The sequence below is a fragment of the Pseudophryne corroboree genome, chromosome 6, assembly GCF_028390025.1.
Source record: "Pseudophryne corroboree isolate aPseCor3 chromosome 6, aPseCor3.hap2, whole genome shotgun sequence".
Classification (NCBI taxonomy): Eukaryota; Metazoa; Chordata; class Amphibia; order Anura; family Myobatrachidae; genus Pseudophryne; species Pseudophryne corroboree.
In genome coordinates this window covers 388686970-388759058 of record NC_086449.1, presented here as the reverse complement: position 1 = coordinate 388759058, position 72089 = coordinate 388686970, and the positions used below count along the sequence as shown (strand labels likewise).

At 46.5% G+C, this 72089-nt stretch overlaps 1 protein-coding gene across 1 annotated transcript; it reads left to right on the top strand.

Moving 5' to 3' along the window:
* The first annotated feature begins 17694 nt into the window (after positions 1–17694).
* On the top strand, positions 17695–71363 carry LOC134932399 (tubulin alpha-8 chain-like). Its single transcript, XM_063926770.1, has 4 exons — positions 17695–17921; positions 19845–20055; positions 53257–53409; positions 70271–71363. Exons 1-4 carry the CDS (start codon positions 17919–17921, stop codon positions 71239–71241), a joined length of 1338 nt encoding a protein of 445 aa, XP_063782840.1. The 5' UTR covers positions 17695–17918; the 3' UTR covers positions 71242–71363.
* The last annotated feature ends 726 nt before the right edge of the window (positions 71364–72089 follow it).

Sequence of the window (72089 nt, the reverse complement as noted above, 5' to 3'; positions counted from 1 at the left end):
AGTGTCCTTGACATAACCAAGAGTCAAAAGAATGTTATCCTTATCAAGGGTATCCATATCAGAAGCCAAATTATCAGCCCACTTAGCAATAGCACTACTCACCTATACCGACGCCACAGCAGGTCTGATCAATGCACCAGTATTAACGAAAATGGACATCAATGTCGTCTCCAGTTTGCGATCCGCTGGGTCCTTGAGAGCAGCTGTGTCTGGAGACGGAAGCGCCACCTTCTTGGACAATCGGGATAGAGCCTTGTCCACATTGGGAGACGACTCCCATTTGTCCCTGTCGTCAGAGGGGAAAGGATATGCCATAAAAATTCTCTTGGGAACCTGCCACCTTTTGTCAGGTGACTCCCAAGCCCTTTCACAAAGCGCATTCATTTCATGAGAGGGGGGAAATTTTTCCTCAGGCCTTTTCCCTTTAAATAAACAAACTCTTGTGTCAGGAACGGCAGGTTCCTCAGATATATGTAAAACATCTTTGATGGCTACAATCATGTACTGAATACTCTTAACAACCCTTGAGTGTAAAGAAGCCTCATTGAAATCGACATTGGAATCAGAGTCCGTGTCGGTACCTGTATCTGCCATCTGGGTAAAAGAACGCTTTTGTGACCCTGAGGTGGTCTGTACCTGAGACAAAGCCTCCTCCATGGATTTCCTCCATGTTTGTGTCTGCGAATCAGATTTATCCAGTCTCTTAGATAATAAAGTCACATTTGCATTCAGTGTACTCAGCATAGTCACCCAATCAGCAGTTGGCTGTGCCGACAAAGACATACCCAAATCCCTCTCCGCACCCCAGTAACTTCCTCCGGGGAGGAACACCCAGCCTCAGACATGTCGACACGGAGTACCGACACACCCACACTCACACTGGCCAAAAACAAGGGGACAGACCCACAGGGAAGCCTGTAGAGAGAAAAACAGAGGGAGTATGCCAGCTCACACCCCAGCGCCCATATACTAAGAGAAATAATATATGTGACCAGCAATATGATATGATAAATCAATATGATACAATATGATAAAAGCACCAAATTTTATGTACCCACACCCCCCCCTTTTTTTTTGCCCCCTTGTTACTTGCAGGAGCTTGGAGGTCCGGGCCAGCGTCTGCATCACTGTAGAGAGAGAGAAAAGGCGCTGGTGAGCAATGTGCGACTAAGCCGCGCCCCTTCCCGGCACGCTGTAGCCCGCTCAATTTCAAATTTTTATACTGGCGGGGGTAATCTATACGGTGCCCGGGCACCGTATAATCGGTTCTGCCAGTCCATTGACCCCAGTAACTGCTGCCCAGGGCGCTCCCCCCTAGCGCCCTGCACCCTGCGAGTGCCGTTAGTGATGTGTGTGGGAGCATGGAGCGCAGCGCTACCGCTGCGCTGTACCTCGTTGCTGAAGTCTTCTGCCATCACTGAAGTTTTCGGTTCTTCTAATACTCACCGGCTTCTTTCTTCTGGCTTCTGTGAGGGGGGTGACGGCGTGGCTCCGGGAACAAGCAGCTAGGCGAACCAAGTGATCGAACCCTCTGGAGCTAATGGTGTCCAGTAGCCTAAAAAGCAGAGCCCTTGAACTAAGAAGAAGTAGGTCTGCTTCTCTCCCCTCACTCCCACGATGCAGGGAGCCTGTAGCCAGCAGGTCTCCCTGAAAATAAAAAACCTAACAAAAGTCTTTCTAGAGAAACTCAGTAGAGCTCCTCTAGCGTGTGTCCAGTCACTCCTGGGCACAAAGTCTAACTGAGGTCTGGGGGAGGGGCATAGAGGGAGGAGCCAGTTCACACCCAAAGTCTTTTCAGTGTGCCCAAGCTCCTGCGGATCCCGTCTATACCCCATGGTCCTTTTGGAGTCCCCAGCATCCTCTAGGACATAAGAGAAAATCCTTTTGCCTGCTCCTGGGTCAGCTTCATTGAAAGATCCTGCTGACTGTAAATTAGAATCTACGTTAAAATTAGAGATGAGCGCCTGAAATTTTTCGGGTTTTGTGTTTTGGTTTTGGGTTCGGTTCCGCGGCCGTGTTTTGGGTTCGACCGCGTTTTGGCAAAACCTCACCGAATTTTTTTTGTCGGATTCGGGTGTGTTTTGGATTCGGGTGTTTTTTTCAAAAAACACTAAAAAACAGCTTAAATCATTGAATTTGCGGCCATTTTGATCCCATAGTATTATTAACCTCAATAACCATAATTTATACTCATTTTCAGTCTATTCTGAACACCTCACACCTCACAATATTATTTTTAGTCCTAAAATTTGCACCGAGGTCGCTGTGTGACTAAGATAAGCGACCCAAGTGGCCGACACAAACACCTGGCCCATCTAGGAGTGGCACTGCAGTGTCACGCAGGATGGCCCTTCAAAAAAATACTCCCCAAACAGCACATGACGCAAAGAAAAAAAGAGGCGCAATGAGGTAGCTGACTGTGTGAGTAAGACTAGCGACCCTAGTGGCCGACACAAACACCGGGCCCATCTAGGAGTGGCACTGCAGTGTCACGCAGGATGTCCCTTCCAAAAAACCCTCCCCAAACAGCACATGACGCAAAGAAAAAGAAAAGAAAAAAGAGGTGCAAGATGGAATTGTCCTTGGGCCCTCCCACCCTTATGTTGTATAAACAAAACAGGACATGCACACTTTAACCAACCCATCATTTCAGTGACAGGGTCTGCCACACGACTGTGACTGATATGACGGGTTGGTTTGGACCCCCCCCAAAAAAGAATCAATTAATCTCTCCTTGCACAAACTGGCTCTACAGAGGCAAGATGTCCACCTCATCATCACCCTCCGATATATCACCGTGTACATCCCCCTCCTCACAGATTATCAATTCGTCCCCACTGGAATCCACCATCTCAGCTCCCTGTGTACTTTGTGGAGGCAATTGCTGCTGGTCAATGTCTCCGCGGAGGAATTGATTATAATTCATTTTAATGAACATCATCTTCTCCACATTTTCTGGATGTAACCTCGTACGCCGATTGCTGACAAGGTGAGCGGCGGCACTAAACACTCTTTCGGAGTACACACTTGTGGGAGGGCAACTTAGGTAGAATAAAGCCAGTTTGTGCAAGGGCCTCCAAATTGCCTCTTTTTCCTGCCAGTATAAGTACGGACTGTGTGACGTGCCTACTTGGATGCGGTCACTCATATAATCCTCCACCATTCTATCAATGTTGAGAGAATCATATGCAGTGACAGTAGACGACATGTCCGTAATCGTTGTCAGGTCCTTCAGTCCGGACCAGATGTCAGCATCAGCAGTCGCTCCAGACTGCCCTGCATCACCGCCAGCGGGTGGGCTCCGAATTCTGAGCCTTTTCCTCGCACCCCCAGTTGCGGGAGAATGTGAAGGAGGAGATGTTGACAGGTCGCGTTCCGCTTGACTTGACAATTTTGTCACCAGCAGGTCTTTCAACCCCAGCAGACTTGTGTCTGCCGGAAAGAGAGATCCAAGGTAGGCTTTAAATCTAGGATCGAGCACGGTGGCCAAAATGTAGTGCTCTGATTTCAACAGATTGACCACCCGTGAATCCTTGTTAAGCGAATTAAGGGCTCCATCCACAAGTCCCACATGCCTAGCGGAATCGCTCCGTGTTAGCTCCTCCTTCAATGTCTCCAGCTTCTTCTGCAAAAGCCTGATGAGGGGAATGACCTGACTCAGGCTGGCAGTGTCTGAACTGACTTCACGTGTGGCAAGTTCAAAGGGCATCAGAACCTTGCACAACGTTGAAATCATTCTCCACTGCGCTTGAGACAGGTGCATTCCACCTACTATATCGTGCTCAATTGTATAGGCTTGAATGGCCTTTTGCTGCTCCTCCAACCTCTGAAGCATATAGAGGGTTGAATTCCACCTCGTTACCACTTCTTGCTTCAGATGATGGCAGGGCAGGTTCAGTAGTTTTTGGTGGTGCTCCAGTCTTCTGTACGTGGTGCCTGTACGCCGAAAGTGTCCCGCAATTCTTCTGGCCACCGACAGCATCTCTTGCACGCCCCTGTCGTTTTTTAAAAAATTCTGCACCACCAAATTCAAGGTATGTGCAAAACATGGGACGTGCTGGAATTTGCCCATATTTAATGCACACACAATATTGCTGGCGTTGTCCGATGCCACAAATCCACAGGAGAGTCCAATTGGGGTAAGCCATTCCGCGATGATCTTCCTCAGTTGCCGTAAGAGGTTTTCAGCTGTGTGCGTATTCTGGAAAGCGGTGATACAAAGCGTAGCCTGCCTAGGAAAGAGTTGGCGTTTGCGAGATGCTGCTACTGGTGCCGCCGCTGCTGTTCTTGCGGCGGGAGTCCATACATCTACCCAGTGGGCTGTCACAGTCATATAGTCCTGACCCTGCCCTGCTCCACTTGTCCACATGTCCGTGGTTAAGTGGACATTGGGTACAACTGCATTTTTTAGGACACTGGTGAGTCTTTTTCTGACGTCCGTGTACATTCTCGGTATCGCCTGCCTAGAGAAGTGGAACCTAGATGGTATTTGGTAACGGGGGCACACTGCCTCAATAAATTGTCTAGTTCCCTGTGAACTAACGGCGGATACCGGACGCACGTCTAACACCAACATAGTTGTCAAGGCCTCAGTTATCCGCTTTGCAGTAGGATGACTGCTGTGATATTTCATCTTCCTCGCAAAGGACTGTTGAACAGTCAATTGCTTACTGGAAGTAGTACAAGTGGGCTTACGACTTCCCCTCTGGGATGACCATCGACTCCCAGCGGCAACAACAGCAGCGCCAGCAGCAGTAGGCGTTACACGCAAGGATGCATCGGAGGAATCCCAGGCAGGAGAGGACTCGTCAGAATTGCCAGTGACATGGCCTGCAGGACTATTGGCATTCCTGGGGAAGGAGGAAATTGACACTGAGGGAGTTGGTGGGGTGGTTTGCGTGAGCTTGGTTACAAGAGGAAGGGATTTACTGGTCAGTGGACTGCTTCCGCTGTCACCCAAAGTTTTTGAACTTGTCACTGACTTATTATGAATGCGCTGCAGGTGACGTATAAGGGAGGATGTTCCGAGGTGGTTAACGTCCTTACCCCTACTTATTACAGCTTGACAAAGGGAACACACGGCTTGACACCTGTTGTCCGCATTTCTGGTGAAATACCTCCACACCGAAGAGCTGATTTTTTTGGTATTTTCACCTGGCATGTCAACGGCCATATTCCTCCCACGGACAACAGGTGTCTCCCCGGGTGCCTGACTTAAACAAACCACCTCACCATCAGAATCCTCCTGGTCAATTTCCTCCCCAGCGCCAGCAACACCCATATCCTCCTCATCCTGGTGTACTTCAACACTGACATCTTCAATCTGACTATCAGGAACTGGACTGCGGGTGCTCCTTCCAGCACTTGCAGGGGGCGTGCAAATGGTGGAAGGCGCATGCTCTTCACGTCCAGTGTTGGGAAGGTCAGGCATCGCAACCGACACAATTGGACTCTCCTTGTGGATTTGGGATTTCGAAGAACGCACAGTTCTTTGCGGTGCTACTGCTTTTGCCAGCTTTAGTCTTTTCATTTTTCTAGCGAGAGGCTGAGTGCTTCCATCCTCATGTGAAGCTGAACCACTAGCCATGAACATAGGCCAGGGCCTCAGCCGTTCCTTGCCACTCCGTGTGGTAAATGGCATATTGGCAAGTTTACGCTTCTCCTCCGACAATTTTATTTTAGGTTTTGGGGTCCTTTTTTTACTGATATTTGGTGTTTTGGATTTGACATGCTCTGTACTATGACATTGGGCATCGGCCTTGGCAGACGACGTTGCTGGCATTTCATCGTCTCGGCCATGACTAGTGGCAGCAGCTTCAGCACGAGGTGGAAGTGGATCTTGATCTTTCCCTAATTTTGGAACCTCAACATTTTTGTTCTCCATATTTTAATAGGCACAACTAAAAGGCACCTCAGGTAAACAATGGAGATGGATGGATTGGATACTAGTATACAATTATGGACGGGCTGCCGAGTGCCGACACAGAGGTAGCCACAGCCGTGAACTACCGCACTGTACTGTGTCTGCTGCTAATATATAGACTGGTTGATAAAGAGATAGTATACTCGTAACTAGTATGTATGTATAAAGAAAGAAAAAAAAACCACGGTTAGGTGGTATATACAATTATGGACGGGCTGCCGAGTGCCGACACAGAGGTAGCCACAGCCGTGAACTACCGCACTGTACTGTGTCTGCTGCTAATATAGACTGGTTGATAAAGAGATAGTATACTCGTAACTAGTATGTATGTATAAAGAAAGAAAAAAAAACCACGGTTAGGTGGTATATACAATTATGGACGGGCTGCCGAGTGCCGACACAGAGGTAGCCACAGCCGTGAACTACCGCACTGTACTGTGTCTGCTGCTAATATAGACTGGTTGATAAAGAGATAGTATACTCGTAACTAGTATGACTATAAAGAAAGAAAAAAAAACCACGGTTAGGTGGTATATACAATTATGGACGGGCTGCCGAGTGCCGACACAGAGGTAGCCACAGCCGTGAACTACCGCACTGTACTGTGTCTGCTGCTAATATATAGACTGGTTGATAAAGAGATAGTATACTCGTAACTAGTATGTATGTATAAAGAAAGAAAAAAAAACCACGGTTAGGTGGTATATACAATTATGGACGGGCTGCCGAGTGCCGACACAGAGGTAGCCACAGCCGTGAACTACCGCACTGTACTGTGTCTGCTGCTAATATAGACTGGTTGATAAAGAGATAGTATACTCGTAACTAGTATGTATGTATAAAGAAAGAAAAAAAAAACACGGTTAGGTGGTATATACAATTATGGACGGGCTGTCGAGTGCCGACACAGAGGTAGCCACAGCCGTGAACTACCGCACTGTACTGTGTCTGCTGCTAATATAGACTGGTTGATAAAGAGATAGTATACTCGTAACTAGTATGACTATAAAGAAAGAAAAAAAAACCACGGTTAGGTGGTATATACAATTATGGACGGGCTGCCGAGTGCCGACACAGAGGTAGCCACAGCCGTGAACTACCGCACTGTACTGTGTCTGCTGCTAATATATAGACTGGTTGATAAAGAGATAGTATACTCGTAACTAGTATGTATGTATAAAGAAAGAAAAAAAAACCACGGTTAGGTGGTATATACAATTATGGACGGGCTGCCGAGTGCCGACACAGAGGTAGCCACAGCCGTGAACTACCGCACTGTACTGTGTCTGCTGCTAATATAGACTGGTTGATAAAGAGATAGTATACTCGTAACTAGTATGTATGTATAAAGAAAGAAAAAAAAACCACGGTTAGGTGGTATATACAATTATGGACGGGCTGCCGAGTGCCGACACAGAGGTAGCCACAGCCGTGAACTACCGCACTGTACTGTGTCTGCTGCTAATATATAGACTGGTTGATAAAGAGATGGTATACTCATAACTAGTATGTATGTATAAAGAAAGAAAAAAAAACCACGGTTAGGTGGTATATACAATTATGGACGGGCTGCCGAGTGCCGACACAGAGGTAGCCACAGCCGTGAACTACCGCACTGTACTGTGTCTGCTGCTAATATAGACTGGTTGATAAAGAGATAGTATACTCGTAACTAGTATGTATGTATAAAGAAAGAAAAAAAAACCACGGTTAGGGTGGTATATACAATTATGGACGGGCTGCCGAGTGCCGACACAGAGGTAGCCACAGCCGTGAACTACCGCACTGTACTGTGTCTGCTGCTAATATAGACTGGTTGATAAAGAGATAGTATACTCGTAACTAGTATGACTATAAAGAAAGAAAAAAAAACCACGGTTAGGTGGTATATACAATTATGGACGGGCTGCCGAGTGCCGACACAGAGGTAGCCACAGCCGTGAACTACCGCACTGTACTGTGTCTGCTGCTAATATAGACTGGTTGATAAAGAGATAGTATACTACTAATATTATATATACTGGTGGTCAGGTCACTGGTCACTAGTCACACTGGCAGTGGCACTCCTGCAGCAAAAGTGTGCACTGTTTAATTTTAATATAATATTATGTACTCCTGGCTCCTGCTATAACCTATAACTGGCACTGCAGTGCTCCCCAGTCTCCCCCACAATTATAAGCTGTGTGAGCTGAGCACAGTCAGATATATATATACATTGATGCAGCACACTGGGCTGAGCAGTGCACACAGATATGGTATGTGACTGAGTCACTGTGTGTATCGTTTTTTTCAGGCAGAGAACGGATATATTAAATAAAACAAACAACTGCACTGTCTGGTGGTCACTGTGGTCGTCAGTCACTAAACTCTGCACTCTCTTCTACAGTATCACAGCCTCAGGTCAATCTCTCTCTCTCTCTCTCAACCCTAATCTAAATGGAGAGGACGCCAGCCACGTCCTCTCCCTATCAATCTCAATGCACGTGTGAAAATGGCGGCGACGCGCGGCTCCTTATATAGAATCCGAGTCTCGCGAGAATCCGACAGCGTCATGATGACGTTCGGGCGCGCTCGGGTTAACCGAGCAAGGCGGGAGGATCCGAGTCTGCTCGGATCCGTGAAAAAAACCATGAAGTTCTGGCGGGTTCGGATTCAGAGAAACCGAACCCGCTCATCTCTAGTTAAAATCCATGTATATTGCTAATGGAACGGCTCTCGGGCCCACCATTGCATGTGCGTGGGTGGGTAATGCTGTAGAAAAATGGTCAGATAACTTATTGCTTAATATAGACACAGCTGATAAGGATGACCTAATCCTCACTCTCAGTCATATCAAGGATGCTGCAGGTTATTTGGTAGAAGCGATGCAGGATATTTGTTTATTAAATTCAAGATCCTCTGCTATGGCGATTTCAGCCCGCAGTGCTCTATGGATCCGTCAATGGAACGCTGATGCGGAATCAAAGAGAAATAATGCGTGGCACTATTTGGTGACAAATTAGACGCCATGATTTCGAAGACGACATCAGACAAGTCGGCTTTTCTGCCTTCTGCACCACCTCCAGCTAAAAAAGATTTTCATACACATATGATGCAGTCCTTTCTGCCCAACAAGTACAAAAAGGCAAAAGGTACCCCCTTCTTCGCGGGTCGAGGGCGAGGAAGAGGTCGGAATCCTGCAACCCCGGCAGGTTCCCAAGAGCAGAAGTCAACCACTGCTTCTGCTAAAACCACAGCATGATGCTGGGGCTCCCCTGCAGGAGTCCAACCGGGTGGGGGCCCGTCTACTTTTATTCAGTCAGATCTGGGTTCACTCAGATCTGGATCCGTGGGTACTACAGATTGTATCTCAAGGGTACAAACTGGAATTTCTAGATCTTCCCCCATGCCGATTTTTCAAATCAGCCTTACCAGTTTCTGTTCAGGACAGAAAAAAAGTGCTGGACACAATCCTGAAATTATGTCAAGACAGGGTCATTTCCTTGGTTCCTGTACTTCAACGAGAAAAAGGATTTTATTCAAGTCTGTTTGTAGTGCCGAAGCCGGGCGGCTCGGTAAGACCGATTTTAAACCTAAAATCGTTGAATCTTCACTTGAAACGGTTCAAATTAAAGATGGAATCACTGAGGGCGGTGATTTCCAATCTGGAGGAGGAGGAATTTATGGTGTCGGTGAACATCAAAGATGCTTATTTGCATGTTCCCATATACCCTCCACATCAAGCATACCTGAGATTTGCTGTATAGGAATGCCTCTATCAGTTTTAAACGTTGCCGTTCTGCCTCTCCACGGCTTCGAGAATATTCACCAAAGTGATAGCAGAGATGATGGTTCTCCTTCGCAAGAAGGGAGTCAACATCATCCCTTACCTGGACGATCTCCTCATAAAAGCGAGATACAGGGAAACTTTATTGCAGAACATCGCACTGTCCATGACGGTGCTTCAGCATCACAGTTGGATTATCAACCTTCCGAAATCCCAGCTGGAACCAACAATGAGGTTATCATTCCTGTGAATGATTCTGGACACCGAAGTACAGAAAGTATGGAGAAGGCTCTGGAAATTCAGAGGCTGGTCAAACTACTTTTGAAACCAGCACGCATGTCGATCCATCAGTGCATCCGCCTGATGGGAAAGATGGTAGCAGTTTACGAGGCACTACAATATGGGCAATTCCATGCCAGAGTTTTCCAGTGGGACCTGCTGGACAAGTGGTCCGGATCGCATCTTCACATGCATCGAACGATAATCCTGTCAGCAAAGACAAGGATTTCTCTCCTGTGGTGGCTACAAACTTCTCACCTTCTGAAGGGACGCAGGTTCGGGATTCATGCCTGGATCCTGGTGACCACGGATGCAAGTCTCCGAGGTTGGGGAGCAGTCACGCAAGGGGAAACTTTCCAAGGAAGGTGGTCCAGTCAGGAAGCTCTTCTTCACATGAATGTTCTGAAGTTGAGAGCGGTTTACTACGGCCTTCAACAAGCGGCGCATCTTCTTCGAGAGCGTCCCATCCAGATCCAGTCAGACAATGTAACAACGGTGGCTTACATAAATCGTCAAGGAGGAACGAAAAGCAGAGCGGCCATGGCAGAGGTGAAAAATATACTCCTCTCATTCCGGGAGTGGACAACTGGGAAGCAGACTTCCTCAGCAGACACGATCTCCATCCAGGAGAATGGGGCCTCCACCCCAAAGTGTTTGCAGAAATAACAAGTTATTGGGGCGTTCCTCAGGTAGACATGATGGCGTCTCGTCTAAACAAAAAACTTCAGAAATATTGTTCCAGGTCGAGAGACCCACAAGCAATAGCAGTGGATGCACTGGTAACCCAGTGGGTGTTCCAATCAGTGTATGTCTTCCCTCCACTTCCACTAATACTAAAAACTCTCAAGATTATAAGAAGAACAAGGTGCGGGCGATACTCATCACCCCAGATTGGCCAAGGAGGGCTTGGTATCCAGATCTTCAGGAGTTACTGTTGGAAGATCCTCGGGTTCTTCCTCTTCGAGAGGACCTCCTTCAGCAAGGGCCGCTGGTTTATCCAGACTTACCGTGGCTACGTTTGACGGCATGGCTGTTGAACGCCAGATCCTAGCCCGTAAAGGTATTCCAAATAAAGTAATTCCCACACTTATTCAGGCCAGGAAAGACATTACCATCGTATTCGGAGAAAATATGTCTCTTGGTGTGAATCCAAGAAGTCTCCTGCGGCGGAGTTTCAATTAGGACGTCTTCTCCTATTTCTACAGGCTGGTGTGGATGCGAACTTAAGATTGGGATCTATCGAGGTCCAAATTTCGGCTTGGCCAATTTTCTTTCAGAAACAATTGGCTTCCCTTCCTGAGGTTCAGACATTCGTTAAGGGAGTTCTGCGCATCCAACCACCATTTGTGCCCCCCGCGGCACCTTGGGACCTTAATGTGGTGTTGCAGTTCCTCAAGTCGGACTGGTTTGAACCTCTGCAGGAGGTGGAGTTAAAGTTTCTCACTTGGAAAGTGATCATGCTGCTGGCCTTGGCGTCAGGCAGACGCGTGTCTGAGTTAGGGGCTTTGTCTCACAAGAGCCCTTACTTGATTTTTCGTGAAGATAGGGCTGAACAAAGAACACGTCAGCAATTTCTTCTGAAGGTTGTGTCTTCTTTCCATATTAATCAACCTATTGTGGTGCCAGTGGCTTCTGACACCTCAGCCGTTCCCAAGTCCTTAGATGTCGTCAAGGCTTTGAGGACTTATGTTGCACGAACGGCTCGAATTAGGAAAACAGAGGCTCTGTTTGTCCTCTATGACCCCAACAAGATTGGGGGTCCGACTTCTAAGCAGACAATAGCATGCTGGATTAGAGGTACTATTCAGCATGCTCATTCCATGGCAGGATTGCCGATACAGACTTTGGTAAAGGCCTACTCTACAAAATAAGTGGGTTTTTCCTGGGCGGCTGCCCGGGGTGTCTCGGCTTTGCAAATTTTCCGAGCGGCTACTTGGTCAGGTGCAAACACGTTTGCTAAATTTTACAGGTTTGACACCTTGGCGGCTGATGACCTTTTATTTGGTCAGTCAGTGCTGCAGGAACATTAGCACTTTCCCGCCCATACTGGGAGCTTTGGTATATCCCCATGGTACTAAAGTGGACCCCAGCATCCTCTATGACGTAAGAGAAACTAGGATTTTAATATACCTACCGGTAAATCCTTTTCTCGTAGTCCGTAGAGGATGCTGGGCGCCTGCCCAGTGCTAAATTTTTCCTGTATTGTTTGTTTTGGTTTCTTCTTACGGGTTCAGTATGGTATGCCGGCGGTCGGGCTCCCGGCGACCAGCATACCGGTGCCGGGAGCCCGACCGCTGGCTTACCGACAGTGTGGCAAGCGCAAATGAGCCCCTTGCGGGCTCGCTGCGGGCACGGTTGCGCGCTACGCGCGCCACGCTATTTTATTCTCCCTCCATGGGGGTCGTGGACCCCCATGAGGGAGAATAAGTGTCTGTATGCCGGCTGTCGGGATTCCGGTGCCGGTATACTGTGCGCCGGGATCCCGTCAGTCGGCATACTGAAGACCACCCCTTCTTACACAGTTATTTTATTATTGTGTTATTTTACAGTAGTTGCTATTCTGTTATTGAATGTTTCGTGATATTTTGTCAGATGTATGCCATGTTGTGAGGCATGTTGAGCGGTGTGAGATCTGGAGGAGGGGCATAGAGGGAGGAGCCAGTTCACACAGCTAAAAAGTCTAAAAGTGCCCAGGGCTCCTGCGGAACCGTCTCTACCCCATGGTACTAAAGTGGACCCCAGCATCCTCTACGGACTACGAGAAAAGGATTTTCCGGTAGGTATATTAAAATCCTATTTATATGGAGTATTACCTGCATTCCTACTGTTGTTATTGGTGAAATATTGCGTAATGTAAGGGCAGCCGATGGTGAAGGGGGCATCGCCTCTTGTGACGGCGTGAACAGTGGCTGCAGGGCACGATGTAGGGAATGTAGCGGGTGTGGGAGGGGGACAGTGGATGGGGGAGGGTGTCTGTAGATGCTACAGGTGGAGGGGGGGTGGGGAACGGGGTTGGTAGGTGCTGCGGGTGTGGATGGGCGGGGGAGTGGGGTCCAGAGATGCTGTGGGTGGGGGAAGGGCGGGGGTGGCGTGGGTGGGGGAAGAGCAGATGTGATTTCCTGAGGTGGTGTGGGGGTGCCACGGGTGGGGTAGGGCTGGTGCGGGGGGGCCCCCGGATGGGGGAGGTTGTGTGTAGATGATGCGGGTGGAAAGGGGGTGGCTGGGGAGGGGTGCGGATGGGGGAGTTACGGGGGTTGCTGCGGATGGGGGAGGGTATCTGTAGATGCTACGGGTAGAGGGGGTGGATGGGGGGTGCGGATGGGTGAGGGGGGTTAGGATGTGCTGCCGGCGGGGGAGGGGGCGTGGAGGCAGTGGATGGGGGAGGGGTTTGGGTGGGGGAGGGACAGGAGCGTGGCTGTTGGGGATGGGGGGGAGGGGTTCCGAAGGCGCTGCGGGTAGGGAAGGGCCTGGTTGTGGGGGTTGGATGGATGGGCCTGGAGGCGCTGTGGGTGGGGGAGGGGGGGGGAGGGGGTTGGGAGGTACCATGTGGGGGGAGGAGAATGGGTGCGGTGGGTGGGAGAGGGACAGGTGCGAAGGTGTTGCGGATGGGGTCCGGAGGCGCCACAGGTGGTGGAGGGGTGGTTGCGGGGGTTGCAGCGGGTGGGGGACGGAGTCCAAGGGTGGTAAGGGAGGGGTGGTTGTGGGGGTGGGTGGCGCGGGTGGGGAAGGGATGGGTGCAAGGGTTGCTGCGGTGTGGGGGAGGGTGTCTGTAGATGCTACGGGTGAAGGGGGTTGATATGGGGAGGGTGCGCAGTTGGGTGAGGGGGTCGGGAGGTGCGGGGGTCACGAATGGGGAGGGGATCTGGAGGCAGTGCGAACAGTGGAGGGGATGGGGTGTGGCAGGTGGGGGAAAGGCAGGTGCAGGGCTGTTGGGGATGGGGGAGGGGTTTCAAAGGTGCTGCGGGTGGAGAAGGGGCTGGTTGCGGGGGTGGTGGAGGGGGCCCGGAGGTGCTGCGGGTGGTGTAGGGGCAGGTGCAGGGGTGCATGCATGCCATGGGTGGGGGAGGGGGTTGGGAGGTGTAGTGTGGGGGGAGAAGCATGGGTGGTGCGGGTGGGAGAGGGGAAGGTGCGGTGGTGTGCCGGATGGGGGAGGAGGTGAGGAGGTGCTGCGGGTGGTGAAGGGGCAGTTGCGGGGGTTGCCGCGGGTGGGGGACTGGGTTTGAGGGCAGTAGGGGAGGAACGGTTGTGGGGGTGGTGGGGGAGGGGGAAGGTACGGGTGCGGGGGTTGCTGCGGTGTAGAGGAGGGTGTCTGTAGATGCTACGGGTGGAGGGGGTTGATATGGGGGAGGGGGTGCACGGATGGGTGTGGGGGTCGGGAGGTGCTGGGGGGGGCTGCGAATGGGGGAGGGGGTCCGGAGGCGGTGCGAATGGTGGAGGGGAGGGGGTGTGGCGGGTGGGGGAGGGGCAGATGCAGGACTGTTGGGGATGGCGGAGGGGTTCCGAAGGCGCTGCCGGTGGAGAAGGGGCTGGTTGCGGGAGTGTGGTGGATGAGGGAGGTGGGCCGGAGGTGCTGCGGATGGTGGAGGGGCAGGTGTGGTGGTGCGTGCATGCCATGGGTGGGGGAAGGGGGGGGGGAGGTGCCGTGTGGGGAGGAGAAGCATGAGTGGTGCGGGTGACAGAGGGTCAGGTGCGGTGGTGTGGCAGATGGGGCAGGGGGTCAGGAGGTGCCGCAGGTGGTGGATGGGCAGTTACGGGGGTTGCTGCAGGTGGGGGAAGGGGTCCTATGCACACAGCATGCATTGCACATATGCACACACATACTGGTCTGTACAGCATGGACATATACAGACAGCACGCCTGTCCACACTCACCACTTGTGGCTGTGCTGCGGCCCGGCATTCCCATGGCCTGTCACTTCCCCACACTGCTGCAGTATATCTCCCACAGCAGCAGCAGCTGCACGTTCAGCGCCGCCGCTGCCTCCTCCACTCCCCGGCGTCTCCGTCAGGAGAAACAGTGGCCCAGCATCCCCCGAGCCCGTCACTTCCCCAGCCAGCCGCAGCGTGCTCTGCTCCACCACCGGCCCTGATCCCCGGGTCACACAGCTGAGCAGTCCCCCTTGTAGCATGGTGCAGAGAGGGGCTGCGCCTGGAGAGCTGTGCCCGGGGCAGACCGCCGGACAGGGAGAGCGCTGTGCCTTAGTGTCCCGTGGCTGAAGCTATGCTGGGACACCAGAGACAGTGAATCCTGGCCTGGGTGTCTCTCCTTCTCCTATATAATTGGTCAGATATGTGACTCCGCCCATCGCTGTGACTCCGCCCAGCGTTAGAGGGCCAGGCACAGGGTCACAAGGCTATTATATAGGAGATTCTATTAGGTTTTTTTTGTGCTGTGAGACCTGTTTTGAGAGAACAGCTGAACATAAAAAGATGGTTGAGGTATCAAAATAAAGGTCTTACCATGTAGATGTGCCAGTCGAATAGAAAAATGAGATTGAGGTAACGGTTTGGGAGCTGCAGAGTGGCAAAGTTCCCATGTAAAGTAAATTACCCCGTGTCCTGTCAGCATTCTCATTGTCAGGGATGCCAATGTTGGTCATGTGACCACCGCTAATGCGTATCACACCTGTGCAGCACTGCTAAGAAATCCGGATGCCTCACCAGAACCTGGTACAAAATGGTACAGGGTTGTTTGCCATACACACCATAATACAAACAAACAAACAAACAAACAAACAAACAAACTGTACTGGCTAAAACGGTACCGTTGGAGGCTGTGTGTTGATGTCAGTGGTGATTGCAGGTGTAAATGCCTGTAAGACTAAAGGACCCTACACACTTGCCGATACATTCGATTTTGATGATGATCGATCTGAATGATGATCGATCATCGTCCAAATTGACTTACATTGCAAAGTGACGGAGAACCAACAATGAACAACCGTGGGGCCACACATCGTTCATCGTCGGTGCATACACACTGAGTGATATGAACGATTTCTCGTTCATTACTGAATGAGATAGTTCATATCGCCCGCACACATCGGCAGGTGTGTAGGGCCCTTAAGCTTACCATACAATCCCTTTAAACCGGGAGACTAATGAATAACACAGGTTCTGTGGCTGGCTTCAAGTCTGCTTTTCACCTGGTCAGCCACAGAACCTGTGTAATTCATGAGTGTCCCGTTTAAAAAGGGTAGTATGGTAAGCCTATGTATGATTCCTTCTAAGGTAATTTAGTCATAATATCTAATTTAGGGTTAGTGTATTAGGGGTTAGGGTATTACAGATAGGTATTAGGTTGATGCAGTGGTTTGGGTCCTAGGGTTAGTTAAGGGGTTTGGGTTTTGGGGGGCACCAAACCGATATCCTGCCTAAGGCCCCATGAGGTCTAAATCAAACTCTGATTTTCCACTTTTTAGGAGCAAATGGTTGATTGTCATTTGCTCCCAGACATTACCAGATTTTTATTCCAACTAGGCAGATTAAACAGATAATCTTATAGTGTGTTTCCATCCTAACAGTGCATGTTTTCCAGATCATCTAGCTCAGGGGTGGGGAACCTTTGGCCCTCAGCTGTTGTTGAACTACACATACCAGCATGCTTTGCTACAGTTTTGTTATTTGGCCATGCTACAACTGTTGCAGGGCATGCTGGTATGTGTAGTTCAACAACAGCTGGAGGGCCGAAGGTTCCCTATCCCTGATCTAGCTGGAGCACAGGTTTTACAGATATACCTGTGCATACACACTGCGATATGAACCGATTTCTCGTTCATTACTGATCGAGATTGTTCATATCGCACAGTGTGTATGCACCAACGATGTGCGGCCCCGTAACACAATAGATTTACAGGTAGTACTTAATTGTACCTTGAAAATATGCACTGTTAGTGTTCCACAAGGACTGAATTTGAGAAACTGCTGCTCTATACCGGCCAAAGGGGAGATGTTTCAAACCTCCAAGATAATAAAAAATGGAGATGTTGCCCGTAGCAACTAATCAACTACTAGTCCTGTCATTTTTTAGAATGTGCTTGATAAATGATAGCAAAAAGTCAATTGGTTGCTACGGACAACTTCACCACTGCATCTTTCTCAAATATTTGAAAAATCGCCTCAGCCAATGCTGATTGGATGTGCACATTTACAGCCCTTGTTTCTAAGCTCAATAAATTCCTGATTTTGGCTTCATATTTTCCCTTATTTGCAAACAAGGAATTAGAAAAATTCTTGGGACACACATGTGAGTTTATCGAAATGGTTACACCTGATGATTTTAGCTGGGTTAACAATGTCATCATTTACAAACTTTGGTACCCCCAACAGATCATGCATGATTAGCTGGGTACACACTTTAAGATTTTCTGTCCAACGGCTGGTTGAAATTAAAATCTGATAATACAGTATATGGGAGTAAATGACAATTGATCATTTGCTCCCAAACATTTAAAAACAGACAAAAATCGTCATTCAGACGGTCCTTCTGCTTCCTGGTTCTCCCCCCAATGTAAATAATTTTTTTTTATTAAGAAAGTATCTTTTGACAATCGTTATTTAAATGTTCTTAACAGAATTCAACCATAAAAAAAACCTGACAATTTCTGAGCGCTTTTTGGGAAAAATGTTTGTCAGTTAAGTGGTTAAAGTGTGTACCAAGCTATAGAGTTCACTCTACTTAAACAGGTGTGACAGAATTCAGAGCCAGTCAAATAAAGTAATCCAGATGTACATGATTAAGGAATCACAAGGCTGTGTCCTGTTGTAGTACTTCAGGAATAGAATTGAGAAACTGTGTCAAAGGGTTTACTCACTGTGACTGGATTTAGAATCACCAATAGATTCTTTAGTTTAAGGTTGTGTTGCAAATAGTAACCATAATGGATCAATTGTCATAAACTAGATCTATGAAGGAATTATCTGCGAAGTCTTCTACTGAAAAATTTATACCATGGTGAGTAACTTCCAATACAGGCATATATTAATGGAAATTGCTTGGATGCCCATGGACTATTGAATTGTAAGCACTGTTGTTTGCTTCAGTTGCAATTATTGCGTAGTTGTCACATCAGCCTCCTGTTCTGTGGGATTCCCAGGTTTTACAGATATACCTGTAGAATTGTTCCTACATTTCATATAAATTAAAATAATTATACAATTTTCTTTTTACCTGGGTATGTCACACAACCCACTCTATATTGTAATCCCCCTCCTCCTATTTTCTCTAACATTTAATATTTATAAGAGCAGGTAAAACCATTTTCCTCTGATAATGAAGTTTAGTAAAACTCCCCAGATTAGGATTACAGTGCACTAATGCAGAGCTAGAGCTAACCTGCTTTCATGAACTGTTTCAACAAATTATCCGTAAAATAGATTTAAATATGTCGGCATCTATATTCCTACATATGGCTGTGGTGATTCTCCTGTTTATAATATAAGCATTGAGAATATTTAACTTTTACTGTGAGTAACTAGAAAGTGTGATGATCTATGAAATTGCCAGTTCTTTATGACTCTCCTTGTGGAGTTGTCATATTTCGGTTTAGTTCCATTAAAGTGAAACAAAATGTATACTGTGTATCTCTATGTAAGCAAGGTTCCTAGACAGCCTGTGTAAATCCACCCCTACTGGAATTACACCTGCTACAATACTATGTTCCTATACGTGATTACTGATTTTTGTTTTACAAGCTTGCAGTGTATATTTAAAGATTTGACTTTAGTGCAGCCACAAACAATGTGTATAGGTAGGCTTACCATACTATCCCTTTAAAGTTTAAACCGGGACACCAATGAATTACACAGGTTCTGTGGCTGGCTGAATTCAAGCCTGCATTTCACCTTGTTTTATCAGCCACAGAACCTGTGTAAACCATGAGCGTCTCGGTTTAAAGCAGTGATGGGGAACCTTTGACACTCCAGCTGTATTTGAACTACACATCCCAGCATGCCCTGCTACAGTTATGCTATTTAGCCATGCTAAGACTGTAGCAGGGCATGCTGGGATGTGTAGTTCAACAACAGCTGGAGTGCCAAAGGTTCCCCATCACTGGTTTAAAGGTATAGCATGATAAACTTAGGTATAGGTTTATATGGTCATCCTACATGCAAAATTGAGAACCGTAATAAGCCACAGTTGAGCAATATCGTGTCTGGTTTTACATTCTTAGTGGCTATAGTTGAGTTTGCAGTTGCACTTTAAAAAAACCAAACCAAAAACAGACCTATATTAATTGGGGTCACATTGTCTTGTTGTTTTAATAACAGTGCTGGTGTCATGATTGTATGTGATGCCAACTTCTTAGTGTAGTTGTATACTTGTTTTGTTCTCCACGTGCTTTGTATGGGTTTAATTGGCTGCTTAAATAAATTTACCCTTGCACTTTAAAATAGGCTAAACCAGTGGTTCTCAAACTTTTTTTGAATCAAGATGTCCTACAGTATCAATTTCTTTTCACGGGCCCCCCTAGGCCAAAAGTTTCTAATTGAGAAATTTAGAAAGAAATATTACATTAAGTAAATTCTGTTTTATAGGTCCTCCTAGGTTCAGTTATGTGGTGAAGGACAAGATTTGCTTCTGTTTGTCCACATATGTTATGATTGACAGCCACCAGCACTGGTTTTGTCTATTACATTGACCATAAATAATTTTAATTGGTCCTCGACCACCAACCCAGGGCACCCCTGCAAGTATCCTGAGATATCCCAGGGTGCCACAGCACACAGTTTGAGAACCACTGTTCTAACCTACACTGCCGTAATTGACTATTTTGATCATAAAAATAAAATAAAACCTTACTTGTAACCCCTCCCCCCCCCCCCCCCCCCCCCCCGACTGTTTATATTCATCCTAATTGTATTCTGTTCTTTGCAGAGGGAATGCATATCTGTTCACATTGGTCAAGCTGGAGTGCAGATTGGTGGTGCCTGCTGGGAGCTGTATTGCCTGGAACATGGCATACAACTAGATGGAACCATTGTAGCTGATAAAGATGATTCATCTGGAGAAACTTTCTTTACACAGACTGAATCGGGAAAATGTATACCCAGAGCTGTGTTCATAGACCTGGAACCTTCAGTAATTGGTAAGAAGAATGACCTCCTGAATATGTAGAGCTGTTTCTAAGGGGCCTATGTATCAAGCATTTCTCTGACGTCCTAGTGGATGCTGGGAACTCCGTAAGGACCATGGGGAATAGCGGCTCCGCAGGAGACTGGGCACAAAAGTAAAGCTTTAGGACTACCTGGTGTGCACTGGCTCCTCCCCCTATGACCCTCCTCCAAGCCTCAGTTAGATTTTTGTGCCCGGCCGAGAAGGGTGCACACTAGGGCCTCTCCTGAGCTTCTTAGTGAAAGTTTAGTTTTAGGTTTTTTATTTTCAGTGAGACCTGCTGGCAACAGGCTCACTGCATCGAGGGACTAAGGGGAGAAGAAGCGAACTCACCTGCGTGCAGAGTGGATTGGGCTTCTTAGGCTACTGGACACCATTAGCTCCAGAGGGACCGAACACAGGCCCAGCCTCGGAGTCCGGTCCCAGAGCCGCGCCGCCGGCCCCCTTACAGAGCCAGAAGCAAGAAGAGGTCCGGAAAATCGGCGGCAGAAGACATCCTGTCTTCACCAAGGTAGCGCACAGCACTGCAGCTGTGCGCCATTGCTCCTCAGCACACTTCACACTTCGGTCACTGAGGGTGCAGGGTGCTAGGGGGGGGCGCCCCGAGCAGCAATAAAAACACCTTGGCTGGCGAAAATACATCACATATAACCCCCAGGGCTATATGGATGAATTTTAACCCCTGCCAGATTCCACAGAAAAACGGGAGAAAAGGCCGCCGAGAAGGGGGCGGAGCCTATCTCCTCAGCACACTGGCGCCATTTTCTCTCACAGCTCCGTTGGAGGGAAGCTCCCTGGCTCTCCCCTGCAGTTACTACACTACAGAAAGGGGTTAAAAAAGAGAGGGGGGCACTAATTAGGCGCAGTATAACAATACAGCAGCTATAAGGGGAAAAACACTTATATAAGGTTATCCCTGTATATATATATATATATATATATATATATATATATATAGCGCTCTGGTGTGTGCTGGCATACTCTCCCTCTGTCTCCCCAAAGGGCTAGTGGGGTCCTGTCCTCTATCAGAGCATTCCCTGTGTGTGTGCTGTGTGTCGGTATGTTGTGTCGACATGTATGAGGAGGAAAATGAGGTGGAGGCGGAGCAATTGCCTGTAACAGAGATGTCACCCCCTAGGGAGTCGACACCTGAGTGGATGAGCTTATGGAAGGAATTATGTGACAGTGTCAGCTCTTTACAAAAGATTGATGACATGAGACAGCCGGCGACTCAGCCTGTGCCTGTCCAGGTGTCTCATAAGCCATCAGGGGCTCTAAAACGCCCGTTACCGCAGATGGCAGATACAGACGCCGACACGGATACTGACTCCAGTGTCGACGATTAAGAGACGAATGTGACTTCCAGTAGGGCCATACGTTACATGATTGAGGCTATGGAAAATGTTTTTACACATTTCTGATAATACCAATACCACTAAAAAGGGTATTATGTTGGGTGAGAAAAAACTGCCTGTAGTTTTTCCTGCATCTGAGGAATTAAATGAAGTGTGTGATGATGCGTGGGTTTCCCCCGATAAAAACTGTTAATTCCTAAAAAGTTATTAGCATCATACCCCTTCCCGCCAGAGGATAGGGCACGTTGGGAAACACCCCCTAGGGTGAATAAAGCGCTCACACGCTTGTCTAAACAGGTGGCACTACCGTCCCCGGATACGGCCGCCCTTAAGGAACCTGCTGACAGAAAGCCGTAAAATATCCTAAAATGTATATACACTCACACGGGTGTGATACTGCGACCAGCAATCGCCTCAGCCTGGATGTGCAGTGCTGGGGTGGCTTGGTCGGATTCCCTGACTGACAATATTGATACCCTAGATAGGGACAGTATATTACTGACTATAGAGCATTTTAAAGATGCATTTCTATATATGCGTGATGCACAGAGGGATATTTGCCGACTGGCATCAAGAGTAAGTGCGCTGTCCATTTCTGCCAGAAGAGGGTTATGGACAAGACAGTGGTCAGGTGATGCTGATTCCAAAAGGCATATGGAAGTATCGCCTTATAAAAGGGAGGAGTTATTTGGGGTAGGTCTAACAGACCTGGTGGCCACGGCAACGGCTGGGAAATCCACATTTTTACCCCAGGTAGCCTCTCAACATAAGAAGACGCCGTATTATCAGGCGCAGTCCTTTGGGCCCCATAAGGGCAAGCGGGCAAAAGGCTCCTCATTTCTGCCCCGTGGCAGAGGGAGAGGAAAAAGGCTGCAGCAAACAGCCAGTTCCCAGGAACAGAAGCCCTCTCCCGTTTTCTGCCAAGTCCTCAGCATGACGCTGGGGCTTTACAAGCGGACTCAGGCACGGTGGGGGCCCGTCTCAAAAATTTCAGCGTGCAGTGGGCTCACTCACAGGTGGACCCCTGGATCCTTCAGGTGGTATCTCAGGGGTACAAATTGGAATTCGAGACGTCTCCCCTTCGCCGTTTTCCTAAAGTCTGCTTTACCGACGTCTCCCTCCGACAGGGAGGCGGTATGGGAAGCCATTCACAAGCTGTATTCCCAGCAGGTGATAATCAAGGTACCCCTCCTACAACAGGGAAAGGGGTATTATTCCACGCTGTTTGTGGTACCGAAGCCGGACGGCTCGGTGAGACCTAATTTAAATCTGAAATCCTTGAACACTTACATACAAAGGTTCAAATTCAAGATGGAGTCACTCAGAGCGGTGATGGCAAACCTGGAAGAAGGGGATTATATGGTGTCTCTGGACATCAAGGATGCTTATCTCCATGTCCCAATTTACACTTCTCACCAAGGGTACCTCAGGTTTGTGGTACAGAACTGTCACTATCAGTTTCAGACGCTGCCGTTTGGTTTGTCCACGGCACCCCGGGTCTTTACCAAAGTAATGGCCGAAATGATGATACTCCTTCGAAGGAAGGGAGTTTTAATTATCCCTTACTTGGACGATCTCCGGATAAGGGCAAGATCCAGGGAACGGTTGGTAGTCGGGGTAGCACTATCTCAAGTAGTGTTGCGGCAGCACGGTTGGATTCTTAATATTCCAAAATCGCAGCTGATCCCGACGACACGTCTTCTATTCCGAAGGATGATCCTGGACACAGTCCAGAAAAAGGTGTTTCTCCAGGAGGAGAAAGCCAGGGAGTTATCCGAACTAGTCAGAAACCTCCTAAAACCAGGTCAAGTGTCAGTGCAGCAGTGCACAAGGGTCCTGGGAAAAATGGTGGCTTCCTACGAAGCAATTCCATTCGTCAGATTCCACGCAAGAACTTTCCAGTGGGACCTGCTGGAAAAGTGGTCCGGATCGCATCCTCGGATGCATCAGCGGATAACCCTGTCACCAAAGACAAGGGTGTCTCTCCTGTGGTGGTTGCAGAGTGCTCATCTTCTAGAGGGCGCAGATTCGGCATTCAGGACTGGGTCCTGGTGACCACGGATGCCAGCCTGCGAGGCTGGGGAGCAGTCACACAGGGAAGAAATTTCCAGGGCTTGTGGTCAAGCCTGGAGACATCACTTCACATAAATATCTTGGAGCTAAGGGCCATTTACAATGCCCTAAGCCAAGCAAGACCTCTGCTTCAAGGTCAGCCGGTGCTGATCCAGTCGGACAACATCACGGCAGTCGCCCACGTAGACAGACAGGGCGGCACAAGAAGCAGGAGGGCAATGGCAGAAGCTGCAAGGATTTTTCGCTGGGCGGAAAATCATGTGATAGCATTGTCAGCAGTGTTCATTCCGGGAGTGGACAACTGGGAAACAGACTTCCTCAGCAGAAGTCTTCCACATGATTGTAAACCGTTGGACATGATGGCGTCCCGCCTAAACAAAAAATTGGACAGGTATTGCGCCAGGTCAAGGGACCCTCAGGCAATAGCTGTGGGTGTACCAGTCAGTGTATGTGTTCCCTCCTCTTCCTCTCTTACCAAAAGTATTGAGAATTATAAGACGGAGGGGAGTAAGAACTATACTCGTGGCTCCGGATTGGCCAAGAAGGACTTGGTACCCGGAACTTCAAGAGATGCTCACGGAGGACCCGTGGCCTCTACCTCTAAGAAGGGACCTGCTCCATCAAGGACCCTATCTATTCCAAGACTTACCGCGGCTGCGTTTGACGGCAGGGCGGTTGAACGCCGGATCCTGAAGGAAAAAGGCTTTCCGGATGAAGTCATCCCTACCCTGATCAAAGCCAGGAAGGATGTAACCGCAAAGCATTATCACCGCATTAGGCGAAAATATGTTGCGTGGTGCGAGGCCAGTAAGGCCCCGATGGAGGAATTTCAACTAGGTCGATTCCTGCAAACAGGAGTGTCTATGGGCCTAAAATTGGGGTCCATTAAGGTTCAAATTTCGGCCCTCTCAATTTTCTTCCAGAAAGAACTAGCTTCAGTTCCTGAAGTTCAGACGTTTGTAAAAGGGGTACTGCATATACAGCCTCCTTTTGTGCTTCCAGTGGCACCTTGGGATCTCAATGTAGTTTTGGGGTTCCTAAAGTCACAATGGTTTGAACCACTTGAATCTGTGGAGTTAAAATATCTCACATGGAAAGTGGTCATGCTGTTGGCCCTGGCCTCGGCCAGGCGCGTGTCAGAATTGGCGGCTTTATCCTGTAAAAGCCCTTATCTGATCTTCCATTCAGACAGGGCGGAATTGAGGACTCGTCCTCATTTTCTCCCTAAGGTGGTTTCAGCGTTTCATCTGAACCAACCTATTGTGGTACCTGCGGCTACTAGTGACTTGGAGGACTCCAAGTTTGTTGGACATAGTCAGGGCCCTGAAAATATATGTTTCCAGGACGGCTGGAGTCAGAAAATCTGACTCGCTGTTTATCCTGTATGCACCCAACAAGCTGGGTGCTCCTGCTTCTAAGCAGACTATTGCTCGTTGGATTTGTAATACAATTCAGCTTGCACATTCTGTGGCAGGCCTGCCACAGCCAAAATCTGTAAAAGCCCATTCCACAAGGAAGGTGGGCTCATCTTGGGCGGCTGCCCGAGGGGTCTCGGCTTTACAACTTTGCCGAGCAGCTATTTGGTCAGGGGCAAACACGTTTGCTAAATTCTACAAATTTGATACCCTGGCTGAGGAGGACCTGGAGTTCTCTCATTCGGTGCTGCAGAGTTATCCGCACTCTCCCGCCCGTTTGGGAGCTTTGGTATAATCCCCATGGTCCTTACGGAGTTCCCAGCATCCACTAGGACGTCAGAGAAAATAAGAATTTACTTACCGATAATTCTATTTCTCGTAGTCCGTACTGGATGCTGGGCGCCCATCCCAAGTGCGGATTGTCTGCAATACTTGTACATAGTTATTGTTAACTAAATCGGGTTATTGTTGTTGTGAGCCATCTATCCAGAGGCTCCTCTGTTATCATGCTGTTAACTGGGTTCAGATCACAGGTTGTACGGTGTGATTGGTGTGGCTGGTATGAGTCTTACCCGGGATTCATAAATCCTTCCTTATTGTGTACGCTCGTCCGGGCACAGTATCCTAACTGAGGCTTGGAGGAGGGTCATAGGGGGAGGAGCCAGTGCACACCAGGTAGTCCTAAAGCTTTACTTTTGTGCCCAGTCTCCTGCGGAGCCGCTATTCCCCATGGTCCTTACGGAGTTCCCAGCATCCACTACGGACTACGAGAAATAGAATTATCGGTAAGTAAATTCTTATTTTTTTTCCCCCATAAAATTATGTAGAAACTGAAGTTTCTGCATAGTTTTATGGCTATGTACTATTGGCATAATGCAAGAGATTCATAGAAATCTCCTGCAGAATGCTAATTAGCACTACAGATCATAGTTCCCATTATTATCACGATGGCTCGGAAGTAACTCATGGTTATCACTACTGCTGTTCTTGTGGGTTTTCCTACGTACATAGAGGGGATATTTTCATTAATAGTGAAAATATCCGCTGCGAAACAGTGATAATAGTGTAGACCTTTTTCTTCTTATTAATGTGCAGAAAATCACCCTGATGGCGTATATGCCACTTCCTGGTACTGTGCTTATTTGTGTGCAAAGCACACAGTTCTGCATCATGGTGACACTATTTTTGGGGGTACACAAGTTGGCATTTTAAGAGGCTATTGGGGCACCTGGAGTTATGTCCAAATGCTGGGGGGAAAAAAAGTATAATTTAGCAGGGTGGAATATTTAAAGTACTCACTGACAGGGCTGTAAATTCATCCCAGTCACCCAGGAGGCAAGTTGGAGTTTGCCCCCTCGATTAAAAAAAGGGAAAACCATATATGGTGTGTGAATGTGCGCATATATGTATAGCTAATATGTGTGTATATATAACCCAGTTTACCGAATTATATAGGTCGCCCTCTCAGACAGTCTACAGGGACCAGAGCCCGCAGTGAATTGGCAGGGCTCCAGCTACGCAGTGTGCTAACGGCCAGTGGGTCGGGTCAAACTCGCGAGATTCGGCTGTCTGCAGCATCGGCATTCACCGACTGGTCCCACCTCACAGTCTAGTGGCAGGTGCACCGTTGCTTACTGCAACGCAGGCTGAGCAGTACCAGATGGGAGCCGTCCTGTCCCCTATTGCAGGTGTTAGCATGGCTACTGGGACATAACCGATTTACTCTGCATCAGCAGCAGGTGCGCCGCAGAGCTCCATTGGAAGAGCACACTTGCATCCTGCTGTGAACTACACAGGTGCTGCTGTACATGGAGGTGCCCCTTCAGGGCTTGTAGCACGGAGGAAGGGGTCTTCATTGCTCTGGGAGTTTTGCCCCTGCTCAGTGGATAGAGAGAACACATGTTATCTAACACGGGTTTGCTAAATTGATAATTGCATATGGAAAAAGGAAGGTGGAAAAGTTTAGATTATTTGTCCATAAAAATTAAATAAAAAACAAAAACAAAAAAAAAAATACACTGAGAAACAAAGAATGTAGAACAGCGGAATTTCACTCTTCATCTGTTAAAATATTTAGAATATTTATACAGAAGAAGAGAAATTGTACTGTGCAGAGACCAATACAGTCAGAGGCTTGGTCTCTACAGTAGAGAGATTCAATTTGTCTGGAGTTCCAGTATAATGAGGAGTAATATTATTATTATTATTATTATTATTATTATTATTATTATTATTATTATTATATAGTGCTCTTTCTCCAATAGGACTCAAGGCGCTTAACAGATACATAGCATAATATAGTACAGAAAATAATGAAGTACATTTTCATAAAATACAGAAGCATGGAGATACTAAAAGGGACATTATGGAAATACTTGAGTAAACAGGAAAGTCTCGAGTCTACTTTTGAAGGATTCTACAGTTGGGGCCTCTCGCACTGTGCGGGGAAGTGAGTTCCATAGAGTCGGAGCCGCATGACTAAAAGCTCGACCCCAGATGAATTACAGGAGATTCTAGGTACTGCGAAAAGTCCTTCATCTACAGATCGCAGTAATCGAGTGGGGCAGTATGGGGTCAGAAGCTGCTTCAGGTACCTTGGGCCCTTGAGTTCTCCAAACAATAGATACCTGTATAAGGAGATTGAGAGTGGGAGCCATTTAAACAGTGATGGCACCAAAGGAAGTGCTGTCTTAGGGTAGCGCCACACATAGCGGCCAGAAGGAGACTGCAAATGGGCACCTATGCAGTCGCCCACACGTGCGGCAGTCCTGCAGCCGCCGGATCGAACCACGCCGGATGGCAGCGGGATTTCAATGTGAACACATACATTTCAATGTATGTGTTCCATTGAAATCACGTGTGTCACTGGCCGGATCATGTTCTGCGCTGTCCCACAGAACAGGATTCCTGTGCGCACACAACCCCCCTCCCGGCCAAGCTGGTCCCGTTCAGCGGGACCCGCTTGGTCGCTTTGTGTGGCCCTAGCCTTATGACTTGTACACCTGCATGGAAAGGGAGTTAAATGCAAAAAAAACAAAAAACAAAAAAAAACAATAGTTTCATGGGTTTCTCTAAACTCCATGACTAGCATTAATTTAGAGTCTCATCTATATTGTCCCAAACTTCCAATTATTGTTGGAATTCCAGAATTGTCAGAAAAAACGGCACTTTCCGACTTTTTTTAGGTCGAATCTGGATTAGACCTTTTTAAGTCCAGTGCCGTTTTTCCGACAATTAGGGAATTCTGACTTGTCGGAAAACGCGTGGATCGGTGGATTAGCCACGGATTCCCATATTTTGTTGGATTTATGGGCGTTTTCGACAATGCTGATCTGACTTTAAAAAAAAAAAGTCATATCGGCATTGTCGAAAACGGGCAAAAACCTGTGGGAAATGCCCACAAATTGAATACTGAAGTGTCTGATCCTCTCTGTCGAGAGGATATGACAATAATTATATATAAGCGTTTATCTGTAGCAAAATAACCTACAAAGTCTATAGCCTGCCACAGGTGGACCATATATTTATGTGAAGCTATCAAGGAGCACAAAATTACCCCTCAGACTCATATTTTGGCAAACACTTCCTGGATTATAATGATACCACTTATTAAAATGTTCACCCACCATGCCACTGTAGTAATAACAATAACGCTTCTAAAGCTCTTGCTTATTCCATTGCGCCTTAGTGGGAATTCAGTTGCCCACAGTAACTTACTGCAGGCTAATAGATCCTGATAAAGCTAAATATTTATCTTACTTAAAACCCTTTAAGAGGTCTAAGAACACAGTACGCTATTTACGTATGGTATACCGTAAGGGTACGCACGTTGCGTAACAATCGCTTAGCCGTAGTCGAGACGCTCGAGCGTCACGTTCGTTTACGGCCAAGGGATCACAGGCAGGCACGCTATAGGCTGCCGACTAGATAAAGCCAAATATTTATCCTATATAACACACTATACAGAGGTTAAGAAACACTGTACGCAACCGGGGCACGAGGTACCGTAAGGGTACGCTCTTAGCGTAGCGGACGCTGTATCGGGAGCGAGCCGCTCGAGCGACACAAACGCTCGCGAGAATACGCTGTTGGTATCGGGCACACTATAGGTGAGCGACTACCGTAATGCTACGCTATCAGCGTAGCGGACGCTCGAGACCACGAGGAGATCACGAGCGGCGCAGATGCTCACAAGATAACAATCAGTAGACCTTGAATGTAACACACAGAAATGTTATTCTTATACTGTAAACCCTTTTGTAGTGATAAGGTGAAAATCCAACACTGTGTAAGCGGGTTTACACTAAAGCTGTTTGAGCGATAGAGACGCTCCTATTACCCACTGCAATATAATGAACACACAATACCGGTCTAAGGGTCTAACGCCTTTTAAGGAAATGAATGAACGTTCAAAAAGAATAATACAATACAAGTCATACACTACCAATATAACATAGATTACCTAACCAGATAACTACACATGAAATACAATAGCAGTACTATAACAAGATAAGAGAAACGAGAGATAAAGAGAAGAGAGAGAGAGAGATATGGCTCACAATAACAAGAAAGACAATATGATTGCGGAGAAAACTTACGCACAAGGGGAACGATCGCATGCGCCTCTGGATATCCAGCTCCCGATTATCAGCAATGAGAACCGTTGAAGAGTGAGAGCTGGATATGATCGGCTTGTCTATTTATGCCCCACACAATACAATTCAATGGTCCCTACAATCTTATTGTTCATTGGACACAGGAATTCGTCTTCGCATTATAACAAAAGGTCATAGGTTGATTCATACAGGTGGGCTGTGTCTACTTCCAACTGCTCAGGTGGGTGGGAAACTAGGTTTCCCGCCGCATGGATAAGTAAGTGCAAATAATAGTAAATGGACATAAACTTCTTATGTCCATAACTATTCGCACGAGCGATTAATCCGCTTCAAACCAACACCGGAATATTGCTAGTTAAATACTCTTCCGATGGATACTAAACACCACTGTATAATCCTTGTCTGACCCTTTGTATCAGACAAAGAGGGATCTCTCTGTCCATGAACATGCTACATTAACTAAACTTTCAGAATCTATCAAAGGGACCATGATCTACAAAATACATTATATGGTTAAAATATGTAACGATTGAGTCGCACGCTACGCACACATAAACTCTACCGTAAATGCACATCCCGTGCGCCTGCGGGTGCACGTAACAGCGGGTATGCGCACGCACGGGAGAGCGTACGCATGCGCAGAGCGGACATGTATGAGGTGCAAATATGGTAGTGTGCATAGTGATATTTTTCTGACTTTGACAGTCCACCCTTTGGCAGTCAACAATAACTGCCACTTCCTAAAACATTTCAAAACGAGAAAAATATATGTCAAGTGTAAATACATTTCCATGATTGGGTAAGGGAGGAGAGGAGAAGGTAGGAAAAGGGTATGACCTAGTGAGATAGCAGAAGCATGTGTGTATGAATCCATGTTTTGGGGGGTCATGTATCATCGTGCCGTACGTGTTTTAGATCAAGCTTCGAGGTATTGCGAAGTATACATTCGAATTCCTTCTTATCCCGTGGTACGGGTCTGTGGATGGGCTGTCAAACTTTACCGAGCTCTCTTCGGCTTTTGGTTGCAACAAAATGGGGGAGCACATTTTAGTTGATGATACATGAATGGGGGAATATGTGAATGCTGATATCTGTGCCGGTATTCCCTGTCGCCTATGTGTGTGCTTTTACCTGAAGGTTGTAGAGATGAAGATAAGACACAATTATGGTAAATGCAGTGGTATTCTATGTCAGGTTAATGAACATTTGTCGGTTGAAGTCTTGTCTGGTGTCTGTTGAATGCAGTCTTCTTTGGGCTTTTGCCAAAAGGTGTGGGCAAAAAGCTTTGTCAATGTCCATAGACTTACAAAAGTGTTGGGCTAGCGTAATTTTAAAATTTCTAGGGAAACTGGGGGTCTATGGCATAGTTCATCAAATATCTGTGTATAAGGTTGTCAAAACTTCTTCTTTAATCCATCAGTTGTCTGTATACAGGGTCATCAAATTCCTCGTCCAAAGTGGGTCTTTTTACCTTGGAAAAACAGGTATAAGAAACGGACCGTATAATCGCATTTTCATCACATCATTGTCTCTACCGTTGGGTCATAAATCAAATCCATTGGAATTACAATTTCCTCACTCCTTAGACTCATTACCCTGGTACTACGTTTGCACTTCATTAAAGCCTGACCGCATCTAAATATCAAGCCAATCGTTATGACAACACCTAAGATACATAGGAGAAACTTCCCTACATCCATTATGACTCCTTGAGCCCATTCTCCTAAACCAGAGAACCAATTTCGCGGGTTCAACCATGACACCCAACCAGTCAGCTCATTACCCACAGCAGCAAGGGTGAGATTGTGTCTCCTGCGAAATTCCCACTTTAATTGGAGAATATCGTCCATCTTTTGGTCTATGACCTCGACCGGATCCTCGGTACTATTCGTTATATATGTGCAGCATTTCACGCCGTACTGCGTTGCCAGTGTGACACAATATCCACCTGTTACTGCTGTGAGATAATTAAGAACCATTCTATGCTGAACCAGTTCTGTTTTATAAGCTTGAAGCTCCCTTCCAGTATACCTAAAAGTGTTGTCATACATTTCTGTGATATTGTCTAACAAATTTGCGAGCGCAGATATGTATTTATAATTCAACACTCCTCTGGCGGTGCGAGTGATGTCTAACGCAAGTAGAAACTGAATCCCGGTGGATTCATGGATCATGTCAGAGGCCGGATGCTCTGTTCTTTCTATCAGGTGCCGTTTAACTACGTGCTCGTAATGAGTATGAGTATAAGGAGCTTGGGCACCACGGTGTATATCTTTCATTTTGGCATGTGATACAGTCATTACCTCAGGCAGTACTTTTCCAATATAACACAATCCTTCAGAGTTTGGGGCAAGCCACTTATACGCCTTCCTCCCGCATATGAAATATGCATCATCGGGGAGAACATATGGGACGGAGTAGGACATAACCATATTACACATCTTCCATGTGAAATCTCCTAACCCTAATTCTCCCATCTGTCTGGTACACGTATCAGTTTGTACGATATGTGCACAGTATCCTGGTGATACCTCTCCAACTCTCGTAATCCTACTTCCTAGGGTATACCTATATCGGAAAGATTTTTCTCTACTGGCTATGTGGCATATAAGCTCTGTATCTGTCGGCATTCTATCTGCTCTATATGAAAAGGTCATGGTTTGGTTACTCCATGACACTTCCCAATTTCCCGGCTTTCGGGGATTGGAAATGTTAAAACATATTAGGGATCTATCCACATGATATTGGTGGATCTTCAAACTAGGAGGACTGGAGATATTAAACCTCCTGTCCACCGGTCTCCCACCCTTTAGCTCAAGTACCTCCCCTACCGTTAAAGGAAATGGTACTAGTCCTGATTTGCTATGACCTTGAGGTACTTGAGAGCATACCCAACAATCTGTTTGATTTAACACACTACCCACTAAGGAGTGATAGTCACTCAAGGGGTGCCGGTCCATGTGGATATTAAAACTGGATTGGCATTTCTTGATGCACCCATCCTCAACTATATTGTCACAGAGCCTACAGATACAGTTTTCTTCAGCTAACAATCCTTCACAATTCCTTCTATTGTCAATGCTATCAGATCGTTTTCTGATACTCGCCTTTACTTGTTGGTTAAGTTGTTCTTGGAAAACTACGCCTCCACCTTTGTCATCAGAACCCATTCCAGAACCCTTCTCGACCTTCATGGTACTCTCGCCGGAACAGACTGCTCTGGTCAACATCATGGTCAACAGGAAAATCCGGATCACAGTCTCTTGGGGCAAGTCCATCTTATAGGAGGAAACGAAGAAGAATGAGAAGGGGGAAAAAAATAATTTGAGGGAGAGGGGATGGGAAGTGGAGAAAAAAACAATAAAAGGGAACAGGGAATCGACAACTGCTTTCGATCTTGTGATTTTCAATGCTCGGGTGCCGCCTCAGTCCTCCTGGAACAGACACTCCAGTGATACAACTTCCTCTACCGTCTGTTCCTTATCACGGGACCTCTCTGGATCAGCAACCTTCTTACAATGGGACGAATGAACCCAAGTCTCTCTCTCGGCAACCTTCAATGCTGTAGTGCTAGTCAATAAGACTTGGTATGGTCCTTCCCATCTGTCAATAAGGCAACCTGAGCGTAGAAAATTCCGTATCATTACATAATCCCCAGGTTCAATGTCATGACAATTACTATCTGGTAAATCAGGAATCACTAACTTCAAATTATCATTTTGATTCCTTAGCTGTTTGCTCATGTTAATCAGGTACTTTACAGTCACTTCATTGTTACACTTCAAATCATCCTGAGGGTTAATCATAACATGCGGTTGTCGACCAAACAAGATTTCAAAGGGAGACAGATTTAGAGGGGACCTGGGAGTGGTTCTGATGCTGTACAGTACTATGGGTAAAGCTTCTGGCCATGTCAATCCTGTTTCTGCCATAACTTTGCTCAGTTTATTTTTAATAGTGCTGTTCACTCTTTCCACCTTCGCACTCGCCTGTGGACGGTATGGAGTGTGCAGCTTGCTATAAATTCCCATCAACTTACACATTCCTTGAAAGACATCACCTGTAAAATGGGTACCCCTATCACTTTCGATAATTCTAGGGATACCATATCTACATACAAATTCCTGCACAATTTTCTTAGCAGTGAACATAGCGGTATTTGTGGCCGCAGGAAATGCTTCGACCCAATTTGAGAACACATCTATACAAACAAGTACATATTTCAAATTTCGACAAGGGGGTAATTGAATAAAGTCAATCTGTATTACCTGAAAAGGGCCGCCTGTAGGTGGGATATGCGATGGTTCTGTTGGTATTGCCTTTCCGATATTCTTTCTCAAACAGGTAAGGCATGACATTGCGCTCTTACCTGCATGAGATGAAAATCCTGGGGCGCACCAATATGCTCTTACCAACTTGCACATTCCCTCCTTGCCCAGATGAGTCAGCCCGTGTGCTGCCTCAGCTAAACATGGAAGATATGCTCTGGGGGCCACTGGTTTACCCTGTCCATCTGTCCAGAGTCCTGAGGACTCCTGGCCATATCCCTTTGCCTTCCAGACTGCCTTTTCCTGTGTGGAACACAAATTTTGCATCTCACACAACTTCTGTGTGTTGATGGTATTAAATACCATCAGTTGTGTGGTGTCTGTCTGTCTGGGGGTACCAGCTGCTAACTTAGCAGCTTCGTCTGCTCGGCTGTTACCAAGTGATACTGGGTCTTGGCTATATGTGTGTGCTTTACACTTGATAACAGCCACTCTGTCGGGTTCCTGTATCGCTGTTAGAAGCCTTTTGATGTGAGCTGCATGCGCTACCGGTGTACCAGCTGCCGTCATGAGATTTCTGAGGCGCCATAGGGCTCCAAAATCATGGACTACCCCGAATGCGTATCTAGAGTCGGTGTAGATATTGGCTGACTTGCCCTTAGCCAATTCACATGCTCTGGTTAGGGCGACCAGTTCAGCAACCTGGGCTAAGTGAGGTGGGCCTAGTGGTTCAGCTTCTATGGTGCCTTGGTCATCTACGACTGCGTATCCAGTACACAAGTCTCCCGAGTCTGACTGTCTGTGACAACTACCGTCAGTGTAGAAAGTAAAGTCTACATCTTCTAGTGGGTTGTCACTGATGTCAGGCCTTGCCGTGAAATTTTGGGTCAAATATTCCATACAATCATGCATGTCATCTTTTGTATTAAATCCTCCTTCCCCACCACTCTCATCCTCCACCCTTTGTGCCTGTCCAGGCACACCTGGGAGATATGTTGCAGGATTTAATGCACTGCATCTCCTTATGGTGATGTTTACGGGGGCCATTAGTGCCAATTCCCATCTTGTAAACCACGCTGATGAGACGTGCCTGGTTTGGGCAGAATTTAGCAAGGCTGACACTGCATGTGGTGTATGAATTGTGAGGTTATGACCTAGCACTACATCTTCGCTTTTCGTTACTAGCAATGCTATCGCAGCAACGCTTCGCAAGCATGTGGGGAGGGATCGCGCCACCGTATCTAGCTGAGCGCTGTAGTATGCTACCGGCCTGCTGGCATCACCGTGCTTTTGGGTTAGTACGCCTGCTGCGCAACCAGCACTTTCTGTTCCGTACAGCTCAAAGGGTTTCCCATAGTCTGGCATACCTAATGCTGGTGCCTGTGTTAGGCACTGTTTAAGTCTCTCAAATGCCATCTCGGACTCGTCTGTGTGCGAAATCTGATCAGGCTTGTTTGAGGAAACCATCTCCTGCAAAGGTAATGCTAGAATGGAAAATCCTGGGATCCAGTTACGGCAATACCCACACATTCCTAAAAACGTTCTGATCTGTTGCTGGGTTTGTGGCAGAGTCATGTCTCTAATTGCTTGAATTCTATCAGCGGTCAGGTGTCTCAGTCCTTGTGTTAGACAGTGTCCCAAATATTTTACTTTAGTTTGGCATAATTGCAACTTGTCTTTGGAAACCTTGTGTCCTGTGTCTGAAAGATGAAACAGGAGCTGTTTCGTATCCTTCAGGGATGCTTCCAATGAATCTGAACACAGTAGTAAATCATCCACATACTGTATCAATACTGATCCACTCTCTGGTTGGAAAGACTGTAAACAATCATGCAAAGCCTGAGAAATTATACTTGGACTATCTATGAAACCTTGTGGTAGTCGAGTCCATGTGTATTGGACTCCTCTGTATGTAAATGCAAACAAATATTGGCTGTCAGGGTGCAGAGGTACCGAAAAGAAAGCGGAGCAGAGGTCAATAACAGTGAAAAATTTCGCAGTGGGAGGGATTTGCATAAGGATGACAGCTGGATTTGGCACTACGGGGAACTGACTCTCAACTATTTTGTTAATCCCCCTTAGATCCTGCACTAGCCTGTAACCCCTCCCCCCACTCTTTTTAACAGGGAAGATGGGACTATTGGCTGTGCTGGATGTTCTTACCAGAATGCCCTGTTGTAGCAAGCGCTCTATTACTGGGTATACTCCTAACTTCACCTCTGGCTTCAGAGGGTATTGTGGGATTTTTGGAGCTATCCTACCATCTTTTACTTGCACAACTACTGGAGCTACGTTTGCCATCAATCCAGTGTCTTGTCCGTCTTTAGTCCACAGTGACTCTGGTATCTGGGATGTCATTTCTTCTACTTGGGATGGAGTCCTATTTGTCATAATGGTATGTGACATTAATTTTGATGGGGAGTCTAATATGTCTCGCACTTCCTGAGCGTGATTCTCAGGTATGTCCAAGAATACACCTTCAGGAGTACAATAAATGACGCACCCCATTTTACACAATAAATCTCTTCCCAGGAGATTAGTCGGTGCCGATGCCGCCAGCAAAAAGGAATGCTTGGTGTGCAAAGGCCCTACTGTTACCTCGGCTGGTTTGCTAACAGGGTAGTGCTGGACTACTCCCGTTACTCCTATGGCTGGAATTGTCTTACCAGTGGTTCTCATGCCCACTGTCGAATTTATCACTGATTTGGCCGCCCCCGTATCTACAAGAAAGTTTAATGATTTACCAGCTACATTTATTGCAATTTCGGGTTCACTTCCAAGACTTGCAATCAATTTTACTGGCTGCAGATTACAGGTATGGCCACACCCCTATTGGGTATGGTGACCTCCCTGAATCCCGCTGGCAGCAACTACTTGTGAAGGGGTTAAATGGGAACTGCCAGAAGTTTGCCAGTCTCCTTTTGGGGGATATCTTTTTGTTTCCCCTGTATGTGGCTCATAACTCCGTCTCTGTGGACCCTGATCCCAATTTCGTGTGTCATGTCGTTGTCTAGGGGGTTGGTATGATCTTTGTGAATTTTTCGCTCTACAGTCTCGTGCTATGTGTCCCTGTTTATGACAAAAATAACATGTTACCACATTTGACTTACCCACAGGGTTTGGTGATCTATACAAAGGCTGCTTTGTGGTCAGGGCCTGTATACTTACGGCCATAAACTTATCACCTTGTGACTCCCTGTGTCTGGTGATATTCCGGTCGTGATCAATAGCAGCCTCTCTCAAAGTAGCCACCGACAGACCTCGCCAACATGGTTGCGTGGTCTGTACCCTTGTCTTTAATGCTTCTTTTCTCTAACGTCCTAGTGGATGCTGGGGACTCCGTCAGGACCATGGGGATAGCGGGCTCCGCAGGAGACAGGGCACATCTAAAAAAGCTTTTAGGTCACATGGTGTGCACTGGCTCCTCCCCCCATGACCCCCCTCCAAGCCTCAGTTAGGTTTTTGTGCCCGTCCGAGAAGGGTGCAATCTAGGTGGCTCTCTTAAAGAGCTGTTTAGAAAAGTTTTTTTTTAGGTTTCATTCAGTGATTCCTGCTGGCAACAGGATCACTGCAACGAGGGACTTAGGGGAGAGATCTCCAACTCACCTGCGTGCAGGATGGATTGGGATCTTAGGCTACTGGACACTGCGCTCCAGAGGGAGTCGGAACACAGGTCAGCCTGGGGTTCGTCCCGGAGCCGCGCCGCCGATCCCCCTTACAGACGCTGAAGAAGACGGCAGAACGGAGGTCCGGAAACAGGCGGCAGAAGACTTCACAGTCTTCATGAAGGTAGCGCACAGCACTGCAGCTGTGCGCCATTGTTGTCACACGGCTCACTGACCTAGTCACGGAGGGTGCAGGGCGCTGCTGGGGGCGCCCTGGGCAGCAATATAAGTACCTTATTGGCAAAATAAATACATCACATATAGCCATTAAGGCTATATGTATGTATTTTAACCCAGGCCAGTTCTTAAAAACCGGGAGAAAAAGCCCGCCGAAAAGGGGGCGGAGCTTATTCTCCTCAGCACACAGCGCCATTTTCCCTCACAGAAAGGCTGAGGGGAAGGCTCCCATGCTCTCCCCTGCACTGCACTACAGAAACAGGGTTAAAACAGAGAGGGGGGGCACTGATTTGGCGATATAAATATATATTAAATGCTATAAGGGAGGAACACTTTTATAAAGGTTGTCCCTGTATAATTATAGCATTTTGGTGTGTGCTGGCAAACTCTCCCTCTGTCTCCCCAAAGGGCTAGTGGGTCCTGTCCTCTATCAGAGCATTCCCTGTGTGGGTGCTGTATGTCGGTACGTGTGTGTCGACATGTATGAGGAAAATGTTGGTGAGGAGGCGGAGCAAATTGCCTGTAATGGTGATGTCACTCTCTAGGGAGTCGACACCGGAATGGATGGCTTACTTGTGGAAGTACGTGATCATGTCAACACGCTGCGAGCCGGTTGACGACATGAGACGACCGGCAAACAAATTAGTACCTGTCCAGGCGTCTCAGACACCGTCAGGGGCTTGTAAAAACGCCCATTTACCTCACGGACACTGACTCCAGTGTCGACGGTGAAGAAACAAACGTATTTTCCTTTAGGGCCACACGTTACATGTTAAGGGCATGAAGGAGGTGTTACATATTTCTGATACTACAAGTACCACAAATAAGGGTATTTTGTAGGGTGTGAATAAACTACTTGTAGTTTTGCCTGAATCAGATAAATTAAATGAAGTGTGTGATGATACGTGGGGTTCCTCCGATAGAAAGTTATGGGCGGTATACCCTTTCCTGCCAGAAGTAAGGGCGAGTTGGGAAACACACCTTAGGGTGGATAAGGCGCTCACACGCTTATAAAAACAAGTGGCGTTACCGTCTCCAGATACGGCCGCCCTCAAGGAGCCAGCTGATAGGAAGCTGAAAAATAGCCTAAGAAGTATATACACACATACTGGTGTTATACTACGACCAGCAATCGCCTCAGACTGGATGTGCAGCGCTGAGGGGGCTTGGTCGGATTTCCTGACTGAAAATTTTGATACCCTTGACAGGGACAAGATTTTATTGTCTATAGAGCATTTTAAGGATGCATTTCTATATATGCGTGATGCGCAGAGGGATATTTGCATTCTGGCATCAAGAGTAAATGTGATGTCCATATCTGCCAGACGAAGACACGACAGTGGTCAGGTGAGGCAGATTCCAGACGGCACATGGAAGTATTGCCGTATAAAGGGGCGGTCCATCGGACCTGGTGGCCATGGCAACAGCTGAAAAATCCACCTTTTGTTCCCCGAGTCACATCTCAGCAGAAAAGGACACAGTCTTTTCAGTCTCAGTCCTTTCGTCCCCATACGGGCAGGCGGGCAAAGGCCAGTCATATCTGCCCAGGGGTAGAGGAACGGGAAGAAGACTGCAGCAAGCAGCCCATTCCCAGGAACAGAAGCCCTTCACAGCTTCTGCCAAGTCCGCAGCATGACGCTGGGGCAGTACAAGCGGACTCAGGTGCGGTAGGGGGTCATCTCAAGAGTTTCAGCACGCAGTGGGCTCACTCGCAAGGGGACTCCTGGATCCTACATGTAGTATCCCAGGTGTACATTGGAAATTCGAGACGTCTCCTCCTCACAAGTTCCGGAAGTCTGTTTTACCAACGTCTACCTCCGACAGGGAGGCAGTATTGGAAACAATTCACAGGCTGTATTCCCAGCAGGTGATAATCAAAGTACCCCTCCTACAACAAGGGAGGGGGTATTATTCCACACTATATTGTGGTACTGAAGCCAAACGGCTCGGTGAGATCTGAAATATTTGAACACTTACATACAAGCGTTCAAATCAAGATGGAGTCACTCAGAGCAGTGATAGCGAACCAGGAAGAAGGGGACGAGATGGTGTCACTGGATATCAGGGACATTTACCTACATGTCCAAATTTGCCCTTCTCACCAAGGGTACTTCAGGTTCGTGGTACAGAACTGTCACTATCAGTTCAGACGCTGCCGTTTGGATTGTCCACGGCGCCCCGGGTCTTTACCAAGGTAATGGCCGAAATGATGATTCTTCTTAAAAGAAACTTGGACGCTTTCCTGATAAGGGCAAGGTCCAGAGAACAGTTGGAGGTCGGAGTAGCACTATCTTTAATAGTTCTACGACAGCACGAGTGGATTCTAAATATTCCAAAATCGTAGCTTTTCCGAGGACACGTCTACTGTTCCTAGGGATGATTCTGGACACAGTCCAGAAAAAGGTGTTTCTCCCAGAGGAGAAAGCCAGGGAGTTATCCGAGCTAATCGGGATCCTCCTAAAACCAGGAAAAGTGTCAGTGCATCATTGCACAAGAGTCCTGGTAAAAATGGTGGCTTATTACGAAGCAATTCCATTCGGCAGATTTCACGCAAGAACTCTTCAGTGGGATCTGCTGGACAAATGGTCCGGATCGCATCTTCAGATGCATCAGCGGATAACCCTATATCCAAGGACAAGGGTGTCTCTCCTGTGGTGATTACAGAGTGCTCATCTTCTAGAGGGCCACAGATTCAGCATTCAGGATTGGATGCTGATGACCACGGAGGCCAGCCTGAGAGGCTGGGGAGCAGTCACACAGGGAAAAAATTTCCAGGAAAGTGTGATCAAGTCTGGAGAATTCTCTCCACATAGATGGAGCTAAGAGCAAAATTATAAGGCTCTAAACTTAGCAAGACCTCTGCTTCAAGGTCAGCCGGTATTGATCCAGTGGGATAACATCACGGCAGTCGCCCACGTAAACAGAAAGGGCGACACAAGAAGCTGGAGGGCAGTGAAAAAACTGCAAGGATTTTTCGCTAGGCGGAAAATCATGTGATAGCAGTGTTCTCTCCGGGAGTGGACGACTGGGAAGCAGACTTCCTCAGCAGGCATGACCTCCACCTGGGAGAGTGGGAACTTCATAGGGAAGTTTTTCCGCATGATTGTGAGCCATTGGCAAAGACCAAAGGTGGAAATGATGGCGTCCCGCCCGAACAAAAAACGGGACAGGTATTGCGCCAGGTCATGAGACCTTCAGGCGATAGCTGTGGATGTCCTAGTAACACCGTGGGTGTAACAGTCGGTGTATGTGTTCCCTCCTCTGCTTCTCATAACCAAGGTATTGAGAATTATAAGACATAGAGGAGTATGAACTATACTCGTGACTCCGGATTGGCCAAGAGGGACTTGGTACCCGGAACTTCAAGAGATGCTCACAGAGGACTAAGGGCCTGGGGAGCTAAGAAGGGACTTGCTTCAGCAGGTACCATGTCTATTCCAAGACTTACCGCGGCTGCGTTTGACGGCATGGCGGTTGAATGCCGGATCCTGAAGGAAAAAGGCATTCCATAAGAGGTCATACCTACCCTGGTCAAAGCCAGGAAGGAGGTGACCGCACAACGTCATCACCACATGTGGTGAAAATATGTTGCGTGGGTGAGGCCAGGAAGGCCCCACGAAGAAAATTCAACTAGGTCGAATTCTACACTTCCTGAAAACAGGAGTGTTTTGAGCCTAAAATTGGGGTTCTTTAAGGTTTTAAGTTTCGGCCCTGTAGAATTTCTTCCGAAAAGAATTGACTTCAGTTCCTGAAGTCCAGATTGTCAAGGGAGTATTGCATATACACCCCTTTTTGTGCCTCTAGTGGCACCGTGGGATCTCAACATAGTGTTGGGATTCCTTAAAATCATATTGGTTTGAACCGCTCAAATCTGTGGATTTGAAATATATCACATGGAAAGTGAACATGCTGTTGACCAATATCTCACATGGACAGTGACCATGCTGTTGGTCCTGGCCTCGGCCAGGCGATTGTCAGAATGGGCGGCTTTGTCTTACAAAAGCCCATATTTAAATTTCCATTCGGACAGGGCAGAACTGGGACTCGTCTCCAGTTTTCTTCCTAAGGGGGTGTCAGGTTTTTCACCTGAAACAACCTATTATGGTGCCTGCGGCTTCTAGGGACTTGGAGGACTCCAGGTTAATAGACGTTGTCAGGACCCTAAAAAAAAAAATATATATATATATATATTATCAAAAGTCATACCGGCACTCCCAGAGGTAAAACAGATTCCTTTGCTGCGGTGCCCTCCAAGTCAGCAATGTGACAAACGTAGATAATGGAGAAACGGCGGCACTCAAGCAGGCTTAATCGTTGTGAGGATAAAATTTCCTTTAATCACCTACATGTTTCGGGGAAAATCACCCCGTCCTCAGGGCTCAGACAACAATAAAAACATGTGTATATAACACTTAAATACACCACAGACAAAACGACAATAATACAAAGATTGTACTCACCTGTCCTCACGGCGCTGCCGCCCATCCGCACATGCTGCACGCTTCCGTGTTGCTGAGTGGTGACGTCACGGTGCGCCGCGGGACAGGGAGATCGTCATAGCAACAAACAGTAAACAGTTACAGGCATCCATAACGCCTGTATAAAAAAACATAATACATTAAAGAGACAACACATTTAAAATACATATAAATCACCGCCAATGGAGAGGTCCCAGCAACACATAATCCAAGTATTTTAACTACCTCAGTAAAGACATATTGAATGCTTCTATTGTTAATCATACAAAGTACAATTAGCAATTTAGAAAATAATAAATACAGGTGACCGACCCCACATAAAAGTATATAATAATAATAATATTTGGCCCTAAAGTAGACATTGGATGCCCAGATTCTCATTAAGGCCACCGGGCGATAATGTACCCAACTTGAAGATCCAACGGGACTCCTTCTGCAAGAGTAATCTATCCCTATTGCCACCCCTCAAAGAAATAGGGGTATGATCAATAAGGATAGCCCGAATGCTAGCCACCCCATGCTTAGCTGTCAAACAGTGACGTGCAAAGGGCTGGTCACTCGTGCCCTTCTCAAACGCTTTTTTGATGGCACTCCTGTGAAGTGCCATCCGTTCCCTAAATTGTCGTATGGTTTTGCCTATATAGGCTAGACCACATGGGCATGTAAGTAAATAAATTACATGGGTGGTAGTACACGTTAGGCGATATCTAATAGGGATATCAAACGGGCCAGAAGATCCCTATTAGATATCGCCTAACGTGTACTACCACCCATGTAATTTATTTACTTACATGCCCATGTGGTCTAGCCTATATAGGCAAAACCATACGACAATTTAGGGAACGGATGGCACTTCACAGGAGTGCCATCAAAAAAGCGTTTGAGAAGGGCACGAGTGACCAGCCCTTTGCACGTCACTGTTTGACAGCTAAGCATGGGGTGGCTAGCATTCGGGCTATCCTTATTGATCATACCCCTATTTCTTTGAGGGGTGGCAATAGGGATAGATTACTCTTGCAGAAGGAGTCCCGTTGGATCTTCAAGTTGGGTACATTATCGCCCGGTGGCCTTAATGAGAATCTGGGCATCCAATGTCTACTTTAGGGCCAAATATTATTATTATTATATACTTTTATGTGGGGTCGGTCACCTGTATTTATTATTTTCTAAATTGCTAATTGTACTTTGTATGATTAACAATAGAAGCATTCAATATGTCTTTACTGAGGTAGTTAAAATACTTGGATTATGTGTTGCTGGGACCTCTCCATTGGCGGTGATTTATATGTATTTTAAATGTGTTGTCTCTTTAATGTATTATGTTTTTTTTATACAGGCGTTATGGATGCCTGTAACTGTTTACTGTTTGTTGCTATGACGATCTCCCTGTCCCGCGGCGCACCGTGACGTCACCACTCAGCGACACGGAAGCGTGCAGCATGTGCGGATGGGCGGCAGCGCCGTGAGGACAGGTGAGTACAATCTTTGTATTATTGTCGTTTTGTCTGTGGTGTATTTAAGTGTTATATACACATGTTTTTATTGTTGTCTGAGCCCTGAGGACGGGGTGATTTTCCCCGAAACATGTAGGTGATTAAAGGAAATTTTATCCTCGCAACGATTAAGCCTGCTTGAGTGCCGCCGTTTCTCCATTATCTATCTATCTATCTATCTATCTATCTATCTATCTATCTATCGTTTAGGACGGCTGGAGTCAGAAAGTCTGACTTGCTGTTTATATTGTATGCACCCAACAAGATGGGTGCTCCTGCGTCTAAACAGACGATTGCACGTTGGATCTGTAGCACAATCCAACTTGCACATTCTGTGGCAGGCGTGCCACAGCCTAAATCTGTAAAGGCCCACTCCACTAGGAAAGTGGGCGCATCTTGGGCGGCTGCCCGAGAGGTCTCGGCATTACAACTTTGCCGAGCAGCTACGTGGTCAGGGGAGAACACGTTTGTAAAATTTTACAAATTTGATACTCTGGCTAAGGAGAACCTGGAGTTCTCTCATTCGGTGCTGCAGAGTCATCCGCACTCTCCCGCCCGTTTGGGAGCTTTGGTATAATCCCCATGGTCCTGACGGAGTCCCCAGCATCCACTAGGACGTTAGAGAAAATAAGAATTTACTTACCGATAATTCTATTTCTCGTAGTCCGTAGTGGATGCTGGGCGCCCATCCCAAGTGCGGATTGTCTGCAATGCTTGTACATAGTTATTGTTACAAAAATCGGGTTATTCTTGTTGTGAGCCATCTTTTCAGAGGCTACTTCGTTTTGTTATCATACTGTTAACTGGGTTCAGATCACAAGTGGTACGGTGTGATTGGTGTGGCTGGTATGAGTCTTACCCGGGATTCAAGATCCTTCCTTATTGTGTACGCTCGTCCGGGCACAGTACCTAACTGAGGCTTGGAGGGGGGTCATGGGGGGAGGAGCCAGTGCACACCATGTGACCTAAAAGCTTTTTTAGATGTGCCCTGTCTCCTGCGGAGCCCGCTATCCCCATGGTCCTGACGGAGTCCCCAGCATCCACTACGGACTACGAGAAATAGAATTATCGGTAAGTAAATTCTTATTTTAAACCATCCATTAGCACAGATACTGCTACTTCTTGATGATTTGCATTGGTCCTAATGTCCTCTATGCCAGTGTATTTTGCCATTTCTAATAGTGCCTGGTGAAAATACTCAGCAGCTGTTTCTGACTCTTTTTGTTTAATGGAAAAAATTCTATTCCATTTGGCTACCGCTGGGAAATACTCCTTTAACTGTAAATTTATTCTTTTTACATTCTTTGTTGTACACATCTGTAAGGGGTACATCCTGATCCAATCCACAGTCAGCTAAAAATTGAGCTGAGTCGACATTGGAGGGTAAACATGCCCTCAGCAATATCTGCCAGTCTTTGTTATTTGGCTCTACAGTATTTCCTAGGTCTCTGATGTATTTCTGGCTAGCAACTAGATCTTTCCTAGGATCAGGGAATTCAGACACTATGGTTCTTAATTCCATTCTGGAAAATGGGCTATACATGGCAATGTTCCTAATGGGAGTGACTCCTGTAGTGTCCGTTTTCCCATTTGGAACAGCTATTACCCTAACGGGAGCAAGTTTAATAACCTCATTCTGATTAGATTCTACAGCCTGTGGTGAAATGGTTTCAGCATAGTGTAAGGTGCCGTACTTACCCGTTGATACGACCTCACCTGTCCCTCCGCTAGGGGCCTTTGTTACTAATCTTAAGGGTTGGGCTGTGCCTACTGTTGTCTCTGATATGGTGGCTGCTAGAGAGAGCGCCGATATTGTTGATGCTTCGTCTTCTTGATCACACTCCTGGGGAAAGTTCAAAACAGGGTACAACTTGCACGGGTTAATACTTGCATTGGTTAACTCATTAACATTTACACAGTTGCTAAGTGTTTGTTTGTTACACCCTAGTGCGTCATTCTCCGCAACCAATTTCTCTCCCGATATATATGGTGGCGGCGGCGGGGCCGTGGCTACCAGTTTCCTGATAGGATTAGATCCCGCCGCCTGAGCCAATCCTCTCTGTATTTCACCCTCCTGTTGCCATAGCTGCAAATAATCATAATGTTTGATTCGTCTCTTTGCTGATTTAATGAGACATATCCTTCTCCTTAGATTTTGTAACACTTCTGGGCTAAAGCTGCCTACTCTTGGGAACTTCTCCCCGTCATGTACCGTCATTCTCTCCTATTCATCACATAAAACTTCTGTGTGTGAACCGTATTTTTCACACATTACGTACCTTGCCGACCCGATTGGTCGGTTCACTAAATCAACCCGAACCGAGGTTGATCGCCCCCTTCCTGAACAATTGGCCCCCATAATTTGCAGGTGTTGCTTGCTCTACCTCTGACCTTTTTATATCAGGGTCTTCAGCGAACCCTTACAAAAAACCAAAATATTCAAAGATAGGTTGACGGTGGTGGTTTACCGAGTACCCCACTTACTCGCCCACGCCGACCAATACGACCTCCACACTGATATAGTGCTGGCGTACTCGACCCAGGGCCCCTATGAACCTTTGTTTACTGGAACATGTGAGTGTGATCCGCAGAGCATTAACCCTTTCCAGTAACTGTGGGGTTGTTGGATAATTCCTGAGTGACCAGCGAACTTCCCTTTAGAAAATAAAAAATTACACAAATCACGTCAGAATGTACAAATAGCGTTTATGACCCCTTTCGTACGCAAATGGTACTGGGTCAGATTACTAACTAATGCACACAATTACGTGCGGTACAATCGTTCAGCACATAAGCAACTAATCTTATGTACGGAGCGACCAGTGGAATCGACATTCAGCAGCTGCGAATTCCTTCAGCCTGAGCTTTATGGCCTATATGGGTTCCGCTCCAACCCTTCTTGGTGTTGGGCTACTTGACTCTATAGCGGACTTCCTTGTCTGCTGTACCTGGACCTCCTGGTCTGTTATGCGACCTCCTGGTCTGACCTCCTGGTCTGTTACAGTATGACCTCCTGGTCTGCTACACTCTAATGCTCTTTATATGTTTAACAAGGGATGCCTCCCTAGCCACCGTGCATGTCACTTACACGTATGTAAATTCACGAGAACTCTATTTCTGTGGTTCAATCCCCAAAATTGTAAAAACTTATATATGCAAACACTCACTCACCACATGTACACTTTTGTTTCTATTTCTATTTCTGCGCAGAAATTTCTTTTCCTTTAGACCAGATGTGTTGTAAATTGGAGAAGGATCTATTAGCTTAAATTTCGGACACTGAAATAGACTTGCGCTATTTATCGCGTTGCCACCTCTTCGCCTGCTAAAATAACACTTATCGTGTGATTTGTGTTACGTGGGCGTACCCAGACACTCCGTTGCGTAATATACGCTGCGTGCGTCGGCCTTTGGGTTGCGTGCGCGAGTCTCAGCCTTTTGTTAGAGACACGTGTACGCAATGCAGATATCCACCGTAACACAACTAACACGTTTATCAATGTAGATGATCCTTGATCATCTACCGAGCACCACACCAATCTCTCCTTGTATCTTTAGGTAGAGCTGCGTGCATGCTTTGCAATTTATCCCTTAATGTATTACTTTTACACTTTAACTATGAAATAGCGACAAATCTCTCTTAGCACGTTTATCAATTATAAAATGGCAAACAGGAGAGTGATATATGAAAATACACGAATAAAAAGAAATGCAGATATGCGTGTGTGCGTACGCAAGATAGAAATAAACAGTTTTAAAAGACACTAGCGTGTTGTTCTTACCTCCGGTTCCGGATTCCCTCAGCACCCTTTACTAAGCGAAGCAGACGCTTATCCAGACAGCACTGCGAGGAATATGATCTCCCGCCCTTTGCTGATGGATAATGTCTGCTGGAATTACCTAGCAGAGATATGTGAAGGACGGACGAGCCGCCAATTGATAAAGCTAAATATTTATCTTACTTAAAACCCTTTAAGAGGTCTAAGAACACAGTACGCTATTTACGTATGGTATACCGTAAGGGTACGCACGTTGCGTAACAATCGCTTAGCCGTAGTCGAGACGCTCGAGCGTCACGTTCGCTTACGACCAAGGGATCACAGGCAGGCACGCTATAGGCTGCCGACTAGATAAAGCCAAATATTTATCCTATATAACACACTATACAGAGGTTAAGAAACACTGTACGCAACCGGCGCACGAGGTACCGTAAGGGTACGCTCTTAGCGTAGCGGACGCTGTATCGGGAGCGAGCCGCTCGAGCGACACAAACGCTCGCGAGAATACGCTGTTGGTATCGGGCACACTATAGGTGAGCGACTACCGTAATGCTACGCTATCAGCGTAGCGGACGCTCGAGACCACGAGGAGATCACGAGCGGCGCAGACGCTCACAAGATAACAATCAGTAGACCTTGAATGTAACACACAGAAATGTTATTCTTATACTGTAAACCCTTTTGTACTGATAAGGTGAAAATCCAACACTGTGTAAGCGGGTTTACACTAAAGCTGTTTGAGCGATAGAGACGCTCCTATTACCCACTGCAATATAATGAACACACAATACCGGTCTAAGGGTCTAACGCCTTTTAAGGAAATGAATGAACGTTCAAAAAGAATAATACAATACAAGTCATACACTACCAATATAACATAGATTACCTAACCAGATAACTACACATGAAATACAATAGCAGTACTATAACAAGATAAGAGAAACGAGAGATAAAGAGAAGAGAGAGAGAGAGAGAGATATGGCTCACAATAACAAGAAAGACAATATGATTGCGGAGAAAACTTGCGCACAAGGGGAACGATCGCATGCGCCTCTGGATATCCAGCTCCCGATTATCAGCAATGAGAACCGTTGAAGAGTGAGAGCTGGATATGATCGGCTTGTCTATTTATGCCCCACACACAATACAATTCAATGGTCCCTACAATCTTATTGTTCATTGGACACAGGAATTCGTCTTCGCATTATAACAAAAGGTCATAGGTTGATTCATACAGGTGGGCGGGCTGTGTCTACTTCCAACTGCTCAGGTGGGTGGGAAACTAGGTTTCCCGCCGCATGGATAAGTAAGTGCAAATAATAGTAAATGGACATAAACTTCTTATGTCCATAACTATTCGCACGAGCGATTAATCCGCTTCAAACCAACACCGGAATATTGCTAGTTAAATACTCTTCCGATGGATACTAAACACCACTGTATAATCCTTGTCTGACCCTTTGTATCAGACAAAGAGGGATCTCTCTGTCCATGAACATGCTACATTAACTAAACTTTCAGAATCTATCAAAGGGACCATGATCTACAAAATACATTATATGGTTAAAATATGTAACGATTGAGTCGCACGCTACGCACACATAAACTCTACCGTAAATGCACATCCCGTGCGCCTGTGGGTGCACGTAACAGCGGGTATGCGCACACACGGGAGAGCGTACGCATGCGCAGAGTGGACATGTATGAGGTGCAAATATGGTAGTGTGCATAGTGATATTTTTCTGACTTTGACAATCCCCTGTGGCTATTCAGTTAGTCCTAAACCACCACTTATTGTGGATTTTTTTTTTTTCTAGGACCTGCTGAGGTCCAGTGCCCTGTTTTTTTGATCGCAGCAGTGAAAACACATAGGTCCCTGAACTTATCACAGACCCTATGTGTTTTCACCTGCCAACAGGTAATTGTCGGGCTGTAATATCTGTTGTATGCATGCATGAGTCAACTCACACTTATAAAAAAGTGTGTAAATGGATTACATAAAAAAAAAAATGTATGTATATTAGAGATGAGCGCCTGAAATTTTTCGGGTTTTGGTTTTGGGTTCGGTTCCGCGGCCGTGTTTTGGGTTCGAACGCGTTTTGGCAAAACCTCACCGAATTTTTTTTGTCGGATTCGGGTGTGTTTTGGATTCGGGTGTTTTTTTTCAAAAAACACTAAAAAACAGCTTAAATCATAGAATTTGGGGGTCATTTTGATCCCAAAGTATTATTAACCTCAAAAACCATAATTTACACTCATTTTCAGTCTATTCTGAATACCTCACACCTCACAATATTATTTTTAGTCCTAAAATTTGCACCGAGGTCGCTGTGTGAGTAAGATAAGCGACCCTAGTGGCCGACACAAACACCGGGCCCATCTAGGAGTGGCACTGCAGTGTCACGCAGGATGGCCCTTCCAAAAAACCCTCCCCAAACAGCACATGACGCAAAGAAAAAAAGAGGCGCAATGAGGTAGCTGTGTGAGTAAGATTAGCGACCCTAGTGGCCGACACAAACACCGGGCCCATCTAGGAGTGGCACTGCAGTGTCACGCAGGATGGCCCTTCCAAAAAACCCTCCCCAAACAGCACATGACGCAAAGAAAAAAAGAGGCGCAATGAGGTAGCTGTGTGAGTAAGATTAGCGACCCTAGTGGCCGACACAAACACCGGGCCCATCTAGGAGTGGCACTGCAGTGTCACGCAGGATGTCCCTTCCAAAAAACCCTCCCCAAACAGCACATGACGCAAAGAAAAAAAGAGGCTTTTTACTGATATTTGGTGTTTTGGATTTGACATGCTCTGTACTATGACATTGGGCATCGGCCTTGGCAGACGACGTTGCTGGCATTTCATCGTCTCGGCCATGACTAGTGGCAGCAGCTTCAGCACGAGGTGGAAGTGGATCTTGATCTTTCCCTAATTTTGGAACCTCAACATTTTTGTTCTCCATATTTTAATAGGCACAACTAAAAGGCACCTCAGGTAAACAATGGAGATGGATGGATTGGATACTAGTATACAATTATGGACGGGCTGCCGAGTGCCGACACAGAGGTAGCCACAGCCGTGAACTACCGCACTGTACTGTGTCTGCTGCTAATATATAGACTGGTTGATAAAGAGATAGTATACTCGTAACTAGTATGTATGTATGTATGTATAAAGAAAGAAAAAAAAACCACAGTTAGGTGGTATATACAATTATGGACGGGCTGCCGAGTGCCGACACAGAGGTAGCCACAGCCGTGAACTACCGCACTGTACTGTGTCTGCTGCTAATATATAGACTGGTTGATAAAGAGATAGTATACTCGTAACTAGTATGTATGTATAAAGAAAGAAAAAAAAACCACGGTTAGGTGGTATATACAATTATGGACGGGCTGCCGAGTGCCGACACAGAGGTAGCCACAGCCGTGAACTACCGCACTGTACTGTGTCTGCTGCTAATATATAGACTGGTTGATAAAGAGATAGTATACTCGTAACTAGTATGTATGTATAAAGAAAGAAAAAAAAACCACGGTTAGGTGGTATATACAATTATGGACGGGCTGCCGAGTGCCGACACAGAGGTAGCCACAGCCGTGAACTACCGCACTGTACTGTGTCTGCTGCTAATATAGACTGGTTGATAAAGAGATAGTATACTACTAATATTATATATACTGGTGGTCAGGTCACTGGTCACTAGTCACACTGGCAGTGGCACTCCTGCAGCAAAAGTGTGCACTGTTTAATTTTAATATAATATTATGTACTCCTGGCTCCTGCTATAACCTATAACTGGCACTGCAGTAGTGCTCCCCAGTCTCCCCCACAATTATAAGCTGTGTGAGCTGAGCAGTCAGACAGATATATAATATATATAGATGATGCAGCACACTGGCCTGAGCCTGAGCAGTGCACACAGATATGGTATGTGACTGAGTCACTGTGTGTATCGCTTTTTTCAGGCAGAGAACGGATATATTAAATAAACTGCACTGTGTGTCTGGTGGTCACTCACTATATAATATATTATGTACTCCTGGCTCCTGCTATAACCTATAACTGGCACTGCAGTAGTGCTCCCCAGTCTCCCCCACAATTATAAGCTGTGTGAGCTGAGCAGTCAGACAGATATATATAATATTATATATAGATAATAGATGATGCAGCACACTGGCCTGAGCCTGAGCAGTGCACACAGATATGGTATGTGACTGAGTCACTGTGTGCTGTGTATCGCTTTTTTCAGGCAGAGAACGGATTATAAAGTAAACTGCACTGTCCTCGCTAGTAAACTCTCTCCACTCAGTCTCTACACTTCTACAGTAACAGTACTCCTCCTAGTCAGCTCCAGTAAATCTCTCTCAGTCTCTTTATAATCTAAATGGAGAGGACGCCAGCCACGTCCTCTCCCTATCAATCTCAATGCACGTGTGAAAATGGCGGCGACGCGCGGCTCCTTATATAGAATCCGAGTCTCGCGAGAATCCGACAGCGTCATGATGACGTTCGGGCGCGCTCGGGTTAACCGAGCAAGGCGGGAAGATCCGAGTCGCTCGGACCCGTGAAAAAAAACATGAAGTTCTGGCGGGTTCGGATTCAGAGAAACCGAACCCGCTCATCTCTAATGTATATATGGACTCCATAAATTGGATAGATAAGCGCTGCCTTCATATACTTTCTGTATATTTGCTGCAAACTAGTTATCTGCTGGGGTTTTGTTTTAGTTTTTTTTTTTTACTTTTGTTAACTGAGTAAATAAATGTATTTTAATTTTTATACCTGAAGTATATTTGCAGTCGGTAAAATATATTGGGATTCGGTTCCTATACAATTCTCTTGTGATAATATCACTCTATGCTTTATTTATGCTTTTTAAATAATATACAGGGTTTTTAGAAATGTGCTTAATGTTATGATTATCTCCTATATATTGTCTTTTTTAACATCCTATGAAAAGTCCGAAGATGAAGAGGCCAAAAGATTAGCTTATTTTATTGACTGTACTATTACACCTTATTGGATATACTAAGCACTAGTAGGCATTGGTAATCTTATCTATCACATTATTATGACCATCTCCTACAGTGTGTAGCCAGGGGCGTAACTCTGGGAGGCAACTGAGTCAGCTGCCGCTAGGCTCCTCCTCTGTAGGGGGGCACCTCTCCTCCTGTTCCGTGTTCAGCGACACCATTAAATTAAATAATGGACAGCCACTACTATCTCTTCCATGGCCAACTCCCCTCCCCCAGTAGTCCCTGCACCTTACAAGTCACACCCTCTGTATTATAGATGCACATTTTACAAGTGTCATACCCAGGATTAGAACCCACGACCTATTACACAGGAAGCAAACACCTTACCGATAGAGCTACAGTATTTGCTCCTTTATAAGAAGCATGAGAATTCTAACTATAGGATGTTACTTCTCTGACAATCCAATTGCATATATTTATCTATATGGAGGGGAGGGGAGGGGGGGGGGGGGGGGACACACCAATATTTATCTTGCCTCCGGGCAACTGGGACGAACTTACGCCACTATGTGTAGCCCATGAAGTATGTCACGTGTCGTGTGCTGGCTTGGTGGGTATACAAGGTGTGTGATAGGCCATCTGCACACACATCACTTGTTGCTGCTGTCATGGATAAAAGGGGCTATTTATCCGAGTTGCAAAAAAGGGATGATTATCGACTTTTGGGCCAAGGTCATCTATTTTTGACCAATTCTGGCAGCTACAGTATAGGGCTTTTCTCCATTTAATAAATCAGCCCTATATCTGTTCATTTGAGTACTTGACAACTGTAGTTATTGCAGGTGTAGAATGAACACTGAATATCTTTTTTTCAAATGTTTACAGATGAAATGAGAATGGGGAAAATGCACTCACTATACCACCCAGACCAGTTCATATCTGGCAAGGAAGATGCAGCTAATAATTTTGCCCGTGGCCGTTACTCTATTGGAAAGCAGGTGATAGATAAGGTTATGGATCGTATCCGGAAGCTGGCAAGTATATACACAGACCATTTAATCTCATGATCATTCAATAGATCAACTGGAAAGAATCAATATCTGTACCAGTGTTGAACAAGACATGTTGTGGCCACATAAACTTCATAAGGAACTGCTTATGGTAGACACAGCACAGTAGGCTTGTAGCTGGGTCACTTATCCATACTCTATGAATTGTGCTGAACAGTTCTCATATTTTGGGGATAATCTTGTATATATTAGTCTTAACATGTTGTATGGACACAGTTTGTTTTACCATAATTTACAAATACACCTCAGCCGGCACTTTTACAGTCTAAAACAGAGGTTCTCAAACTCGGTCCTCGGGGGCACACACAGTGCATGTTTTGCAGGTCTCCTCACAGAATCACAAGTGAAATAATTAGCTCCACCTGTGGACCTTTTAAAATGTGTCAGTGAGTAATTAATACACCTGTGCACCTGCTGGGTTACCTGCAAAACATGCACTGTGTGGGCCCCCGAGGACCGAGTTTGAGAACCTCTGCTCTAAAACATCCAAGCACAGGCTGAATGCAGGCACGGCGCAACCTGCACAGCAAAGGGATGCAGAGCAGGGAGGCGCCAGGCTGGAGAGGCGCATCCCTGTGGTCCCGGCTGCTGCACCTGTTACACTGTATGTCAGGCGCCGGCAGCTGTGTGTGTGTGTGTGTGTGTATATGTATATATATATATATATATATATATATATATATATATATATATATATATATATATATATAAAGAGAGACCAGGCTTCAGCAACCCCCCTAGTGAAATGCAGCAAGGTCTGCCCAGTCTCGCTCCGCAGCGCCTCATATTGCTACTGCTGCGGCCGCCTGCTCCCCTCCCCTACCCCTTCTCCCACACAGCCGCCAGAAAGACCACAGACTCCTTACAGTGGCGGGTGTCGCCGCACAGTCCATAGCCAGAGACTGGCAGAACTGGAGCCAGAAACCCAGCAACAACAGCAAGTGGTCACGGCTCTTAGTGCAAAATGCACAAAAGTTCATGTCACTGGGCAGGGGGAGGGAACGTGTGCACAAGCGGCTAGGTTAACATATACACTGAGACTCTGGGATCTTGCGATATTGCAGATACCCAGAAGTCTCTCGGTAGCCAGCAGTTACCGTGGGGGTAACTGCGCTGGTCTGTGGAGACACTAACGGGAAAGTTGCATTGGAGAGTGAGATGCAGGAGAGGTACCCATTAGATTCTGGGAGGTAAGGTCACAAGTAGCTCATGGGTAATTAGGGGGGTGGGGGGGTGGATTACTGGCCCTCTGGGACGCAGTGACTTTTCTTTGTCACCCCCCACCCTCTGTGATGTTTTCGGCCATTGTCACCCCCTGCTGTGTTCTGTCCTAGCTACTGCCACACCCACTCAGTGTCGCCGCCCTCCCCCTGTATTCTGTCCCAGACACTGTCACCCACCCCTGAGTACTATTCCAGCCATTGTCAGCACTCCTGTGTTCTGTCCTAATCAATGTTGTTTTTTACACACGCACACACACACCCCTCACCCCCTTTTTGTTTTGTCCCAGTCACTGTGATACCTCCCCCCAGCTGTCTTGGAGCTTGCGCATCGGCAGCTAATCAGGAATGACTGCAGTGGCTCACGACCGGCACCAGATGTGGTATAATGTGTAAGGGGCATTACTGAGTGAGGCATAAGGTGTAAGGGGCATTACTGTGTGTGACATAAAGTGTAAAGGGTATTACTGTATGGCATAATGTGTATAAGGGACACTACTGTGGCATCATTTGAATTGGTGATACTATTGTGTGGCCACACCCCTTCCTTGTGAGACAATACTCCTTTTTGCGATGTTGTACCTTTTGTGAAGTATGGGAGGATGGGCACAAATTTATACTTTGCAGGAGGGCACCGAACACCCTAGCATTAGCCCTGGCTGAAGATAACAGATGGGTTAGGGAGATTATTTTAGAAGGGAGCAGCTTGGAATAAGTCATGGAGTTGGTGTGAAGTGGTAATCGGAGAGGAGTCTGATGAAAGAAGACTTACGAGACTGTATATTGGCCCTCATTCCGAGTTGCTAGCTGCTTTTAGCAGCATTGCACACGCTAGGCCGCCACCCTCTGAGAGTGTATCTTAGCTTAGCAGAATTGCAAACGAAAGAGTAGCAGAATTGCGAATAAATAATTCTTAGCAGTTTCTGAGTAGCTCGAGACTTACTCCTACACTGTGATCAGCTCAGCCCGTTTTGTTCCTGGTTTGACGTCACAAACACGCCCTGTGTTCGGCCAGCCACTCCCCCGTTTCTCCAGACACTCCCGCGTTTTATCCTGGCACGCCTGCGTTTTTCCGCACACTCCCAGAAAACGATCAGTTTCCGCCCAGAAACCCCCACTTCCTGTCAATCACACTCCGATCACCAGAACAATGAAAATTCTTCGTTCGGACGTGAGTAAATCTACTAAGTTTTGTGCTAAAATACTTAGCGCATGCGTGCTGCATATCATGTGCATGCGCGTTTTTGCCTTAATCGCTCCGTTGCGAAAATTGGCAACGAGCGAACAACTTGGAATGACCCCCCATTGTGCCAAGGCCAGGGAGGTATTAGTGAGGGCTTTGGGGGACTTGAATTGTTTTCTGGAGGTTACGGATCCGGTTTAAGGATTTGCAAAGGAAGGAAGTTAGTCTAGCCATGACATTTAGGACAGATTGGCGCAGAATAGATGAGTGAAGGGGAGGCCAAACAAGGAGCTTGCAGTAGTCCGTGTAGGCACACATGAGAGCATGGAGTGTTGAATGTGAATGGGGTGAACTGTTTTAGTGGAGGATGTGAAAAAAATAGTGTTATGGCCTGGAAGTGAAGTGTGAAACTGAGTGGAGTAAGGGATGGCTGTGGGCACAGAGGATTTAGAATAGTGTGATGTTCAGAGCCGGCCATAGGCATAGGCAAACTAGGCAATTGCCTAGGGCATTTGATATGCCTAGGTGCATCAGCAGCTTCTGCTGATTAAAATGATATGCGGCATGCCTATATTCTGTGTGTAGCATTTCATATGCAGATACAGCCACAGTCTCACATAGTATATAGGCATGCTGCATATCATTTTAATCAGCAGAATCTGCTTGTGCATCCTAGCCACATAGCAATGCAAATAAGATGCATTTTCATAAAAAAAAGGTGCCCGACGTTAGCATTGAGGCAAGATTTATGAGGACACCTCTGTATCCAAGCAGAGGCAGAGGTCACAGTGTTAGTGGCAGTGTGAGTGCTGTGTACATGTGAGTGGGTTGGTTGTGCAGTAGTGTTCGGAATATGTGTAAGGAGCATTGTGTGTCATGTAAAAATGCATTAATAATTTGCAACATATGTGTAGGGGGCACTATGTGTATCATTATGTGTATAAGGGCATTAATAATGTGCGGCATATGTGTAGGGGGCACTATGTGTGTCATTATGTGTATAAGGGCATTAATAATGTGTGGCATATGTGTAACAGGGTACTACTGTATGTGTGTCATGTGTATAGGGGCACTAATAATGTGCAGCAAATGTGTAGGGGGTACTATGTGTGTCATTATGTGTATAAGGCCATTAATAATGTACGGCATATGTGTAAGGGACATTATGTGTAAAAGGGCATTAATTAAGGTTGACATAATGTGTAAGGCGCATTATGTTTATAAGGACATTAATAATTTGTCTCATGTGTAAGGTGCATTACTGTGTGGAATTATGTGTATAAATGCATTACTAATGTGTGGCATTTTGTGTATAAGGTGCTCTACTATGTGGCGTTGCGTATAGAAAGGGCACTACTGTGTCATCTAATGTGAATAAAGAGCAATATGGTGTGGTGTAATGTGAATAAGGAGCAATTCAGTGTGATATAATGTGAATAAGGGGCTCTACTGTGCGGAGTAACGTTTAAGGTAAAGTGATACTACTGTGGGATGCAATATGAATTATGGACACTATCACATGATCAAATGTGAATAAATTTGCAGTATTGTGTGGCGTAATTGGAATTGGGGTTACTATTGTGTGGCCATGCCTCTTGCCAGCAAAAACACCCCCCTTTTTGGGCTAAATGTGCGAACTGTTCCTATTTAAAATATAGGGGGTACAAACACCAAAATAAGGACTGCTATGGGTGAGGGGTGATGGTGCTGGGAAAGAGGTGCAAGGTCAGAGGCGGAACCAGTGCTGGTGCTAGGGGGCACCAGCTAAAATCTTGCCTAGGGCATCTTATTGGTTAGGGCCGGCTCTGGTGATGTTGTTAATGGTAAGGGTCGGTATTGACACTACATGTATAAAGAGATAATGAGCTCTGTTCTGGACTTGTTTGTCCTTTCAGTGGCAGTGAGGCAGCTGGACACACGGGATAGATGTCTGGTCTAAGAGGGAAATATTGATGTCATCTGCTTGGAGGTGGCAGTGGAGGTTAAAGGAGCTTGTTAGTTCACCAAAATTATTCTAAAGCTGGCAAGAACAGAGCCTTAGGTTCTCTGATAGTGGAGGGGAGAATGTACCATCATTGGAGATCCTGGCAGAATGTTCACAATGGCAAGAAACAAATCGGGAAAGTTCAGTGCACAGAGGGAATAAAGGGATATATTTACTAAGGTGGGAAATTTTTAGAATTGGTGATGTTCCCTATGGCAACCAATCAGATTTTAATTAACATTTATCTAGCTGCTTCTAGAAGATAATAGATAGAATCTGGTTGCTATGGGCAACATCACCAGTTCTGAAAAAAAAAACTCTCCTTAGTAAATTTACCCCAAAGTTTCTGAGAAGGGGTTGACTAATGAAAGCAGCATGAAGGTCAAGGAGAATTGAGAAAGAGACCCATGGTTTAGCTCTGTGCAGATCATTGGTTACATTAGTGAGGGCAGTCTTCATGGAGTACAAATGGTTAAAGCCTCAGTTGTGCACAAGCCTTTTAACTATTTTAGAACAAGGGGAAATGAGAAATGTAACAATAGTTGGAAAGAAATAAGGTCAGGACATGAGCACATGAATGAAAGCTGAAGGGAAAGCGCCAGTGGGCAGCGACCAATTGAAGACGTGAGCTAGATATGGGCAAGTTTTGGAGTGAATTGGTAGAAGGGTGGCATGTTGAGGTACTGTAAGAGGAAGATGCATAAAGGCCTCCTCCTTAACAGGAGAAAACAAGCTATTTTAATTTGATGGCTAAAATTAATGCCTATTTATAAGGTCACTAAGGAGGGCTACTTAACTTATGTCTTCCACGAGAAGCAACCAATATGCATTCTAAGGTTAGAAAGAGAACACAAAATAGTGGCCTCTTTGTTTTCAGGCTGTTGGTGTAAAATACTAGAAATTGTGCCTAAATTACAAAGTGTATATGGCAGGCTTTGATGCTTGAATCTATGTGTGTGGCCATTGCAGGGTCGGACTGGGGTGCAGGGGATGCCCCCCCCGGTGGGCCCCACTACCTGAGGGCCCACCACCTCCTCTAGTGATCAGGTTCCAGACTGTGCATTATACTGCACAGGACTGTGGTGTATTCTCTACAGCGCATTCCTGTTATTAATGTGGTACATTATTATGCATACACTAGCAGTATTTACTTCATAATATGTTTATGATGGAGCTCAGCCCTGTATTCTCTAATATTTAGCCAAACCTCTGTAGTGGATGGCCACACCTTCTCTGGACACACCCCTACAAATGGGCCCCTACCACTACATCACCCTGGTGGGCCCTTCATGTCCCAGTCTGACACTGGGCCTCTGGAGAAAATGCAGGGTTTAGTTCAATACTAATTAATATCACACTGATCCAAATGTAATAGCCAGTTATTTGTGTGCAGCGCCAAGATTTCAGCTACAGTATGTGGTCTCCAAGCCAGATTTAGAACTCATGGGGCACTAGGCAAGATACTGGATTTGGGGTCCCTCCCTCAAACTATCTACAGTATAGCACTGTATTTTCATTACTGATTCATGCCTCACAGTATTTGTAATTTTCCTCCTTTTTGTATTCAACTTTTTAAATGCAAATAATGTATGTAGTACAAAACAATGTTCCGAGCTATCTGCATTAAACCTCACCTAGATGCTTTTGACCAATCCTTGGGAACAACAGATAGTAAAATGCCGCCCATCAGTGTGCCCAATATGCCGCCCGTCAATGTCACCATATACTTTTATGCCACTACTTCACCACGCCCCCCAAATCATATTCTCACCATGAAAAGGCTCAGCAGAAGCATCACAATCTGTAGGTCATGTAGTCTGTAGAGGCAGGCTTGGACTGGCCCATAGGGCTACAGGGGAAACCACCGGTGGGCCCCACTGCCTGGGGGCCCGCCTCCTGCTCTAAGGATCAGGTTCCAGACTATGTACCTGGGCCGGATCTATGGGGGGGGGGGGGGGGTGAAGAGGGTGACCGCCCCCCCCCCCCCACACTTTGGAGCAGAAGAGAGCTCTCCGGGGAGAGCCTGAGGCAGAACGATGTGCTGCAGCTTATACCACAGCAGCACAGAGGAGCCAGGAGAGCAAGGGTTACAGAGCATTTGCCCCTTGCTGGTGTGTGGGTACTAGGGTTAATAAATACAATTACCCCATAGCACAGTCACATGTACATAGAACAATCACAAAGCTCTATCTCCGTCTCACTCAAAAAGTTCAGTCAGAATTAAGAGAGGAGGAGTTAGGATTGCAGATGGGAGGAGTTGGGACTGTAGAGGGAGGAGTCAAGATTAAACAGTAAACCGCCTCCCCCCCCCCCCCCCTAAAGAAAAGTGTAGATCCGTCCCTGCTATGTACTTGAATTATACATTATACATATGTTACCTTATACTGGACTATGGAGTATTTTCCACAGTGCATTGCTGTTATGAATCTGTTATATTATCATGCCCAGACATTGCACTCTCTCTAATGGTTAGTCAAACAAATGAGGTGCAGACTGGCCACACCACTAACATGGGCCCCTACCACTGCATTCCCCCGGTGGGCCCTACATGCCACAGTCCAACACTGTGTAGAGGGGCTAGGCTTCTTATAATTTACAGGCTGGGACTGCAAGCCAAGGGTAGGACCCCAGGAGAAGAAGGGGTGGCCTCCACACTGCCTGCATGTACTGTAGCTGACACCTCAGAGTGCATCAGTGCAGTGTGGGGGGAAAGGGGGAGGTTAATGAGTACTGCAGCCAGCCGCTCCTACTCACTGATATGCAGAGCCGGCCCTAACCAATATGATGCCCTAGGCAAGATTTTGGCTGGTGCCCCCTAGCACCGCCGCTAGTTCTGCAAGAGATGCCTGGCATGAGTCAGCTGGCAGCTCTGCTAACGTCGGGCGCCTTTTGTTTATGAAAATGCATCTTATTTGCATTACTATGTGGCAAGGATGCACAAGCAGCTTCTGCTGATTAAAATGATATGCGGCATGCCTATATTCTGTGTGTGACTGCGGCTGTATCTGCATACGAAATGCTACATTACAGTGATTTCCAGGAATACACACACAATATAGGCATGCCGCATATCATTTTAATCAGCAGAAGCTGCTGGTGCCCCTAAGCATACCAAATGCCCTAGGCATTTGCCTAGTTTGCCTATGCCTAAGACCGGCTCTGCTGATATGCAGGCACTCCTTGCCCACCTCCTTTACCCAGGTTGCCTGTGTGGCTGCCGGCCAGTGTGTGTGCAGTACAGTGAGCCCGCACAGGCTGCCTTTCACTGCATTAATAATTGGTGCTGATGTGTGGCGTATTGTGCACCTCTTTCCTGGTGGTCTGCCTGATCCACCCCTGAAACTGCCTAACCTGCTTTCTCTGTATCTCTACTCTGATGGTCAGGGCCGGATTTCAAGGGGCCTGACCACAGGCCCCATGGTACCTGCCGAGCCATAGGCATGTGCCTATGTTGCCTAGTGGCAAATCTGGCCCTGTGTAGCCTTGAGATTTAAACCGGTGGTCCCCAGCTGAGGCTTATTAACTTGTTAAAGTCACCCTTCCTATGGTGAGCCAGCCATGTCTAGCGGAAGCTATTCACACCGTTTGCACCACATCCTGACTTTCTATTATAGTACTTTAAGGGTTGATTCAGACCTGATTGCTGCTGTGCATTTTCACACAGCGAGCAATAGACTGCGCATATGTTTGCACCTCAATGAACATGTGCGTTGGCCAACAATGGGCATCGCTCCTTAGCGACAGGATGGTGCAAAAATTTCATTTGCATGGGCATTCGCAAGGTGATTGACAGGAAGAGGCCGTTCGTCGGTGGTAACTGACCGTTTTCTCAGAGTGTCCGTAAAAATGCAGGCGTGCCCAAGCATTTTCAGGGAGGGGTCTGACGTTGGCTCCGGCCCGATCAGCCTGCTCTCATCGCACTGTAGGAGTAAGTCCTGGGCTGCGCAGAGCCGGCTCTCACTGGATTTTTGCACCTCGGCGTACACCTGTAATCGCACAATTGCACGGCAAAATTACACTCCCCCCTTGGGCGGCGACTATCTGCAAGCAGGACAGCAAAGTTAGCAGCCCAGCGATTAGGTCTGAATCACCCCCTAAGCCCAAACATGCAAGAAATGTTCAGCTTCTTTCTGCTGTTGTCTACCTGTCCTTTTAACCTAGGTTCTCACATACATACATTTGATACTTGACCACCATTTGAAAGCCTTAAGTCTAATATACTGAACTCCCTTTTATTATGCTATTTTTATGTAGAACCCATCCTTAGGCCTCTTGGCAATTCATATTCCAGACATGGAGATCAGTACTCTATAAAGAACATTGTTTTCTTGAGGTCTTAGTGCAGTGTTTCCTCCCAACTCAATCCCTTGTGGAACCTTAATGATGCATGATTTCCATAAATAACTGACACATTAGGAAAGATCCACAGGTATTACTTAACTTGTGATTCTCTGAGAACCTGAAAAAACTGTTTCCCTGAGCTTGAGGACTGGACTTGGGAAACTCTTGCGTAAGGATACCCAAAAGTGCATTTTGTGTGGTGTGTACCCCACCCCCTTCAAACCCCCCCCCCCCCACAAAACATAAATGCTGCTTCATTACAAATTTTTCTTTAGAATATATCCTTGCCACACTTAAGTGTATCCGCAGGGTTGCTTCTAGACAATTTGGCTCCCAGTGCAAGCAGCAAAAAAAAAAAAAAAAAAAAAAAAATGCGCCCCTCCCCATAGACATATAAAAAAAAAAAAAACCCTATTTCTCTGACGTCCTAAGTGGATGCTGGGGACTCCGTCAGGACCATGGGGAATAGCGGCTCCGCAGGAGACAGGGCACAAAAGTAAAAGCTTTAGGATCAGGTGATGTGCACTGGCTCCTCCCCCTATGACCCTCCTCCAAGCCTCAGTTAGGTTTTTGTGCCCGGCCGAGAAGGGTGCAATCTAGGTGGCTCTCCTAAAGAGCCGCTTAGAGTAAAAGTTTTGTTAGGTTTTTTATTTTCAGTGAGTCCTGCTGGCAACAGGCTCACTGCAACGAGGGACTTAGGGGAGAAGAAGTGAACTCACCTGCGTGCAGGATGGATTGGCTTCTTAGGCTACTGGACACTAGCTCCAGAGGGACGATCACAGGTACAGCCTGGATGGGTCACCGGAGCCGCGCCGCCGACCCCCTTGCAGATGCTGAAGAGAGAAGAGGTCCAGAAATCGGCGGCTGAAGACTTCCCAGTCTTCATGAGGTAGCGCACAGCACTGCAGCTGTGCGCCATTGCTCTCAGCACACTTCACACCAACGGTCACTGAGGGTGCAGGGCGCTTGGGGGGGCGCCCTGGGCAGCAATGAAAGTACCTATGCTGGCTAAAAATACATCACATATAGCCCCTGGGGCTATATGGATGTATTTAACCCCTGCCAGGTTGTCAGAAAAACGGGAGAAGAAGCCCGCCGAAAAGGGGGCGGGGCCTATTCTCCTCAGCACACAGCGCCATTTTCCTACACAGCTCCGCTGCTAGGAAGGCTCCCAGGCTCTCCCCTGCACTGCACTACAGAAACAGGGTTAAAACAGAGAGGGGGGGCACTTATTTGGCGATATTATTATATATTAAGATGCTATAAGGGAAAACACTTATATAAGGTTGTCCCTGTATAATATAGCGTTTTGGTGTGTGCTGGCAAACTCTCCCTCTGTCTCCCCAAAGGGCTAGTGGGGTCCTGTCCTCTATCAGAGCATTCCCTGTGTGTGTGCTGTGTGTCGGTACGTGTGTGTCGACATGTATGAGGACGATGTTGGTGAGGAGGCGGAGCAATTGCCTGTAATGGTGATGTCACTCTCTAGGGAGTCGACACCGGAATGGATGGCTTATTTAGGGAATTACGTGATAATGTCAACACGCTGCAAGGTCGGTTGACGACATGAGACGGCCGGCAAACCAATTAGTACCTGTCCAGGCGTCTCAAACACCGTCAGGGGCTTTAAAACGCCCATTTACCTCAGTCGGTCGACACAGACACGGACACTGACTCCAGTGTCGACGGTGAAGAAACAAACGTATTTTCCATTTGGGCCACACGTTACATGTTAAGGGCAATGAAGGAGGTGTTACATATTTCTGATACTACAAGTACCACAAAAGAGGGTATTATGTGGGGTGTGAAAAAACTACCTGTAGTTTTTCCTGAATCAGATAAATTAAATGAAGTGTGTGATGATGCGTGGGTTTCCCCCGATAGAAAATTATTGGCGTTATACCCTTTCCCGCCAGAAGTTAGGGCGCGTTGGGAAACACCCCTTAGGGTGGATAAGGCGCTCACACGCTTATCAAAACAAGTGGCGTTACCGTCTCCAGATACGGCCGCCCTCAAGGAGCCAGCTGATAGGAGGCTGGAAAATATCCTAAAAAGTATATACACACATACTGGTGTTATACTGCGACCAGCGGTCGCCTCAGCCTGGATGTGCAGCGCTGGGGTGGCTTGGTCGGATTCCCTGACTGAAAATATTGATACCCTTGACAGGGACAGTATTTTATTGACTATAGAGCATTTAAAGGATGCATTTCTATATATGCGAGATGCACAGAGGGATATTTGCACTCTGGCATCAAGAGTAAGTGCGATGTCCATATCTGCCAGAAGATGTTTATGGACACGACAGTGGTCAGGTGATGCAGATTCCAAACGGCACATGGAAGTATTGCCGTATAAAGGGGAGGAGTTATTTGGGGTCGGTCCATCGGACCTGGTGGCCACGGCAACAGCTGGAAAATCCACCTTTTTTACCCCAAGTCACATCTCAGCAGAAAAAGACACCGTCTTTTCAGCCTCAGTCCTTTCGTCCCCATAAGGGCAAGCAGGCAAAAGGCCAGTCATATCTGCCCAGGGATAGAGGAAAGGGAAGAAGACTGCAGCAGGCAGCCCATTCCCAGGAACAGAAGCCCTCCACCGCTTTTGCCAAGTCCTCAGCATGACGCTGGGGCCGTACAAGCGGACTCAGGTGCGGTGGGGGGTCGTCTCAAGAGTTTCAGCGCGCAGTGGGCTCACTCGCAAGTGGACCCCTGGATCCTACAAGTAGTATCCCAGGGGTACAGATTGGAAATTCGAGACGTCTCCCCCTCGCAGGTTCCTGAAGTCTGCTTTACCAACGTCTCCCTCCGACAGGGAGGCAGTATTGGAAACAATTCACAAGCTGTATTCCCAGCAGGTGAAAATCAAAGTACCCCTCCTACAACAAGGAAAGGGGTATTATTCCACACTATATTGTGGTACTGAAGCCAGACGGCTCGGTGAGACCTATTCTAAATCTGAAATAGTTGAACACTTACATACAAAGGTTCACATCAAGATGGAGTCACTCAGAGCAGTGATAGCGAACCAGGAAGAAGGGGACTATATGGTGTCCCTGGACATCAAGGATGCTTACCTCCATGTCCCAATTTGCCCTTCTCACCAAGGGTACCTCAGGTTCGTGGTACAAAACTGTCACTATCAGTTTCAGACGCTGCCGTTTGTATTGTCCACGGCACCCCGGGTCTTTACCAAGGTAATGGCCGAAACGATGATTCTTCTTCAAAGAAAAGGCGTCTTAATTATCCCTTACTTGGACGATCTCCTGATAAGGGCAAGGTCCAGAGAACAGTTGGAGGTCGGAGTAGCACTATCTCAAGTAGTTCTACGACAGCACGGGTGGATTCTAAATATTCCAAAATCGCAGCTGTCTCCGACGACACGTCTGCTGTTCCTAGGGATGATTCTGGACACAGTCCAGAAAAAGGTGTTTCTCCCGGAGGAGAAAGCCAGGGAGTTATCCGAGCTAGTCGGGAACCTCCTAAAACCAGGAAAAGTGTCAGTGCATCATTGCACAAGGGTCCTGGGAAAAATGGTGGCTTCTTACGAAGCGATTCCATTCGGCAGATTTCACGCAAGAACTTTTCAGTGGGATCTGCTGGAAAAATGGTCCGGATCGCATCTTCAGATGCATCAGCGGATAACCCTGTCTCCAAGGACAAGGGTGTCTCTTCTGTGGTGGCTGCAGAGTGCTCATCTACTAAAGGGCCACAGATTCGGCATTCAGGACTGGGTCCTGGTGACCACGGATGCCAGCCTGAAAGGCTGGGGAGCAGTCACACAAGGAAAAAATTTCCAGGGAGTGTGATCAAGTCTGGAAACTTCTCTCCACATAAATATACTGGAGCTAAGAGCAATTTACAATGCTCTAAGCTTAGCAAGACCTCTGCTTCAAGGTCAGCCGGTATTGATCCAGTGGGACAACATCACGGCAGTCGCCCACGTAAACACAGGGCGGCACAAGAAGCAGGAGGGCAATGGTAGAAACTGAAAGGATTCTTCGCTGGGCGGAAAATCATGTGATAGCACTGTCGGCAGTGTTCATTCCGGGAGTGGACAACTGGGAAGCAGACTTCCTCAGCACGACCTCCACCCGGGAGAGTGGGGACTTCATCGGGAAGTCTTCCACATGATTGTGAACCGTTGGGAAAGACCAAAGGTGGACATGATGGCGTCCCGCCTGAACAAAAAACTGGACAAGTATTGCGCCAGGTCAAGAGACCCTCAGGCAATAGCTGTGGACGTTCTGGTAACACCGTGGGTGTACCAGTCGGTGTATGTGTTCCCTCCTCTGCTTCTCATACCTAAGGTACTGAGAATTATAAGACGTAGAGGAGTAAGAACTATACTCGTGGCTCCGGATTGGCCAAGAAGGACTTGGTACCCGGAGCTTCAAGAGATGCTCACAGAGGACTCATGGCCTCTGCCGCTAAGAAGGGACTTGCTTCAGCAAGTACCCTGTCTGTTCCAAGACTTACCGTGGCTGCGTTTGACGGCATGGCGGTTGAACGCCGGATCCTAAGGGAAAAAGGCATTCCGGAAGAGGTCATTCCTACCCTGGTCAAAGCCAGGAAGGAGGTGACCGCACAACATTATCACCACATGTGGCGAAAATATGTTGCGTGGTGTGAGGCCAGGAAGGCCCCACGAAGAAATTTCAACTCGGTCGATTCCTGCATTTCCTGCAAACAGGAGTGTCTATGGGCCTCAAATTGGGGTCCATTAAGGTTCAAATTTCGGCCCTGTCGATTTTCTTCCAGAAAGAATTGGCTTCAGTTCCTGAAGTCCAGAAGTTTGTCAAGGGAGTACTGCATATACAACCCCCTTTTGTGCCTCCAGTGGCACTGTGGGATCTCAACGTAGTTCTGGGATTCCTCAAATCACATTGGTTTAAACCGCTCAAATCTGTGGATTTGAAATATCTCACATGGAAAGTGACCATGATGTTGGCCCTGGCCTCGGCCAGGCGAGTGTCAGAATTGGCGGCTTTGTCTCACAAAAGCCCATATCTGATTGTCCATTCGGACAGGGCAGAGCTGCGGACTCGTCCCCAGTTTCTCCCTAAGGTGGTGTCAGCGTTTCACCTGAACCAGCTTATTGTGGTACCTGCGGCTACTAGGGACTTGGAGGACTCCAAGTTGCTAGATGTTGTCAGGGCCCTGAAAATATAGGTTTCCAGGACGGCTGGAGTCAGGAAAACTGACTTGCTGTTATCCTGTATGCACCCAACAAACTGGGTGCTCTTGCTTCTAAGCAGACGATTGCTAGTTGGATGTGTAGTACAATTCAGCTTGCACATTCTGTGGCAGGCCTGCCACAGCCAAAATATGTAAATGCCCATTCCACAAGGAAGGTGGGCTCATCTTGGGCGGCTGCCCGAGGGGTCTCGGCTTTACAACTTTGCCGAGCTGCTACTTGGTCAGGGGCACACTCTGGCTGAGGAGGACCTGGAGTTCTCTCACTCGGTGCTGCAGAGTCATCCGCACTCTCCCGCCCGTTTGGGAGCTTTGGTATAATCCCCATGGTCCTGACGGAGTCCCCAGCATCCACTTAGGACGTCAGAGAAAATAAGAATTTACTTACCGATAATTCTATTTCTCGTAGTCCGTAGTGGATGCTGGGCGCCCATCCCAAGTGCGGATTGTCTGCAATACTTGTACATAATTATTGTTACAAAAATCGGGTTATTATTGTTGTGAGCCATCTTTTCAGAGGCTCCACTGTTATCATGCTGTTAACTGGGTTCAGATCACAGGTTGTACAGTGTGATTGGTGTGGCTGGTATGAGTCTTACCCGGGATTCAAAATCCTTCCTTATTGTGTACGCTCGTCCGGGCACAGTATCCTAACTGAGGCTTGGAGGAGGGTCATAGGGGGAGGAGCCAGTGCACACCACCTGATCCTAAAGCTTTTACTTTTGTGCCCTGTCTCCTGCGGAGCCGCTATTCCCCATGGTCCTGACGGAGTCCCCAGCATCCACTACGGACAACGAGAAATAGAATTATCGGTAAGTAAATTCTTATTTTTGCACACGCCGAAGGCGAGGGGACGTGGCCTCGCTAAAATGGGCGTCGCCTCGCGGGAAAAGACTACCTTACACCCCAGTTTTTGCACCAACAGACCTCTGCCACCACAGGAGAAAAATAAACATTCCACCATGTGAAGATACCGGGTTCCAAATCACTCAGGCACGGTGGTAGATGAAAAAACCAACAGTGGTTTTTTGAAAAAAATGGGTTATAAACAGCTCAGCACACCTCTGTAATCCAATTCCCACCACAAACTCCTGACCGAACATTACTACTTAGTATTGGAGCAGATAATCTCTCTTCTGCTCTCTGGGAAGCTCTACTTATACCCCCAGAAGCTTCATATTGCAGGGGGTGGGGGGGTGGGGGGGTGTTGGACTTCTTTGTCTTGGATCTTAAAGCATTGGAATACAATACATATTCTAATCACGGTGATTACATCAGCCAGAGAGCCACCCTGCCTGGTCAGCTCACTGTTGGACAACCTTATATGACTCGCTCTTTGAGTGTCCACTGTGGTGTAAGAAAACAATAGGAAACTAAGTCTTACATAAATACATTATCTAAATGGTAACAGATAAAATAACACAATTGCATATATTAACAATATTAAGATTGATTTAAACACAATGGGCTTAATTCAGAGTTGATCGCAGCAGCAAATTTGTTGGCAGTTGGGCAAAACCATGAGCACTGCAAGGGGGCAGATGTAACATATGCAGAGAGAGTTAAGGGGGGTACTCACGGGAGAGATGTGTGCTGAGCGATCTTAACACAGACCGCTCAGCACACATCTCTCACCCCGCTCAGCACAGCGCGATGTGCTGAGCGAGGGGGAAAGCCGATGGGGGGCCGCTCACTTCACACAACGGTGAAGTGAGCGACCCGCTAGATTGAGCCTGCATGCAGGCTCAATCTAGCATCGGCGATAGCCGCATCGCTATCGCTGGAGGGCATACACACGGCAGATCCGTGCTTAAAATCTAAGCAATCTAGCAAGATTGCTTAGATTTTAAGCACGGATCTCTCCGTGTGTACCCCCCTTTAGATTTGGGTGGGGTGTGTTCAAACTGAAATCTAAATTGCAGTGTAAAAATAAAGCAGCCAGTATTTACCCTGCACAGAAACAAAATAACCCACCCAAAGCTAACTCTCCCTGCAAATGTTATATCTGCCCCCCCCCCCCCCCCCCCCTGCAGTGCACATGGTTTTGCCCAACTGCTAACAAATTTGCTGGTGCGATCAACTCTGAATTACCCCCAATATTGGGTGAGCAGCAATGGACATGTTATGGAGAATAAACAAACAAATTGAATGTATACGAATATGGGTATAAAAAAGTACATATTTGACATGGGAAATGTGGCATAGCTATATTAATTGTCACAGACCTCATTTCCTCACACACCATATTAAGCCTCGCACAGTAATGCCCTTTGCACCATATTATGCCTCCTGCACCATATTATGCCACACACGGCAATGCCCATGATATTTATGCCCTACAGTAAAGCTTCTAATTACTTTTAAATACTTGTTGCCAGGGGTTTCATGCGCTGGGTGTCATGCTCGTTGCCAGTGGCTTCATGCGCTGGCTCTGTCATGCTTGTTGCCAAGGGTGTAGCAGTGCTGGCGCCTGCCCGCCAGCACTGCTATCCTGCTCCCCCTCCTTCCGCCATAGTACTGCACTTGGGGGGGAAGTTTAATACAATGAAGGGGTTCGTCGTGACGCAATCGCTTCAGTCTGCTAAGCTCCGCCCCCCAAGCGGAGTACTATGGGAGGGAGCAGGATAGGAGCCAGCCCGCTGCTAGAAGCGGCACAGTGTATACGATATAGTTATTTCTCATTTGTGATTTTCATTGAATGTCTTCCATAACTGAAACCAAATTATCCCTCATTGCAATTACAGTAGTTCTAGGAATATTATTCCACACGCTTCAAGCATTTGTCCATCCAGCTAAAAATAGATATGTAGACAGAACAGGCATATTTTTAATCAATACTAGTTTGCTGTTCCTGAGATTTCTGCAATAATTACTCCTTTTTTTTTTTTTTTTCTTTTCCCATAAACAGGCAGATCAATGTGGAGGACTCCAGGGTTTTCTAATCTTCCATAGTTTTGGCGGTGGCACAGGGTCTGGGTTTAGCTCCTTGTTGATGGAAAAAGTAGCGGCAGACTACCAGAAAAAATCAATTTTGGAGTTCTGCGTTTATCCTGCACCAAGAATGTCATGTGCAGTAGTAGAACCATATAATTCTATTCTAGCTGTTCATAGAACTATGGACCACTCCAATTGTTCATTCATGATGGATAATGAAGCTATTTATGATATATGCCAGCATAACTTGAATATTGAGCGTCCCTTTTATGTGCACTTAAACAGACTTGTAGGACAGATAGTGTCTTCTATCACTGCCTCTCTGAGGTTTGAAGGAGTACTAAATGTGGACCTTATTGAATTCCAGACTAATCTAGTACCTTATCCTAGAATACACTTTCCTGTAGTCACCTATGCACCAATTGTATCTGTAGAAAAAGCTTATCATGAGCAAATGTCTGTTTCGGACATTACTAGTGCCTGTTTTGAGCCCTGTAACCAAATGATGAAATGTGACCCTCGACGTGGTAAATACATGGCTTGCTGCTTGTTATATAGAGGTGATGTGGTGCCCAAAGATGTCAATGCTGCAATAGCTGTAATTAAAACCAGAAAGTCCATCCAATTTGTTGATTGGTGTCCTACCGGATTTAAGGTGGGTATTAACCACCAACCGCCCGCTGTGGTCCCAGATGGGGACTTAGCCAAAGTTCAACGTGCTGTCTGTATGCTGAGTAATACTACAGCTATAGCAGAATCCTGGGCCAGGCTGGACCATAAATTTGACTTAATGTATTCCAAGAGAGCATTTGTACACTGGTATGTGGGAGAGGGGATGGAGGAAGGGGAGTTCACTGAAGCAAGAGAATATATGGCAACCCTAGAAAAGGATTATGAAGAGGTGGCTGCAGTATCTTATGATATTGAAGAAGAGGAGTCCTTTTCGTAATATTTATAAAAGTGTTGTAAAGCTTAATTGGTGTTCTTGCCAGAAGCCCATCTAATGTTGTGATTTAAATATACTTTTGTGAAAAAATTTCAGTAATAAATTAAATGTACACTAAAAATCTGCTTCAAAAGTGTATTGTTGTTTGTAGTTACACAATATAAATTGACTTGTATGTCCTCAAAAAAACACTTTCAACTTGTTAAACTATTTTAATATGTATTAAATTAAAACCATTACATGTATAGCACTACCATACTTTACCATTGCTTACCAACTGGGCACAAACACAATAATAAAACAAGATCCGATAATAAGTAAGAGGCCCTACTTACAAGCTTACAATTTATACAAAATATAGTTCATTTTCACAAAACTAACACACAAACCTTTCCGTGTAAGTTGATTTTTATCCAAATAAATGCATCCACACATTTGTTTTTATCTAAGGTAAAAGATTGCTTTGAAGGCCAAAAAGATAAAGATTGGAAGGTGGGTAAAAATTAGCTGTGTATTTTAGTTTAGATTACATCTTATATGTTTTGTTTTTTTGTTTTTAGATTTGAGTACTATTTTAATTTACCAAGTATGAAGACAAGGGTTTTTTTTTTCTTATGCTTTTTCTGGGGGGGGGGGGGGTTATTTTATTAATAGCGAATTTGTAATTTGACAATTTTTGCAGATCTTATTTCTTTAAAGTTAAAAAAAAAAAAAATAAAAAAAAAAAATAAAAATATATATATATATATATATATATATATATATATATATATATATATATATATATAAGCAATGTCCGGCACTCCAATATATACTTAATACACGCCCGGTGCCCTCACGGCCATGTGTGG

Bases quoted from the DNA above. Each gene is read 5' to 3' on its own strand.
- LOC134932399 (XM_063926770.1), top strand. The intron at 20,056-53,256 runs GTAAGAAGAATG...AAATGTTTACAG, and splicing joins CCTGGAACCTTCAGTAATTG to ATGAAATGAGAATGGGGAAA. The intron at 53,410-70,270 runs GTATATACACAG...ATAAACAGGCAG, and splicing joins TCGTATCCGGAAGCTGGCAA to ATCAATGTGGAGGACTCCAG.